General features: G+C 39.2%; 1 pseudogene and 5 gene segments (V, D, J or C); all 6 read right to left on the bottom strand.

Annotated features, from left to right (window-relative positions):
* Positions 1-13,451: 13,451 nt before the first annotated feature.
* On the bottom strand, positions 13,452-15,234 carry LOC133066543 (T cell receptor alpha variable 22-like). The segment is given in 2 exon segments: positions 13,452-14,861; positions 15,076-15,234. Coding segments are annotated over 2 exon segments (546 nt in total).
* A 3,696-nt stretch (positions 15,235-18,930) lies between these two features.
* LOC133067397 (T cell receptor alpha variable 24-like) lies at positions 18,931-19,430 on the bottom strand (annotated as a pseudogene).
* A 7,901-nt stretch (positions 19,431-27,331) lies between these two features.
* Positions 27,332-28,043, bottom strand: LOC133067058 (T cell receptor delta variable 1-like). The segment is given in 2 exon segments: positions 27,332-27,777; positions 27,995-28,043. Coding segments are annotated over 2 exon segments (495 nt in total).
* A 10,508-nt stretch (positions 28,044-38,551) lies between these two features.
* On the bottom strand, positions 38,552-40,262 carry LOC133067396 (T cell receptor alpha variable 22-like). The segment is given in 2 exon segments: positions 38,552-39,973; positions 40,189-40,262. Coding segments are annotated over 2 exon segments (450 nt in total).
* A 14,135-nt stretch (positions 40,263-54,397) lies between these two features.
* On the bottom strand, positions 54,398-55,453 carry LOC133067395 (T cell receptor alpha variable 22-like). The segment is given in 2 exon segments: positions 54,398-55,169; positions 55,361-55,453. Coding segments are annotated over 2 exon segments (315 nt in total).
* Positions 55,454-57,711: 2,258 nt separating this feature from the next.
* On the bottom strand, positions 57,712-58,836 carry LOC133067394 (T cell receptor alpha variable 26-1-like). The segment is given in 2 exon segments: positions 57,712-58,268; positions 58,712-58,836. Coding segments are annotated over 2 exon segments (453 nt in total).
* Between the last annotated feature and the right edge of the window lie 13,253 nt (positions 58,837-72,089).

Genomic DNA, 72,089 nt, shown 5'->3' with positions numbered 1-72,089 from the left:
TCAAGGCTGTATATTGTCATCCTGCTTATGTAACTTATATGCAGAGTACATCATGAGAAACGCTGGGCTGGAAGAAGCACAAGCAGGAATTAAGATTGGCTGGAGAAATGTCAATGACCTCAGATATGCAGATGACACCACCTTTATGGCAGAAAGCGAAGAAGAACTAAAGAGCCTCTTGATGAGAGTGAAAGAGGAGAGTGAAAAAGTTGCCTTAAAGCTCAACATTCAGAAAACTAAGATCATGGCATCTGGTCCCATCACTTCATGGCAAATAGATGGAGAAACAGTGGAAACAGTGGCTGACTTTACTTTTCCAGGCTCCAAAATCACTGCAAATGGTGATTGCAGCCATGAAATAAAAATATGCTTACTCCTTGGAAGGAAAGTTATGACCAACCTAGACAGCATATTAAAAAGCAGAGACATTACTTTGTCAACAAAGGTCCCTCTAGTCGAGGCTATGGTTTTTCCAGTGGTCATGTATGGGTGTGAGAGTTGGATGATAAAGAAAGCTGAGCGCTGAAGAATTGATGCTTTTGAACAGTGGTGTTGGAGAAGACTCTTGAGAGTCCCTTGGACTGCAAGGAGATCCAACCAGTCTATCCTAAAGGAGATCAGTCCTGGTGTTCATTGGAAGGACTGATGTTGAAGCTGAAACTCCAATCCTTTGGCCACCCGATACAAAGTGCTGACTCATTTGAAAAGATCCTGATGCTGGGAAAGATTGAGAGCAGGAGGAGATGGGGATGACAGAGGATGAGATGGTTGGATGGCATCACCGACTCAATGGACATGAGTTTGGGTAAACTCCAGGAGTTGGTGATGGACAGGGAGGCCTGGCGTGCTGCATTTCATGGGGTCGCAATGAGTTGGACATGACTGAGCAACTGAACTGAACTGAACAGGAATCATAATTTTCCTGTTGTCCTTATCAGAAAGCTTTGTTCTTCAAAGAGGTAGTGATGAATTATTAGTTAACAAGGAATGCAGTTAACTAGTTAAGCTATTACGGTGGCTTTGTAGTGTCTCAACTTAACTATCTGGAAATCTGTTTCCCAGAATTTGCTTCCCTGTATTGTTCTTGTTTATGGTTGGCCATGAAAGAGGTCTGCATAAGATTTGGAAGGTACTTTTGATGCAGTAGCTATGTTTCTATTTTCCACAGGTTGGTGTAGGGCTCCAGGGACTATGGCAACTCATAACGTTGCTGCTGATCGGGTAGTTCAATTTATTGTTGATTCACAAATCCTCCTCGACCTTCCACCAGATCTCTTACTCATGTAATCTTTGTCTTTGACTAAGTATGCTTGTAGCATGATGGCAACTGACATCCACTTCTCCTGAAGGTCACCCAGTACTTTGAGCCTAAAGGAGGTAAGAGAAAAAGACAAGGTTCGGTGTATCTTGTGGGTTCCATTATCCTTATATATTTCCATACATGTCACAGTTTGTCCATGCTTTTGTCCACATCTAACTTTCCTTAAAAAATGTTACTCTGGTTGACTTTCAGTGAATTCAGACACAGCACCAAATACAAATATAACATTTTTCATCTGTATTTAGTGTTGGAATACAAATGGAACAGACTCTTCCACTGGCTCTAACTCCTGCCAGTGAATAATCCTTATCAGTTCAGTCGCTCAGTGGTGTCTGACTCTTTGTGACCCCATGGACTGCAGCACACCAGGCCTCCCTGTCCATCACCAACTCCCAGAGCTTGCTCACACTCATGTCTATCGAGTCAGTGATACCATCCAACCATCTCATCCTCTGTCATCCTCTTCTCCTCCTGTCTTCAATCTTTCCCAGTACCAGGGTCTTTTCCAATGAGTCAGTTCTTCTCATCAGGTGGCCAAAGTATTGGAGTTTCAGCTTCAACATCAGTCCTTCCAATGAATATTCAGGACTGATTTCCTTTAGGATTGACTGGTTTGATCTCCTTTCAGTCCAAGGGACTCTCCCCAGGTCTCCTGCATTGCAGGCAGATACTTTACCAGCCAAGCCACAAGAGAAGTGGAATAACCCTCATAACTAATCTCTTACTCTACATCACTGGTAGTTCTCCTTCTCTGAATATGCCCTGACATGATGTCTAAGAGGAAAAGGCTGTATGATGTCACTTCAGTTATGTCCTACTCTTTGTGACCCTATGAGCTGTAGCCCACCAAGCTCCTCTGTCCAAGGGATTCTCCAGGCAAGAATACTGAAGTGGGTTGCCATGCCCTCCTCCAGTGGAACTTCCCAAACCAGGGATCAAATCTATGTCTCTTACGTCTCCTGCATTGGCAGGCAAGTTCTTTACCCCTAATGCCTGGGAAACCCTAAAAGGAAAGAACTAAGGAAATGATTTTCATGGCAATTTCAGATACTATACCAAGATTTGTGATGTGAGGATCTTTAAGTGAAAGTGTCATTTTATATTATTATGGGGCAAGTTTTCAAATTTTGACAACTTTATATGCATGTTCTGTATGGTTGTTTAAAGTCAAAAATTCAAGAGGAAAATGTACCAGTAGAAAGTTACTCTGGACACCTGCTTCCATATGACACGGAAGGAGCTTCTATTTAGCTTCTGATCCAGACCACAGATGAAGCAACCACAGGACTACCATTTATTGTCTGGGATCTGCAGGTGTGTATTTCAGCCTGGGTCCTACAGCAGAGAGGATTTCTCTTATTAAGCTTGGGGGTTTTTTGTTCAGCTTTTCCTATTACTTCAAGCACTGTGAGTTCCCAGAGAGCACAGAAGTACTTTGCAGAATCTTCCAATTGTAAGGTTGAAACGGTGAGGCTGGATGATTTATGTGATCTCTCAACATTTATAGAGTAACGGCCATCCCTTGTAAGGAAAATCATCGCTCCACTGGGAAGTTGCTTGTACCAAAAAATGCTGTAAATGCTCCAACTTGTTTCATACCGACAATTCAGGGTAACTGACTCCCCAACTCGACTGGATATGTCTGACTGATCTTGAATAACTTTCTGGGCTACACTGGATCCTGTGGGGAAAATCAGAAAACAGAGATGAAACAGTGAATAAAATAATGTAGGAATTAGACTCATTTAGGACCACCGCCCCCCAAAACAGACTGAAATCATAAGATGCTTGCTTTCCTCCAGTCCTCCTTTCCTCCCCAAGTCCCTGTGAAGCACCACGTGCCTGTGTGCAGTCCTTTCACCCTGAACACTTGCACCCATGTGTGGGAGCATCCCTACCAGAGAAGGTGAAGGCCAGGAACACCCAGAGCAGGCTGGAGAGTGCCATGAGGCGTGGATTCCCCTGCACAATTGTGCTCAGTTTTGCCACAAGCTGAGAGTGTCTTTGTGCTCCTGGCAGCACATATACATATAACCTCAGGTCCTGTGTGATTCCTACAAACAGGAAGTGGGATTTGTCATTTACATACATCATGTGGTCTGTGCACAGATGGGGAAAAAAGTCTGACTCACCACAAACTTTTCAGTCAGTCAGTCAGTTCAGTCGCTCAGTCGTGTCTGACACTTTGCGACCCCATGAATCGCAGCATGCCAGGCCTCCCTGTCCATAACCAACTCCCGGAGTCTACCCAAACCCATGCCCATCGAGTCGGTGATGCCATCCAGCCATCTCATCCTCTGTCGTCCCCTTCTCCTCCTGCCCCCAATCCCTCCCAGCATCAGGGTCTTTTCCAACGAGTCAACTTTTCGCATGAGGTGGCCAAAGTACTGGAGTTTCAGCTTCATCATCAGTCCTTCCAATGAACTTTTACTTTCTCAATTTTTCTTTCACTGGTAATTAAGTTAAGCTTATCTTGAAAGGGGGCTTCACAAAAGCAATTGGTAATAAAGGTTTGAGCTGGGGGGAACTGAGGAACAAGCTAGGTGACATTCACTGATAAATATTCAGCACAGTAATTTTGCCATCCCATTTAAAACAGCATTTGTTTTTTGTTTTTGAACTTTTTATTAGAGTATAGTTGATTTACAGTGCTGTATTAGCTTCTGCTGTACAGCACAATGGAATATCCGTCAACAGAGGACTGGATGGAACATGTGTATAATGAAATATCCATCAACAGAGGAGCAGATGGAACGTGTGTATAATGAAATTGTTGCCGTTGTTGTTTTGTTGCTAAGTTGTGTCCCACTGTTTTTCAACCCCATGGACTGTAGCCCTCCAGACTGCTCTGTCCATGGGATTTCCCGGGCAAGAATACTGGAGTGGGGTACCATTTCCTTCTCCAGGGGTTCTTCCTGACCCAGGGATCAAACCCATGTCTCCTGCTTGGCAAATGCATTCTTTACCGCTGGGCCACCAGGGAAACCCATGATGAAACCATTCAGCTATAAAAATAAAATAAAATAATGCCATTTGCTGCAACATGAACAGATCTAAAATAAAATTTAATATAAGCTACGAACCCGTCTTGTAATCTACATACTGGTCATTTATTTAGCCTATAGTTATATTGCTCCATCTAGAATCTAAGTACTTTATTTAAAAACTCACAGATCTTTGGTCTTCTTGGTGAAATGTAGTCTTATTCAAAATTTTTTAGGTATTTTTTTCTGGGTTTTAGGGCTCTACTTAGTTTTTTCAATATGGAAAATTACTTTGATATCAAATGATAACAAAAAATCAGTCCTACTGACTTTAAGAGTCTATTCTATTGATTGTGTTTATATGAATTTATGACAGGAATAAAATAATTATACTTTTAAAGCCTGATATTGAGTCTTATTTATTAGATTTTGAGAAGGATCAGAATATTCAGTCTCATTGCCTCCACAAGTAGAATTGTACTTATTAGATCATGTGTCTTGGAATTGTCCTCATGTCACATTTTTTATCCCACTGGCCCAAATTGTTCAGTCTCACTAGTTAGTTGCTAACTATTTTTTCTTCTTGCAAAATACGCTTTAGATAAGCATGCTGGATCCTTTTGTGCCATAGTATTATAATGCACTCTAACAAAACTTAGTATCTACAAGCAGTATCTACACCATAGATGGTGATGCATGAAGTTTTGTAAACTGTTGCATGTTCATTGAAGGCAGGAGGAGACAGGGATGACAGAGGATGAGATGGTTGGATGGCACTACCAACTCAAGGGACATGAGTTTGCATAAGCTCAGGGAGTTGATGATGGACAGGGAAACCTGGCATGCTACTACAGTCCATTGGGTCGCAAAGAGTCAGAAACAACTGAGCGACTGAACTGACATGTTCATTTAGAATATAGCTGTCAATCTTCCATTTGGTTTCATCATTTTAATGGATGAATTAATAAAAAGAATCAAAGGCATATAGATAATAGAAAAGAAAGTACAGACAAGGTCTTTAAAACAGTGTCAGTTCCTTGGTTTTCAGTTCGCTGAGTGGTGTTGTTAATGACTGATACATGGAGGAGAGTGCAGATTTAGTTGAGACGTCTTCTCCTCTGTCCCATTTCACCTCTGAGTGCTGTCAGACAGCTGAGGCCTTGGTTTGCTTGTATCTTAAAAGAAGAGATCATGAAACTCACAGCAGCCTGGAGAACAGCATGAGATTGTACATGTAGCATAAAAATTTATATATAACAATTATATACATTATATATACCAGAAAATTGATATAGATAAAAGATTTTAAAATACAAATAATAATCTGATACATTAGTTTTATGTGCATTTTTTCATGCATAGCTCTATGAAATTTTATCACAGGTGTAGGTTTTTGTACCATTACAAAAATCATGATACAGAATTGTTCCATCACTAGAGAAAACGATTTTCATACTATCTCCACCCCTGCAACTCATGATAACCCCCAGAAACTACTGATCTTTTGATCTCTATATTTTGTCCTTTTGAGAATGCTGTAAAAGTAAACTCATACGTTATGTATGCAATTGTAATAATATAGTGTGTAAGCATGTACCATGTAGTCTTCCAAGATACTTTTTTCACTCACCATTGAGGTCCATCTAGGCTATTGCGTGTATCAATAGTATATTTCTTTTAATCACTACAGACTGTCCCCAGCTTATGATGGACCAACTTAGGATTTTTGACTTTATGGTTACGAGAAAGATGTATATACATTCACTAGAAACCATACTTTGTATTTTCAATTTTTATCTTTCCCCATGCTGGTAACATGCTGTGTGACGTTCTCTAATGATGCTGAACAGCAACAGCAAGCTGAGCTCTCCGTCAGCCCTGGGATCATGAGGGTGAACAACTGGTGCACCTACAACCATTCTGCACTCATACAACCACTCTGTTTTTCACTTTCAGTACAACACCTTAAGTTTAGGCTAGGCTAAACTCTGATTCACAATGCTTATTGTATTCATTTTCTACTTATGATATTTTCAACTTAAATTGGTTTATTGAGACTTAACCCTATTTCAAGTTGAGATAGATCTGTAAGTAATAGTTTATTGTACAGGTGTACCACAGCATATTTATCTATTCACACAATGAAGAACATTTGGTTTCCAGCTTTGGGCTATCACAAACACAGCTGCCATGAGTATTCATGTACAGATTTCTGTGTGAACATGTTTTTCATTTCTCAAGTATAAATGCTCATAAAGGAGTATGATTGCTGAGCTGTAAGGTGAGGGAATATTTAAGTTTATGTGGAACTGCTAAACTCTCTTCCAGAATGACTGTACCATTTTCCAACCAGCAATGTATGAGTGATCCAGTTTCTCTACGTCATTGCCAGAACTTGATATCATCAGTAGTTTTCATTTTAGCCATTAAGAAAGATGTGGACTGGTATCTCATTGTGACTTTAATTTGCATTTCCCTGATGGTTAATGATGTTGAACATCTGTTTACATGCTTATTTACATGCTTATTTCTCTAATACAAAGTTCTTGCATGAAGTGTCTGGGTGAACCTTTTGTTCGTTTTTCAGTTAGATTGCTTACTTTCTTCCTGCTGAGTTTAGAGAGTTCATTGTATTCTGAATACCATCCTTTGATGAAAACACATTGTGAAAATATTTCCTGCCATTCTGTGGTTTGTCTTTTTCATCCTCTTAAATAGTATCTTTCACAGAGCAAGCATTTTTAATTTTGATGCAATAGTTTATTTTTTATGGATTGTGATTTCAGTGTCATGACAAAAATCATTTTGTCTAACAATTGGGCCTGAAGATTATCTTTTTTTCAAAAAGTTCATAGTTTTTTATTTCACACGTGGAGGTATGGTCCATTTTGAGATTCTCCTTAAATTTTTGTATAAGGTGTAAGGTTTAGGCCAAGTTTCAGCTACTTGCCTATGAACATATCCAGTTGTCCCCAAACCATTTGCTTCTATCATTCCTCCACTGAATTGTCATTGCACCTTTGCGAAAAAGTCAGATTTCCCAACTTTCTCCACATCCCCACCTGGGATAACTCAGTAGCATATACTTGTTCATGAATTTCATGATCCTTTTTGTATTTTTTATTATACTCTTTATTTTATATTGGAGTACAGCCAATTAATGCTGTAATAGTTTCAGGTAGTCTATCTGATTAACACTGTAGCATATGTATTATTGCTTACTTTTCATTCCTTATATTTATAATTTGTGCTTTCTCTTTTTTCATCATGATAATTTTACCTAGGACTGTATATTTTATTAATCATTTTAGCAAAATTAACTTGGTATCTCAGTTATTTCTATCATTTTCTTTCTATTTTACCAATTGACATTTTTTATTATGTTCTTGTTTCAGTTTGCACTAGTTGTAATTTTTCTTCTTTTTTTTGTTGAAAGCTTACATAATTGTTTTCTCAGCCTTTTTTCTTTAGCAGTATAAGCATTTAGAAAGATAAATCTCTCCTATGTAAAATATTAACTGTATCTCATGAATATCTGTATGTATGTGTTCTCACTATATTTTCTTTCAAAATATTTTCTTATAGCCCACTAATTGTTTCTTTAACCTGTGGAGTTTTTTTTAAAGTTTAATGCCTAAATTCCAAATATTTGGGAATTTCTAAAGATATCTTTTTGCTATTGATTTTCTAAGTCAATTCCAATTTTGTTCAAAGAATAAATTCTACATAATTTCAGCTTTCTTAAATGTATTAAGACTTTTCATGCACAAATCAATGTGTGTGTGTGTGTTTATCTACATGGCAGGGTGTGTCTGGATCCTCGGCTGCAGATCTGGGCACAGGCTGCAGGTGCGCGGGGAGCACTCGGCACTTGCTGCAGAAGTAGGTGCTGAGTCTCCAGGCTGGGAAGCTGTGATGCACAGTGAGAGCTGTTTGGCACTCGTACTGAAGAAAACTGTGAGTCTTCCATCTTCCTTTTTATTCATAACTGAGCCTATGGCTATCAAGAATGCAAGGCCTTTACCAGGGTATTGACCGTACCATGAGAAGTGTCAAATGTACTCCTCTCCTACAGTTCAGAATGGAAATCTCTCCTTCCTGGACTATCAAAGATTGATAGTTTCACCTGCTGTTGGTCACTTTTTTCCTTCTCTTGTCCACCCACCCCTGTTTAAAGAGATAAAAAGCCATTAAGGCCACAAAAGAATATTTCCTTCTTAAAGTTCCTATCTGCATGAATTTGTCCATTCCCTAAATTTCTCATTCCCCCTAATTAATGAGATATCTTAGTTTTTGTCCACCACAACCCACAGTCTAATTGAAACTACAGAAGTAAAAATGACGCATCCAGAATCGTGTCCATTGTTTTTGGCACCAAAGGTCAGTGACAACTTAAGTTCCTCTTCTGGTCTTCTCAACCAGCTAGAACTCTTGACTTTAAGTTCACATCTTATTTAATGCTTTCAGCAGATCTCATCTTCTTATGAGTGCTTTCACTTAAACCTATCTCTCTCAAGGAAAGTATTCCCCATATTGAGACTAGAAGTGCTGTAAATTAATTTCACTGGGAATCAGAAATACTCTGCTTACACATGGGTAAAGAGCAGGTTAGAATTTCTCTCCCCCTCTCCACCTCTTCCTTTTCTTAACAGCTCCTAGAAAAACTCATATATCAGGAGAGCATGATATGTTAATGGAGATTACTTTATTTTACAATGGGAAAGAGAGAGACTCCCATGAAGTTACAAATTAGTGTTCAGAGGGGTATTTCTTTTTTATTATAAATACTAATAAAGTCCATTGAAGATACACAGAAGCATAATATATAGCATTACAAGACAAAGTCATAGATCCGAACAGAGAGAATATATAGCCCTTTTACCATGATGGAACTTCAATTTTGACACAATCTTTCAGATGTGTCCACATTTTACATGACCCTAAAAAATGATAGAAAACCAATCAAGTTCAATTTATACTTTTCCTAAAATATAAATTAGGCAAATGGAATATTTCCAAGGTGATCATGGATCCTAAGCTGACATTCGGGTTGCTCAGAATACTTTTGATAAGGGTTGAAGTATAAAAAGTGAATTTTAAATTATGAATCTGTACAGATTTAAGACATCTACATACTCTGTCTCTTCCTTCACACACATCGGTATCACAGATGTCCCTCAGCTTCTGATGTCCTTAAGATCACATGACCATTTCTGCTGATATTTTATCAGAGAGGGAATAAAACAACCTCTGAATGGTAAAGATGATTCTGGAAAATATAGTGAATAAGAGAAGCAATATCAAGGGTCAAAGTGTAAGAGGTCTGAAGGAAAGGTTGGGGAGGAAAATATCCAGGGTCAGGAGAGAAACATGGGTTTGTGAGTGAAAAATGTCCTTCATCACTTAGGGAGCAGAGAAGTGTGAAGATTAAAGCAGATAGTGCTGGGGAAGACGTGTGTAGACGTGGCTAGAAAGAGATGAGGGTTGGTTGGATAGGCAAAGAAAGTTCAAAGACAAATGTGGACATTGGAGAATTTGACTTGAATAATAGCAAAAGCAGTGAAACCTGCAGGACTGTTCTAAGGAATAAATGTTACAGTGGCTATATTAGGCATTGTTGGTACCTTGCTCAAATTTTCTCAGAAACCTCATCTGTGCTCAGTCCCCAAGTTCTTTGTGTTTTGCTGCCAGCAGCTTAGATAATAACTGGGACTATCCAATTCTTTTGTCTAAGTGGTACAGTATAGTCTGATGTGTGCTCTAGCGCTCCGCACAGAACCAGGCAGACAGAACATCAGGAACATCTGAAATCTTCCTCTTGTTTGGCCTTTTCCTTTGCCCTCGTCAGTGGGCTTCCCAGGCGGTGCTAGTGGTAAAGAAGCCGCCTGCCAAGGCAGGAGACCTAAGAGAATCCAGTTCGATCCCTGGGTCGGGAAGATCCCCTGGAGGAGGAAATGGCAACCCAGTCCAGTATTCTTGCCTGGAAAATCCCACGGGCAGAGGAACCTGGTGGATCTCCCTCTCGAGGTCGGAGTCTTAGGAAGAGGACCTATGGCAGAGAGTATTTAAATAGCTTGTCCATTATTTTCATTAGTGAAAAATCATACTACTTCTCATAATTATGCTATCTTTGATACACTAATATTAGATATTATAAAAACCCAACACTAATGGTGCTTTCTGTTGAAGAGTCAAAACTTAGAAGATACGACTGTTAATCTTTATACTATGGATAATAGCTCTAAGTATAACTAATGTTTCAGAAAAGATATTATATTCCTGTTTTTCAATATTAATACTCTCAGAAAACATGATTGTGTTAATATGGAGATCCATGGTAGAATTATTTTTGTGGCAGGTTTAGGCTAAAGACAAGAAGACAACTTTCTTTGTCAATGGAAAAAGCCAATGAGTCTCAAAGAAAAGCTCAACTTTTGATTATATTCTGTTTAAAACTATTCTATTGGTGCTAACAATGTAAATAGCAGACTGTACCTTCCAGAATGACTTGTGAGTTGATTTATGGATACTCTCTCCAACAAAACAGTTAAAACAGATGAAAATTATTTTTAAGAAACTAAAGCCTCTGGACATAGTGTTTAGGTTATACAGCATATAAAAAGCATAATAGAGACACATTTATTCATAAAATCTACTAAATCTCCACTACAGCAGAAAGAATCTGTGGCAATTGTACCATGACCCACTCCCCGTCCCCAGCTCAAAATGATGGAAGTTCTACTCAAGGTGGACACAACCAAGGACACAAGGCTCCTCCTCCCTCCAGTCCACAGTGCAGGGCTATCGTATCTCCTACAGAGGGGCTGACTGCTGTCCTTCCTTACCTCCCCCAGGCCTGTGTTACAGAAACTGTGTTACAAACAAGAAAAGCTGACAGCGCTATGGCCACTTCTCACCTCACTTACAGCACAGAGGTTCTGTGTCAGGCATGGTGGACTGAGAATACTGGGTCCTCTCGCTCTCATCCCAGCTCATAGAGTGGTGATTTCATGCTGGCAAAGACAAGCCAAGAAGACAAGAGGCTACTGCTCCCTTCCATCACACTTCTCATAACACAGGGATGTCACTCTGAGACAAGCAGCCAACTGTCCCTTGTTACAGGTCCAGAGCAGTGGCTCAGGTGTTGTGCCCACAGAGAGAAGCAGCTGTAAAAACAGAGGTCTCCCTTTGAGAAGACTTTATCTGAAACCATCATTGGGAAGCCCAAGTTTAAGGGTGCTGTTGAAAACAATGGAAATGCTTAGGGTAAACAATTAAGAGGAGGCTGGCAACTCAATGAAAGCAACAAGTTAATTTAATTCATAGACATCAACTTAAAATCTTAACAGAAAGTACAGGAAAGGGGAGAGCTAGGAAAAGTCCTCTCTGGTCAGAAGATCTCAAAGAAAAGTTTCAAAGGCTGTCTCTGTAAATAGGCTTGATTTAATTAGATGAGTCCTGGGAACAATTTATGGCTTCATAACATTGTTGGAAAAAATCAGCCAGCGATTAGTGGAGTCTATTGCCTAGGTGCCAAAGAATTGATGCTTTTGAACTGTGGTGTTGGAGAAGACTCTTGAGAGTCCCTTGGACTGCAAGGAGATCCAACCAGTCCATCCTAAAGGAGATCAGTCCTGGGTGTTCATTGGAAGGTCTGATGCTGAAGCTGAAACTCCAATACTTTGGCCACCTCATGAGAAGAGTTGACTCGTTCGGAAAGACCCTGATGCTGGGAGGGATTGGGGGCAGGAGGAGAAGAGGACGACAGAGGATGAGATGGCTGGCTGGTGTCACTGACTCGATGGACATGAGTTTGAGTAAACTCTGGGAGTTGGTGATGGACAGAGAGGCCTGGCATGCTGCGATTCATGGGGTCGCAGAGAGTCGGACACAAATGAGCGGCTGAACTGAACTGAACTGAATACAAACAGAAGCATATAGTCTAGCATAGAAATTAGAGAAAAAGACTGTTAAAGAGCCTTGCTAACCCACTACTGCATTAGGATGTCTGAGAATGTACCCAAGACTATATCCTTTGAGGAACAACATCATAGGCTGTACAGTATGGGAAACATTAACTTACCTGAAATAATCAAGTCACTAGGCAAATAAACAAGCAGATAACAGCAAGTGCCGGAGGGGTGGAAAACGGATAGCCAGAGTTGCCATAATAAATGTGGTAGCCTGAAAAAGGACACCCAAAGTTATTCAAGTCCTATTGCCTGGAACCTATAAATATGACTGTAAAAGCAATACATCCCTGGACACACAGAGTCTTCCAAGATGGAATATGAAAGAAAAAGAAAATTTGAACAGACCAATTACTAGTAATTAAGTTGAACCAGTAATCAAAAAATTCCTGAGAAACAGAAATCCAGGGCCATATGCTTCAAGAAGAAATTCAACTGAATATTTAAAGGAAAATTAGTACTCACCCTTTGCAAATTATCCCTAAAAATCAAAGATGAGGAAATGCTCTCACTCTCATTCTCTGAGGCCTACAATATCCTGACACCAAAATCAAACAAAGATTCTACAGAAAAGAAAATTCAGGCTTATATTTCTGAGGAATATAGATGCAAAAATTCTTAACAAAATAGTAGCAAACTGAATTCAACAAAACTTGAAAGAATCATGCATCATGATCAAGAGATTTATTTCAGGTGTGCAACGATGGTTCACTATCCACAAATCAAGCAAGGTGATATACCAGGTTAGCAGAATAAAGGATAAAAATTACATGACTATGTCAGTAGATGCAGAAAATGATTTTGACAAGATTTAACATTCATGGAAAAAACTGTCAATATATTTGGTATAAAGAGAGCATGCCTCGAAATAATAGACCATTTGTTACAAACCTACAGCTGACATCATACTAAATGGTAAAAAATTTAATCTTTTTCTCTAAGATCAGTAACAAGACAAGGATGCAACTCTCACCATTTCTATTTAACATAGTACTGGAAGTCCTAGTCTCAGTTATCACATGGGAAAAAGAAATAATTGGCATCCAAGTTGAACAGAAAGAGGTAAACTGTCTCTAATTACAGACAGCATAATACTCTACATAGAAAATTGTAAAGACGCCACCAAAAAAAACTAATATAAACAATGAAGAAAGTTGATTACAAGATAAAGTTGCAGGATACAAGATTAATCTACAGAAATTTGTGCATTTCTATATACTAATAATAACTATTATTAAGAATTTAAGAAAGCAATCCAATTTCTAGTTGAATCAAAAAGAATCAAAAATACCTAGGAATAAATTTAACCAATGAAGTGAAAGACCAGTTCTCTGAAAACTGTAAGACGTTGAAAAGAATTTAAGACAATGTAAATTGAAAAAGGAAGCTGAGAGGGCTGCAGTAAACAAGAGCCCATGGCTTTTCATTGACTGAATCCTTGCTAGGAAATAAGAGGCATCTTTCATCTTACCTTTGCCCTCCACTATGTCCACAGGTCATGAGAGTTCCCCCTGTCTCCCAACTCTATTTAACTGAGATTTCTGTTTAATATTTTTTATACCTTATAGGACAGAGACAGAAAGATATTTGACTCCAAAAGAGGAAGGAGCTACGGTGAGGGAAGCAAGAAGTTCTAGTGATTCAAGGAGGAGTCATGAACCAAAGAATTTAGTTGGCCTTCAAAAGCTAAAAAAGGTGAGGAAATGGATCTTGTATCCCTTAGATCTCAAGAAGGAATCAACTCTTCCAAGACCTTGACTATGGAAATAGATTTAAGATTTCTTGCATCCAGAATAATTTTCTTCTAAGTTATTAAGCTCATACTAAACATTGAGTAAGGTTTATTGTTGTTGCTCACTTTGCTGCACTCGTAGGATGGGATGATGCAAGTGTCTTTTGGGACACATTCTGGTGAGGCAGATCTGAACATTCTTGAGACAGCTAACTAATCAGGATAACAACTTTATTGGAGTTATTTTTTTCTCTGAATTCTTCTCACTTTTTACCACTTTTGAGTTCAGCATACTATGGTTGAATATTTATTTATTTTGTCCTCTTATCGGCTATTCTGCTAGTTCCAAGTTAGAAGTCTCTAGTGCAGAAGGAGATACAGGTTGAGAAAGGAAGACAAAGACCGAAGTTCACAATCTGTAGGTGGAAAATGCCCGTGATTAAACTCTACCAGTGCAGGTAAGAGACAATCAGCACTGCGAATGCCCTGTGGGGCCCACGGTGTGACTGGGGCTGGAGGAGGGGCTGAGCCCCGGAGGGTTCGTGTAGAGGCCGCAGGTGCCTGGGGAGCACCGTGCTGCGCAGCGCAGAAGTAAGTGCCCGAGTCTGTGGTCCGCGAAGAGGAAATGTGCAGTGAGCTGCGGCGTTCTTTGCGGACTGTGGTGGCATTTAGTCTTCCTTCCTGCTTTGTTCCTGAAGGAATGTAAAACAGGTGGACGATGCGGCCTCCAGGGTTCTGAAGATACCAGTGTACATTGTTCACAGAGGCAGAAAAATTACACCTCAGCACGTGGCTGGCTCCCTCCTGGAGACTCAGGGCTGCGGGACTCTGCTCCACATCCACCCCTCGCACACCTGATGAGAAACAGAGAAACAGTCACAGGAGAAGGTCACTGTAACTCTGACAAAATCGTGGAAGTGACCCCCCCCCACACACACACACACACACAACTCCCATAGATGAAGAGAAGGATAGAAAGTCTGCAGGACTTGGCAGTTCCTCTCCTTCCCTGAACAATACAGCAGCTGCTCAATCCTTCAGACTCCCTGTGGGTCAGCCCCAACTCACAGCAAACCTGGGCAAACAAAAGCCCCAGCACAGTGCCTGCTAGCCTCTTCATGATGCTTCCTCTTCTTACTGAGACATTTTCACTGTCAGATACTAAACCCTGAGGGAGGGTGTGTCATAAGCTGCTGTAGAAATGTTCCTCTCCTGCAGCCAATCAGCTCACCCACCAAGTCCTGCTCAGGCCCTCACTTTGTGACAGGAAGCCCCGCCCTCCCAACTCAACCTTTCAGAATGGGCTGAAGAGGAGTGGAGAGGAGTGGAAAATAGAAAGGTCACTATTTTAGGACCGGAGGGTCCTTTTCTAACAACATTGCAGTGAAGGCAGACTCTGATTTGGAATTTGTGGAGGATTTTAGGGAAAAGAAAAGAAAAATTAATTATCTAGCTATAGTTTTAGTCTCAGATGGCAAGGATGCAGAAGATTCTTGCATAATGAAATATTTTCTCAGTTCTCAGGATCCTTTTTTTTTTTTTTTTTGGCATCTCCTGTGTACTCACCTGTGATTCTGAAGGGTGCTCACGAATCAGCACAGTATTCGTAACAGTCTTGGCTGGAATACTTTTCAGTATTAAACACTTTCATTTTTAAATTATATATATATACTTATTCTAGACTGAACCTACATAAAGAGTTATATTATTTTTAATCTCTAGATGGGCACTGAAATTAGAATTGTAAATTATTTTCTTTTTATTAAAACATATATAATTTTAAAATAAAAATAAATTTTGAATAAAATTTCAGGTTTAAATACATCATATTTTATTTAGTTATTTTTTAAATTAGAGGATAATTGCTTTACATTCTTGTGTTAATTTCTGCTATACAACAATGCAAATCAGTCATGGTTATATATACACATATATACCATCCTTCTTGAGCCTCCCTGTCCTTTTCCTCCCAACCCTTTAGTTCCTCACAGACCACCAGTAGGGGCTCCAGCTGTTTTATTGAACCTTCCCACTAGCTATCTATTTTACACTAAATATATTTTAGCTGTTGATTATTGTTATTTGTATTCTGCTTTTTAGCTCTAGTAGGTTATTTTAAAAGAACAATAAGTATTTTTTAAAACATATGAAAATCAATTCTGTGCCTTTTCTCAGAGTCTATGATTAATAATGGTTCCCTGTACATGGATTTAGAGGTAAAGGGGATAGAAAATGAGGACTTGCATATTTTCACTGAAGTAAAACTGAAGTGATCTGCAGACTCAGGATCAGATGGACAGTTCGAGATGGTTGCAAATGTTGACTAAAGGAACTGTGAGAAACAGTGTAGAAAAATAAAAGTAATAATAATTATCATTGGCCACACAGTGGATATTAGAGAAATAGAATTAGAAGAGAGAAAAGAAGAGATGGGCAACCAGAGAGGGTCAGTTGGAACTTTGCCACAAAAATGTACTTAACCTAGAATGCCCGTTATAGGTGACCACTGGATAAACAAAGCCTCTTTTTCCCCCTTCATATTCTATTGTCTGGACATACAAGAAGAGATAAGGAAGTACACTGGAGGTAGGAATAGTTGCACCTCCACATCAGGGGGCCCCTTTAGAGCCAGTGATGTGATTGTCAGGCAGGTCACTGACTGGCCTCCAGTTCGTTCTGCAACATTAGTGCTGAATCAGTGAGACCAGGACAAATCTGCCTTTAATAAGACAATGTCTCTATTCATATTTCAACCAGAACTGGTTTGTTCTATAGAGGAAAGAGCATGGAATATAATGTTACTGATTCCCTATGAAGAGCATTCCCAACAGGCGAAGGGTGGTGGAGAACCTGACTGTGCCCAAAAGAAGCTGGGAGCCATATTGTGGAAGATTTTCCCTAAGGAGCCAGAAGAAATGTGCCAGAGTGTGCTGAATCCTATTACAGGGAAATCTGAGATTCAAAAGATCCCTATTTAAGCAAATTATAGTGACTATCAGGAAGAAATGCTTCCTTGACAATGACTGTTCCTGGTGTTGAGCCTGTTCAAATGTGTACCTCACTAAGCTCCGAGATACAGAAGCTCATAGGAGTGAAATGGAACTTTTGTTGGAGGTGACATTTCCAATTTATGCAACATCACCCCCTGGAGGATAGCAGTGGGAACAAATCCCATCTTGAGGCTCTTATGCCCTATTTCCTCCTCGTTCTTACCAGGGTTGAATTTCTTCCCATTCAAGTTTGATGAGTGTTTTCAGGGGTTTGCATATTAAGTTGTTGCTGTTGTTCAGTCACTAAGTTGTGTCCGACTCTTTGAGGCCCCATGGACTGCAGCATGCTAGGCTTCCCTGTCTTTCACTATCTCCCAGAGTTTGTCAAATTCATGTTCACTGAGCTGGTGAAGCCATCCAACTATCTCATCCTCTGTCACCATCTTCTCCTGCCCTCAATCTACCCCAGCATCAGGATCTTGTCCAATGAGCCGGCTCTTCGCATTACATGGCCAAAGTATTGGAGCTTCAGCAGCAGTCTTCCAAAGAATATTCAGGGTTGTTTTCCTTTAGAATTGACGATTTTGATCTACATGCTGTCCAAGGACTCTCAAGAGTCTTCTCCAGCACCACAGCTCGAAAGCATCAGGTTTTCAATGCTCAGGCTTTTTGGTCAAACTCTTACATCCATACACAACTACTGGGAAAATGATAGTTTTGACTATACAGATCTTTGTCAGCAAAGTGATGTCTCTGCTTTCTAATAGACTGTCTAGGTTTGTAATAGCTTTTCTTCCAAGGAGCAAGCATCCTTTAATTTCATGGCTACAGTCACCATATAGTGATTTTGCAGACCTGGAATATAAAATCTTCCACTGCTTCCACTTTTCCCCTATTTGCCATGAACTGATGGGACTGAATGTCATGATCTTAGCTTTTTGAATTTTCAGTTTTAATCCAGCTTTTTCACTCTCCTCTTTCATCCTCATCAGAGGTTCTTTAGTTTCTTTCACCCTCATCAGGAGGTTCTTTAGTTCCTCTTGGCTTTCTGCCATAAGCGTGGTGTCATCTGTATATCTGAGGTTATTGATATTTCTCCCAGCAATCTTGATTCCAGCTTGTGATTCATCCAGCCCAGGGTTTTGCATGAGTTATTCTGCATAGAGTTAAATAGGCAGGGTGACAATATACAGCCCTGACATACTCCTTTCCCAATTTTGAGCCAGTCTGTGGTTCCATGTCTGATTCTAACTGTTGCTTCTTGACCCACATACAGGTTTCTCTGGAGACAGTGGTGGACTTCCCCTATCAATGCTCCTTTCAGATATCAAAAGTGGGTTTTAAAAATGCAAATAGCTTCATATGAGAAGAAATGAAATACAAATGCCCATACAGTGAGAAGGTTGAACTAAACCAAAATCAAAATCTCTCCAATGAATTAATGAGGCATAATTGACTGGTCTGGTATAAAACATGCAGATTTTCTTGCCAGGTGTGTGAGAAGAAGGTGTGTCCATGTCTCATTCATGAATGTGAAGAAACACCATAGAAGGTCTAGCTCTTAGGATGTAGCAACAGTGGAGTTTAAATGTTGACCTAGTTGAACCACATTATTTTGTTTGATATCTTTGAATAATCATTTAGTGCATTATAAATCATGGGAAAAGAGGCTAGAGATCTGACTCAATGACATGGCCAATATACTGGTGGGAGTCACGTTAGTGATGTTCAGTACAGTCTAGTTAGTTGAGGGAACTACAGTGACTGGAATACCTGTTAATCTATGGTTCCACTTCCCCCGCATTACTGAAAACACTGTAGTTCATTGACTTTCCCTTTTCCAACCCACACATGGCTCTTCCTCAGCGCTGGTCCCAGAGCAGCAGCAGGCACAGCTTTGGCTGCAGGGAGCTGAGGGGCACTGTGTGCAGGCTCAGAGGTATGTGGCTGAGTCTTCAGGCTGGGATCCTCTGATGTACAAGGAGCTGTCACCCTCCTTAGTGTTCAGAGTGACTCTCACTCGTCCTTGCTCGTTTTCACCCCCATTTACACTCACTACAAACATGTTCTTGGGGCTTTTTGCAGGTTCCCCTCTGTACCAGTGTAATGCATAGAAAGAGCTGGAAGGGGAACTGCAGGTGAAATTGGGGCTCTCTCCTTCCTGAACCACAGCAAGGCAGGACGCTGTTCCACAGTCAAGAGGCTGCTCACTCCTGTTCGGAAAGACAAGGTCACACATAGAAACTGACTTATCTACAGAGTATTCATTGTCTTCACATTTCCAAATATTAGAACCTGGAGGTGCCTGAATGCGCCCCCCACCTTCCCCATCACCACCCCAGACTGCTCAGAATGTCTTCAGCAGCCCCTGGACTTACGACCAAGATGAAGCCATAGGATCAGTAATGAGGCTAGAAAAGTGCTCCTCTCCATTTATTCTGATCAAGTATCCTCAACATGGAAAGTTCTACAGCCTAGATCTGGGGAACGGTCTGCTTCAGGTAATAAGGATTCTGCATCTTGTTGCTCAGCCAGTCAGAGAGGAGGACACATACATGTGCTAGAAATACACCACTTCTGCCCTAGAATCAGTTTCCTGTGGTTCAAGGAGGGATCAAACGCTGCTTTCTTGAGACCAACTTCAGAAACATTGAGGATATCTCTCACGAGCTCACAATGCAAAGAGAGCTGACAACCTTTCAGAATTGGGTTGCCTTATGATCGGCTGCTGTTATTCAACTTTAAAGAGATTGGGATTGCAAACATGGCAGGAAACACACTTTGGTTAGGAATCTTTTACATAAAATTTCAATAAAATTTATAAACTTTCAAATCCAAATTATAAATGTGCACAAATGCTGTGTATTAAGCTATCTTTATGCACACCATTCTAATAGAAAAGTTATGCAATAGAGATATTATTTCCAACTTAGAAACAAGAAAACTAAAGCTGAAAGAGATCAAGTAACTAACTTGAGACCACACATATGGTAGGTGCATAGTAAGAATCACAACGCATGTCTATCTGGCTAAATAGTCTACAGTGTTTGGAATCTGCCACACCACCTACATTTGTGATGCTCAGTAAATGTGTAAGTGTTAGCAAAGGTATATTCTAAAAATACTGGGAAACTACTTTGTGGTTATTCCTCCTAAAAGCACCAAAATGTGCAACATCTGGTGAATGGATAAACGAAATGTAATTCATTTGCCAGTGAATTGCTATTCATCAATAAATATGAGTGAAATGCTAATGTATGCTACAAGATAAATAATTTTTAAAATTATGTTAAGGAATGATAGCCAGACACAAGATTACATATTGAATGATTTCATGTATATGAAATATTCACAAAAGGAACTTATAAAGTTATAAATGTGGTCAGTGGTTGCTATGGGGCCAAGCATGGAAATAAAGAACAACTATAATTGGGGATGAAGGATAATTTACTAAAAATTGTTAAACTGGAAATTCAAAATGGATGACTATTAGGGAATGTCACTTATACCTCAATAGAGTTGCTTACAAATAAATAAGAATTTTGTTCTGTCTTATCTGTTACAGTCCAGGAAGAATGTTAGTTTAATTCAACATGCACATATTTATTTAAACAATGATTTGGGGACCACAATTTCCCATAGGACCTTCGAAAATTATAAAAGCAGCATTATCTGTGAGCTCAATATGCAGTTGGTAAAGTAAAATGCATCCAGGAAAATTGATTAGTACAAGATAGCATTAATTAAGACTGTTCAGAATCTAAATCTACTTCTTGGCAATCCAGTAGTGCAGATTGACTGCAAAACCTTCTTTCCAGTGAACAACTGAAATAAGCAAAGGAAACAGCATGGTTGTTCAGTCGCTAAGTCGACTGTTTGTGACCCCAAGCACGCCAGTGTCCTCTGTCCTCCACTATGACCCTGAGTTTGCTCAAATTCATGTCCATTGACTCAGTGGTGCTATCTAACCATCTCATCTCATCTCGCCTAAACAGTATGGGGTGGGTGCTAAAATCAGAGCCGTGCCTTCCACCTGTGAGCTCAGTCACTCAGTCGTGTCTGACCCTTGACCCCACGGACTGCAGCCCACCAGGCTTCTCTGTCCCTGGGGATTCTCCAGGCAAGAATACTGGAGAAGCTTGCCATGCCCTCCTCCAGGGGATCGTCCCAACTCAGAGGTAGAACCCAGGTCTCCCACATTGCAGGTAGATTCTTCATTGTCTGAGCCACCAGGGAAGCTCATGAATACTGAAACTTAAGTCATGTTCTGAAAAGAGAAACAGGATTGGAAGGTCTCAACAGCTAACTCCTGACTTACCTTCCTAAGAAAAGAGATGCAGTTACAGTTAATACAGGAATATCTGAAAAGTATCATTAATGTCTCCTATTTAGAAGTAGACAATTTTAAATAGTGATAAGCACTTTAAAGACAATACAAAACTGTGTTAAGATAGAGAGTGACTCTTGGGATGAGAAAGGGCATCTGCTTTAAGTAAGGTATGGAGGGAGGGCTCCACTCTGACACTTATTCTGCAATACCAGACAAGGTATTGAAACTGTCTCATATTCAGTTGTATTTCTCTAAGTAGCCAGTATCTTTCTGCTGGGCACTGGGCTTAGCACTGGCATTCATTATTCCATTCACTTCTTATCGGAAGCCTGCATGGTAAATTCTATCAATAACCACAGTGCAGAGATGAGGAAATTAAGCATAAAAATTACTGTCACAATCCCAACGTCACACAACTAATGAATGCTATATCTAGAAACACAATCTAAGTCTTTGGTCTGAAGCACTTTGCTCCACTGTCTTCCTAAAGTAGGGTGGACACAACTTTGAGAGGTTCCAGTAAGAACTGTGAACACACATGCGAATCACCGAGTGCAACACCTTCTCTGTCACAGGCTCTCAACCAGCTGTGGAAATGTACAAGACCTTGGAGGATAGGAAGCCATGGCATGAAATTCCAGACGAGTCTATCTACAAGATAAAGCTCAATATTTTCTGAGGTTTGTTTAACAGTTTACACAGCAGATTTCATGTGTTATCAGAAGCATCAGTGGTCTATCATGTTTCTTACTGTTACTTGGAAATCAGTTCCCATTAACTGATGTTAACTACCTTAAATATAAGGTATTATATTGAGAGAATGGGTATCATAATATAACAGAGAAAGAGTAGACCAACCTGTGTTTGCTACTACTGTGTATTAGCATTTTCATAATTGACTCTTGCTCCGACTTCTCAGGATATTTCTATACTACAAGAAAGGACAGAGCAGTAAATGCAATTTGACTTAATAGAGAAAAATCTATCTTGTGCAACAATTTCAAACTTTCTATCCAAGGTAGCCTATAACTCGGCAGCCATAATCATCGCATGTGTTGTATTTGTCACTTGGAATCAATCACTTTCCCATATGGCAGGCAAAAGAAAAAACAAAAACAAACAGCCAGTTTTCCTGAATCCTCTCCCTCTTGATTTCTGCACTGGGACGTTTACTGCCTGGCTCAGCCTTGGCAGCTCCTATTGTGATTAGGCTTCCCCACAATTTAATGCAAGATCACTGGAAGGGAGCAGGGAAGCCAGAGAAAGCCTCACAAAATGTTTGAGCAGGACACCAGGTGGCAGTATGTCAGCTTTCATTCTTGCTGCATCCAGTGTGCTAGAGTCCGATTCTCAGGAAGGAAAAAGAGATTTAGACAAAGGATTCACAAAGGAGTGACATTTGAGTTGAAACATGAAGGAATTCAGAAGTGCATCATGTTCATATTTGGGAGGATAGCATCACTGGCTCAGTGGTAAAGAATCCACTTTCCGGTGGATTCAACCTCTCGGTCTGGAAGATCCCATAGAGAAGGAAATGGCAAGCCACTCTGGTATTCTTGCCTAGGAAATCCCATGGACAGAAGTTAAGTCACACACGACTTAGTGACTAAACAACCACAAAGCATCACAGAAGAGAGGGGAAAACAAGGGGCATGGAACTTGATAGGGAAACAAGCTTGGGGTGTTTAAGGAATGAGATCTCATTGTAGCCCTTGTTTTTCCCAGCACACTATTACATATGAAACTAACTAAAGCATCCGGCACTGTTAACTAGTTAGTGGATGCTTTCCTCATTTACTGATCCTGGGACAGTTGAATCTATGTTTGGGCATTTTCTTTCTTAGTTTCCTTTAGCGTCCAGTTTAAAACAGTAATGTCACCACCACTGAGACATTCAGCCGCCCAGTTCTGGGGCCAAGTGCTTCTCCATAGTCCAGACCTTGCTCTTAAGCAGCCCTCTAAAATGCAACACACAGGCTGATTATAAAAAGTAAAGAAGCTTTCCACAATTAGGAAAGGTACGACTCATTTCCCAAAGTTGTTTTGTTTTGCACCCCAATGTTCATCGTAGTGCTGTTTATAATAGCCAGGACATGGAAGCAACCTAGATGCCCATCAGCAGATGAATGGGTAAGAAAGCTGTGGTACATATACACAATGGAATATTACTCAGCCATTAAAAAGAATACATTTGAATCAGTTCCAATGAGATGGATAAAACTGGAGCCCATTATACAGAGTGAAGTAAGCCAGAAAGATAAAGACCAATACAGTATACTAACCCATATATATGGAATTTAGAAAGATGGTAACAATAACCCTATATGCAAGACAGAAAAAGAGACACAGATGTACAGAACAGACTTTTGGACTCTATGGGAGAAGGCGAGGGTGGGATGATCTGAGAGAACAGCATTGAAAATGTATATTATCAAGTGTGAAACAGATTGCCAGTCCAGGTTGGATGCATGAGACAAGTGCTCGGGGCTGGTGCACTGGGATGACCCAGAGGGATGGGGTGGGGAGGGAGGTGGGAGGGGGGTTCGGGATGGGGCCCACATGTAAATCCATGGCTGATTCATGTCAATGTATGGCAATAACCACTACAATATTGTAAAATAATTAGCCTCCAACTAATAAAAATAAATGGAAAACAGAAAAGAAAACAATAAAACCTATCTCTTAGGGTTTTGATATTTGAATTAGATAATGAATCTGAAACTCAAACCACAGTGCCTCACATTGACTAAAGCTGGGTAAATACCAACTTTATTTTTTCCAGTAAATCCTACCTCTCCTTCAATGTCCAGGTCTGTGACTTGTTACTGTTTGCTCTTTTCTCCACATCAGTTCAATGATGGAAGCTTTGAGAAAATTCACTTAATCACTTATTTTCCTGGAGACAGTCATTAGCTCTCCCTATTTCCTGGAGTCATATTTTCTTAGCCACATTGATACACTCAGAGTATTGAAAGGACCCAGATGGAATGCCGAGATACGGTATTATTTTCATTTCCCTAATTAATAATAATATTAAGGTTTTAATATATTTATTAGCTATCGGATATCTTATTTTTGAGTTGGATCTCCAAGATTTTGCCATTCTTTATTATCTGTTTTCTTATTGATTTAAAGGCACTTCTAACATATTCTGCATTTGAGTCCTTTTTCAGAAATATGCATTGCAAATACAGTTTATCACTCTGTGCATTGACTTTCAAAACTCTTGGCAGTGATTTATAACAAACTCAGAATTAAGAAATATACATTGATGTTCATAAGAAACTAGCTTGGATATTTTGCTTGTTTTCTTTAAGCTCTTTAAAAAATATTCTGCTTTGGTGGCTTCTATTGCTTCTAATATGATTAGATATCATTTTAATGATGTTTCCCAGGATACAACGGCTTGCAAATGTCTGCCAAAACCAGAGTGGTGGACCTGTAGAATTCCTTATTCAAATGTATGAGTTTCCTCATAGCATTGCTCCTGAATAAGGAGATTGCTTTATAGGAAGTGAAGTATAGCAGTGAATGGAAGTGCTTGCTATGAGCAAAGAGGTTATAGGATGGGTAATGGAAGAGGTCATTATAAATACCTGCTATAACCATGTGGTCATTTGCAGAAATAAGAGCAATAATACTTATGAAAATTTGTCTTTCATTTTTATATAAATATATTTATGTATTACATTATATATTAAATTTTAACTCCCCTCTCGCATTTGCTACATGTGGTAAGAAGATATGCTAATATAAGTCAATGTTATATCTTATTATATCTCAGTAGTGAAGATACAGGATTCAGTGGCAGAGTGTGGCTTAGCTAGAAGAGAAAGTAACATCACCCACAAATGGATAGGTGAACTTGCTCTAATCTTTGAAGGATATGTTTAGAATGTTTTGGGTTGAATGAGGAATTACTGCATCATATTAGCAAGAATTGTAGTGTTGGAGAAGATTCTTGACAGTCCCCTGGACTGCAAGGAGATCAACCCAGCCAATCCTAAAGGATATCAACCCTGAATATTCATTGAAAGGACTGATGCTGAGGTTGAAACTCCAACACTTAGGCCACTTGATGAGAAGAGGCCTATCATTTGAAAAGACTCTGAAGCTGGGAAAGGTTGAAGGCAAAAGGAGAAGAGGGCAGCAGAGGATAAGACAGTTGGATGGTATCACCAAATTAGTGGATAGTGGAAAATAGAGGAGGCCTTGTGCTGCAGTCCATGGGGTTGCAAAAGTCAGACATGACTTAGTTTCTGAACAGCAAAAACAACATTAGCAAGAAGCATAGTTTTGCTGTCTTCTTTATTCAAAAGCTGTTAAAAGAGTACAGATGGCTGCCAAATTAACCTAAAGAGTATTGTAGCAGTTTTGAGCTACCTTAACTGACTGGAAATCTTTCCCAGAATGTGCTTCCTGTATTGTTCTGGCTCAGGGTTGGCCACAAAAGAAATTTATGTGACATTTAGAAGGCTGTTGTGATGAAGCAGCCAGAGTTTTTATGTTTTGGGGGTTGGTGCAGGGCTCCAGGGACTATGGCTACTCACACATGTTGCTGCTGATCTGATATTTCATCTTATTGTTGACTCACAACACCTCCACTTCCCACCAAATCTCGTCCTCATCATCTCTTTGTCTTGGGCCAAGTGTGTATGTAAGTTCAGTTCAGTTTAACGCAGTCACTCAGTCATGTCTGACTCTTTGTGACCCTATGGACTGTAGCACACCAGGCTTCCCTGTCCATCACCAATTCCTGGAGTTTACTCAAATTAATGTCCATTGAGTCAGTGATGCCATGCAGCCATCTCATCCTCTGTGATCCCCTTCTCCTCCTGTCTTCAATCTTTCCCAGCTCAGGGTCTTTTCCAATGGTCAGTTCTTCATATCAGGTGGCCTAAATATTGGAGTTTCAGCTTCAGCATCAGTCCTTCCAATGAATATTCAGGTCTGATTTCCTTTAGGATGGACTGGTTTGATCTCCTTGCAGTACAAGTGTTTCTCAAGAGTCTTCTCTAACACCGCAGTTCAAAAGCATCAATTCTTCCGCACTCAGCTTTCCTTATAGTGCAAATCTCACCTCCATACATGACTACTGGAAAAACCATGGCTTTGACTAGACGGACCTTTGTTGACAAAGTAATATCTCTGCTTTTTAATATGCTGTATAGGTTGGTCATAACTTTTCTTTCTAAGGAGCAAGTGTCTTTTAATTTCATGACTGTAATCACCATCTGCAATGATTTTGGAGCCCAAAAAATAAAGTCCATCACTGTTTCCACTGTTTCCCCATTGATTTGCCATGAAGTGATGGGACCAGACGCCATGATCTTATTTTTCTGAATGTTGAGCTTTAAGCCAATTTTAAGCATAATGTCAAATGACACCCACTTCTCCTCAGGTCATCCACTACTGTGAGACTGAAGGAGGTGAGATGTAGACAAGTTTTAGTGTGTCTTGTGGGTTCCATTATCCTCATGGTTCTAATATGTCCTTATGAGTCACAGTTTGTCCACACTTCAGTCTATTCCAGCTTTGTTCTACAACTATTACTCTAGCAAATTAATAATGAATTTTTTCTCAATACCAGATATGAAGATAATAGCTTTGTATAGACTCTTCCACCAAATCTAGCAATTGCCTGAGTTCTAATCTTTATAACTAATTTCTTATTCCATACCACTGGTGGTTCTGCTTGTCTGATTGCACCTTAAATGATGTAAGTCTAAGAAGAAATCCTGAATCCTTATTCAGGAAATTATTTCCATAATGATTCCAAATAAATAGACCCAGGTGTGTGATATGAGTGTATTTTAGTGAAACTGTCACTTTACATTATTATGGAGCTACTTTATAACTTTAGACAAGATTACACATGTTCTGTATGTTTGATTTAAATTCAAAAATTCAAGAGGAGAATGTTTTAGTAGAAAGTTTCTCTGGACACCTGAATCCAAATGACATAGAAGAAGCTTTCATGTAGAATTAATTCCTCTGATACAGATCACAGATTAAGCAACCACAAGACTATCATTTCTTGTCTGAGGTCTGCTGTGCATTTCAGCTGGGGTCCTGCAGCAGGGGGACTCTCTCTTACTAAGTTCTGGGGGTTTTGTTCAGCTTTTCCTATTACTTCAAACACTGTGAGTTCCCAGAGAGCACAGAAATACTTTGCAGAATGTTCCAGTTTTAAGAATGAAATGGTGAGGCTGATGGATTTATGTGCTTTCTGGAAGTTTACAGAGTAACGGCCATCCCTTTCATTCTCGTCTTCTGAATACTGACGAATGAGGTAAGTCATCTGTCCACTGGGAAGCTGCTTGTACCAAAAAATGCTGTAGTCATGCACATTCCGACTGGTTTCATATTGACAGTTAAGGGTGACTACCTTCCCCACTTGACTGATTATGGCTGGCTGGTCTTGAGTAACTTTCTGGGCCACACCAGATCCTGTGGAAAAAATCAGAAAACAGAGCTGAAATAGTGAACATAATGCTGTAGAAGTTAGAGAAATTTTGGACCCAAATATTTACAAACCAAACTGAAATCATAAAACACTTCCTTTTCTCCAGTCCTCCTTTCCTCCCCAAGTTCCTGTGAAGCACCACGTGCCTGTGTGCAGTCCTTTCACCCTGAACACTGCACCCTTGTTTGGGAGCATCCCTACCAGAGAAGGTGAAGGCCAGGAACACCCAGAGCAGACTGGAGAGTGCCATAAGGCGTGGATTCCCCTGCACAAATCTGTTTAATTCTGCCTCAAGCTAAGATGTCAGTGTATTTGAGTGCCTGGCAGCACATATACATAGCACCCGGGTTCCTGTGTGACTCCCCCAAACAGGAAGTAGGGTGTCATGTTCATCGACCACGTGGTCTGTGTACAGATGAAGTCTGGCTCACCAAACACCTTTACTTTGTCTACTTGTCTTTCCCTGGTCATTAAGTTTGGCAGATCCTGAAAAGGGGTATGAGGAAAGAAATTAGTATTAGAGGTTTGAACTGAGGGAAACTGAAGGTTAAACAAATTGACATACATTGATTCAGTAAAATAGTTTTGCCATCCTGTTTAAGATATAATTTAGTATAGCCTACAAAACTTTCTTGTAATCTACAGATTGGTCATTAATTTAGCCTATGCTTACTTTCCTCCATCCAGAATCTAGTGACTATTTTAAAGCATTCACAGATCTTAGGCTTTTTGGGTGAAAAGCAATCTTATCCAAAGTAATTAATGTATCTCTGCCTTTTTCTTTTTTACTGAGTTGCAGGGCTCTACTTAGGTTTTTCAATCAATAAAATTACTTCAACATGAAATGATTTTTAACAATCAGTCCATCTGAATTTCAGAGTCTAATAATTGGTTTATATTTAAATGACATTATATCAGGAATAAAATATTATTCTTTTGAAATCTGATATTGAGTTTTATGTATTAAACTTTGAGGAAGATCAGGATATTCAATTCTGTTGCCTCTAAATGTAGAATTGTACTTATTAAACCATGTGTCCTAGAATCATCCTTGTGGCACATTTTGTGTCTCATTGGTCCAGAGTATTCAGTCTCATTTGTCAGTTGCTCATTATTATTTCTCTTTATAAAATAAAGATAAACATGCCAGATCTTTCTGTGACATAATGCTATAACTCACTCTTACAAAACTTAATATCTACAAACTGCAGACACTTAGTACTTGTTAACACCATAGAAGACAGTGACTCAAATTCTGTACACTGTTTCCTGTTCGTGTGGAATGTAGCTGTCAATCTTCCATTTGGTTTCATTGTTGTAATAGATGAATTAATATAAAACAACCTAAGGCAATTAAACAAGTAGAAAAGAAAATACAGACAAGGTCTAAAAGATGGCAAGTTCATGGAATTTAAGATCAAAGTAACTCATGAATGAGTGAAGCAGGGAGGTGAGTTTGTATTTATCCGAGACATTTACTCTTCTGTCCCATTTCACATCTAAGTGCTGACAAACAATGAATGCCCAGGCTTGAAATTATTTGTAATTAAGGACAGGAGATTGTGAATGACTACAGCAACTTGCAGAGCATCATATTATATAATATAGATATATATTAATATAATAATTACATATCTATCAAGAAATTTATATTAATAATATTCTTTCAAAATACCATAACCTTATAAATCAGTTTTCATATACACTCTTAGGTTTTGATGCATCACTCTAAGAATTTTTATCATATGTATAGGTTCTTGTAACACCACTAAATCATGACACAAAATCGTTTCATCTCTCTAAAGAAATCCTCTTTGAATACCTTCCCCATCCCTGCAACTCTTTATAACCCTGCTAACTATTGATCTCCTTTTTATTTTTATGTTTTGTCCCTTTGAGAATGTTGTTTAAGCAGAATCACACTATGTATCATTTCAGTTCAGTCGTTCAGATGTGGTCAACTCTTTGTGACTCCAGGGACTGCAGCACGCCAGGATTCCCTGTCCATAACCAACTCCCAGAGCTTACTGAAACTCATGACCATTGAAACGGTGATGCCATCACATTCTATATCACCCCATTCTCTACCCAACTTCAATCTTTCCCAGCATCAGGGTCTTTTCCAAGGAGTCAGTTCTTCCCATCAGTGGCCAAAGTACTGGAGTTTCAGCCTCAGCATCAGTCCTTCCAATGAATAGTCAGGACTGATTTCCTTTAGGATTGACTGGTTGGATCTCCTTGTAGTCCAAGGGACTCTCAAGAGTCTTCTCCAACACCACAGTTCAAAGCATCAATTCTTTGGCACTCAGTTTTCCTTATAGACCAGCAGTCACATCCACAAAGACTACTGGAAAAACCAAAGCTTTGACTAGACGGACCTTTGTTAGGAAGCATCACTACAAACAAAGCTAGTGGAGGTGATAGAATTCCAGTTGAGCAATTTCAAATCATAAAAGATGATCCTGTGAAAGTGCTACACTTAATATGCCAGCAAATTTGGAAAACTCAGCAGTGGCCACAGGACTGGAAAAGGTCAGTGTTCATTCCCATCCCAAAGAAAGGCAATGCCAAAGAATTTTCAAACTACCACATGATTGCACTCTTCTCACTCAGTAGCAAAGTACTGCTCAGAATTCCCCAGCCAGGATTCAACAGTATGTGAACCATGAACTTTCAGATGTTCAACCTGGATTCAGAAAAGGCAGGTAAACCAGAGATCAAATTGCCAACATCTGTTGGATCATAGAAAAAGCAAACAAAAATCCAGAAAAACATCTATTTCTGCTTTATTGACTATGCCAAAGCTATGTGGATCACAACAAACTGTGGAAAATTCTTCAAGAGATGGGAATACCAGACCACCTGACCTGTATCCTGAGAAATCTATATGCAAGTCAAGAAGAAACAATTAGAAGTGGACATGGAACAACAGACTGGTTCAAAGTTCAGAAAGGAGTATGTCAAGGCTGCATATTGTCACCCTGCTTATTTAACTTATATGCGGAATACATCATGCAAAAATGCCAGACTGGATGAAGCACAAGCTGGAATCAAGATCACCGAGAGAAATATCAGTAACCTCAGATATGCAAATGATAGCACCGTTATGGCAGAAAGTGAAGAAGAACTAAACAGCCTCTTAAAGAAAGTGTAAGAGGAGAATGAAAAAGTTGGCTTAAATCTCAACATTCAAAAAACTAAGATCATGGCACCCAGTCCCATCATTTCATGGCAAATAGATGGGGAAACAATGGAAACAGTGACAGACTTTATTTTCTTGGGGTCTAAAATCACTGCTAATGGTGACTGCAGCCATGAAATTAAAAGATTCTTGCTTCTTGGAAACAAAGCTATGATCAACCTAGACAACATATTAAAAAGCGGAGACATTACTTTGCTGACAAAGGTCCATATAATCAAAGCTCTGGTTTTTCCAGTGGTCATGTATGGATGTGAGAGTTGGACTATCAAGAAAGCTGAGTGTCAAAGAATTGACGTTTCTGAACTGTGGTGTTGGAGAAGACTCTTGAGGGTCCCTTGGGCTGCAAGAAGACCCAACAAGTCCATCCTAAAGGAAATAAGTCCTGAATATTCATTGGAAGGACTGATGCTGAAGCTGAAGCTCCAATACTTTGGCCACCTGATGTGAAGAACTGATTGATTGGAAAAGATCCTGTTGCTGGGAAAGATTAGTCCGTAGTTGGATGGCATCACCAACTTGATGGACATGAATTTGAGCAAGCTCCGGGAGCTGGTGATGGACAGAGAAGACTGGTGTGGTGCAGTCTTGGGGTCGCAAAGACTGAACTGACTGATTTCATGGTTATTTCCATAGTTTTCTTTGTATTTCACCAACTGGACATTTTATTATTTGCTTCTTTCAGTTTCTGTTGTGTTTAATTTGCTTTTCTATCATCTTTTCCTGAAAGCCTTGATAGTAGTTTGTCAATCTTTTTTCTTTATTGTATAAGTATTTAAAAAGATAAATTTCCTTCTATGTGTTATTTTAGCTGCATCTCATACATATTTTTTTCATTTATTTTTATTAGTTGGAGGCTAATTACTTTACAATATTGTAGTGGTTTTTGCCATACATTGACATGAATCAGCCATGGATTTACATGTATTCCCCATCCCGATCCCCCCTCCCACCTCCCTGTTTACCTAATCCCTCTGAGTCTTCCCAGTGTACCAGGCCCAAGCACTTGTCTCATGCATCCCACCTGGGCTGGTGATCTGTTTCACCATAGATAATATACATGTTCCAATGCTGTTCTCTCAAAACATCCCACCCTCGCCTTCTCCCACAGAGTCCAAAAGTCTGTTCTGTACATCTGTGTCTCTTTTTCTGTTTTGCATATAGGGTTATCATTACCATCTTTCTAAATTCCATATATGTGTGTTAGTATGCTGTAATGTTCTTTATCTTTCTGGCTTACTTCACTCTGTATAATAGGCTCCAGTTTCATCTATCTCATTAGAACTGATTCAAACGAATTCTTTTTAATGGCTGAGTAATATTCCATGGCGTATATGTACCACAGCTTCCTTATCCATTCATCTGCTGCTGGGCATCTAGGTTGCTTCCATGTCCTGGCTATTATAAACAGTGCTGCAATGAACATTGGGGTACACGTGTCTCTTTCACATCTGGTTTCCTCAGTGTGTATGCCCAGAAGTGGTATTGCTGGGTCATATGGCAGTTCTATTTCGAATTTTTTAAGAAATCTCCACACTGTTCTCCATAGCAGCTGTACTAGTTTGAATTCCCACCAACAATGTAAGAGGGTTCCCTTTTCTCCACACCCTCTCCAGCCTTTATTGCTTATAGACTTTTGGATAGCAGCCATCCTGACTGGCATATAATGGTACCTCATTGTGGTTTTGATTTGCATTTTTCTGATGATGAGTGATGTTGAGCATCTTTTCATGAAGGAACATACCTCAACATAATAAAAGCTATATATGACAAACCCACAGCAAGCATTACCCTCAATGGTGAAAAATTGAAAGCATTTCCCCTAAAATCAGGAACAAGACAAGGGTGCCCACTCTCACCACTACTATTCAACATAGTTGTGGAAGTTTTGGCCAAAGCAATCAGAGCAGAAAAAGAAGTAAAAGGAATCCAGATAGGAAAAGAAGAAGTGAAACTCTCACTGTTTGCAGATGACATGATCCTCTACATAGAAAACCCTAAAGACTCTTCCAGAAAATTACTAGAGCTAATCAATGAATATAGTAAAGTTGCAGGATATAAAATTAACACACAGAAATCCCTTGCATTCCTATACAGTAACAATGAGAAAACAGAAAGAGAAATTAAGGAAACAATACCATTCACCATTGCAACAAAAAGAATAAAATACTTAGGAGTATATCTACCTAAAGAAACAAAAGACCTATACATAGAAAACTATAAAACACTGATGAAAGAAATCAAAGAGGACACAAACAGACGGAGAAACATACCGTGTTCAAGGATTGGAAGAATCAATATTGTCAAAATGGCTATTCTACCCAAAGCAATCTATAGATTCAATGCAATCCCTATTAAGCTACCAACGATATTTTTCACAGAACTAGAACAAATAATTTCTCAATTTGTATGGAAATACAAAAAACCTCGAATAGCCAAAGTAATCTTGAGAAAGAAGAATGGAACTGGAGGAATCAACCTGCCTGACTTCAGACTCTACTACAAAGCCACAGTCATCAAGACAGTATGGTACTGGCACAAAGACAGAGATATAGATCAATGGAAAAAAATAGAAAGCCCAGAGATAAATCCATGAACCTATGGACACCTTATCTTCGACAAAGGAGGCAAGGATATACAATGGAAAAAAGACAACCTCTTTAACAAGTGGTGATGGGAAAACTGGCCAACCACTTGTAAAAGAATGAAACTAGAACACTTTCTAACACCATACACAAAAATAAACCCAAAATGGATTAAAGATCTAAATGTAAGACCAGAAACTATAAAACTCCTAGAGGAGAACATAGGCAAAACACTCTCCGACATAAATCACAGCAGGATCCTCTATGACCCACCTCCCAGAATATTGGAAAGAAAAGCAAAAATAAACAAATGGGACCTAATGAAACTTAAAAGCTTTTGCACAACAAAGGAAACTATAAGCAAGGTGAAAAGACAGCCCTCAGAATGGGAGAAAATAATAGCAAATGAAGAAACAGACAAAGGACTAATCTCAAAAATATACAAGCAACTCCTGCAGCTCAATTCCAGAAAAATAAATGACCCAATCAAAAAATGGCCAAAGAACCAAACAGACATTTCTCCAAAGAAGACATACAGATGGCTAACAAACACATGAAAAGATGCTCAACATCATACATATTTATATAGTGTGCTCTCCCAACATTTACTTTCAAAATATCTTCTAGCATCCATTGTAATTTTTTTTAAACTTAGGTTTGTTTTAAAGCTATAAGATTTAAATATATATCAAATATTTGGGAGTCTAGAGACATCTCTTTGCACTTGATCCATATAATTTCCATTTTGGTCAAAAAATAAATTCTGTATAAAGTCAGTTTTCTTCAATATATTAAGACTTTTTATGCACAAACAAATTGTATGTGTCTGCGTGTGCATTTCCTCTACACAAGAGGGTGTGACTGGAGCCTTGGCTGTAGGTCTGGGTACAGGCTGCAGGTGCCTGGGGAGCACTGTGCGCTTGCTGCACAGAAGTAAGTGGATGAGTCTCCAGGCAAGGCAGTTGTGATGTGCAATGAGAGATGTCTGGAACTCTTATTGAGGAAAACTTCCCTGAGAATCTTCCCTCTTCCATTTCATTCACAACTGAAGGTATGGCTATCAAGAATGCAGGGCCTTTACAAGGGTATTGCCAGTACCACAGGAAGTAGTCAAAAAAACGATTCTCATAACTACAGTTCAGAATGGAAATCTCTCCTTCCTGGACTGTCAAAGATTAAGGGCTCTGTTTCACCTGCACTTGGACAGTTTTTTCCTCCTGTTGGCCACTCACCCCCACTTAAAGAGATAAAAAGCCATCAGTTCCACAGACATATGTTTATTTCTTAAAGTTTCTATCTGCGTGAACTTGTTTGTAACCCAGTTTTCCCAGTCCCCCTAATTATTGAGATATCCTAGGTTTTCTACTCCACAACTTACAGCCCAATTGAAGCCACAGAATCATAAGCGATGCTCCCAGTATCTTGTCCAGTGTTTCTGGCACCACTGCTCAGTGGCAACTCAAGTTCCTCTTCTGCGCTTCTCAGCCAGCTAGCACTCTGACTTTAAGTTCACACCTGCTTTTATTCTTTCAGTAGGCCCCACCCTCTCACAAGTGCATTCTTTCAAACCTCTTGCTCAAAAGTAGTATTTCTCATTCTGTGCTGAATTAGAATCACTGAAAATTAAATTCATTGGGAATCTGAAATGACCCCCTTACAAGGATAAAGTGCAGGTGAGAATTTCTCTCACACTATCCCCTTCTTCCTTTTCCTTACCCCTCCTACAAGGTTAAAAATCATGTATCAGGACAGTTTGATGTTTTAATAGGACTAGTGTTATTTTACAGTGGGTAAAGAGAGGGACTCCCATGAAGTCACAAGATTAGTATGTAGGGGGCATTTCTTTTTTATTAAAAATACTAAAGTCTATTGAGGATACACAAGGGGCATAATATATCATTACGAGCAAAGCTTATGGAGCAGAACATAAAGATACATAGTCCTTTTGCCCTGATAGAATTTACATTTTAACACCATCTTTTGGGGTTTCTGCACTTTACATGATCCTAAGAATTAATAAAATATAATTAGATCAATTTCAATTTATACTTTTTATAAAATATAAATCAGGCAAATAAAATGTCTCCAAAAATAAGCATGGAGAAAATAAATTGAGAAGCACTGGAATAATTTGTTCTGGAGAATCTTTCATCTCCAAATTGATAAGATTAGCTAGGAAAATGCTGCAGAATTCAGAAGATATGGGACCATGATCATTCAGTAATGAAATATTTTTGATAGTTCTCATACTGAGTTACACCTTATTCTCACAGGTAAAATACAAAAATGTGAACAACCAATTTGGCTTTAGAGGTCAACACAGCAGGGTATAGAAACAGAAATTAAGGGGCTCATATTTTTTTAAGAGTTTGTGGTCTCTGTATTAGAGGTCATCTCAGACACTATCAAAGAAAAACATCAACACAGTTTAACAAGAGACAATAATAACCATTCCCACTCCTCAATCTAATCCCATCTACTCCAGCTCTCTAAGGGGATTTTTTTATTGTTTGTTTAATTTTTGGTGTGTTTTATTTTTTGTTTATTCATTCATCCATGCATGTCTTCAATATATATTTACTAGTGCCTAAAACGTTCATCCTTGGGTCTCATTCAAGAAAGAAACAGAAGTAGCAATCTTCAGTCAACCCACTCCCAATGCAAGTACATTCAGATAAAAGCTACTAAAGAGAAATGTGTTTCTATATGATGGACCCAAGAAAATGATAATGGACTCACTTCTGGACTCAGTCAAGGTGTAGTTTTGATGGAGGAGCTGCTTGAACTGGAACTTACACCACCACTAGATTTCTTAGTAAAAAATGGGGTAAGGGAATTCTGGGGTTGGAGTCTGGGATGTATCTGGGTGAAAACATTATAAATTTATATTAGAGAAACTAATATGGCCTTAATGTCAAAGGATAAAACATGCTGTTGAAAGAAATATTAATTTTCAAAGCCATATTTTTCAAACTGTTAGACTGAAATATACACAGATACTATTTAGGTATCTACCTACATACATATAAGATTCAGAGATGTAAATTGAAGCAAAGTTGGAGATAAAAATTTAATAGATATTTAAAGGATCATTTCTGGCTAGTTGAAGAATCTGTGTATGTGGGACAAAAGTTAATTGTCTCTGAAGTGGTGTTGCCCCTCTGTGGCCATGTAGAGATATTACTCTGAATGATTTTATATAGCTTCTTGAAGTGGGGAAAAGACAGTTTCTTCAGTAAGTGGTGTTGACCATACTGAACACCTAAAAGGAAAAGACTAAAACTACAACATTTTCTCACAACATATGCAAATATAAACTCCAAATGGATTAAAGACCAAGATGTAAGACCTGAAACTTTTAAAACTTGAAAAAGAAAATACAGGCAGTATACTAATTGACACTTCTCTTTGCAACATTTTTTTTTTCTGTCTCAAAGGCAAGGGCATCAAAAGGAAAAATAAATAAATGGGACCTAATCAAACTAACATAAATTAACATTCAGAAAACTAAGATCATGGCATCTGGTCCCATCACTTCATGGGAAATAGATGGGGAAACAGTGTCAGACTTTATTTTGGGGGGCTCCAAAATCACTGCAGATGGTGATTACAGCCATGAAATTAAAAGATGCTTCCTCCTTGAGAGGAAAGTTATGACCAACCTAGATAGCATATTAAAAAGCAGAGACATTACTTTGCCAAAAAAAGTCTGTCTGGTCAAGGCTATGGTTTTTCCAGTGGTCATGTATGGATGTGAGAGTTGGACTGTGAAGAAAGCTGAGCGCCGAAGAGTTGATGCTTTTGAACTGTGGTGTTGGAGAAGACTCTTGAGAGTTCCTTGGACTGCAAGGAGATCCAACCAGTCCATCCTAAAGGAGACCAGTCCTGGGTGTTCTTTGGAAGGACTGATGCTGAGGCTGAAACTCCAATCCTTTGGCCACCTCATGCAAAGAGTTGACTCATTGGAAAAGACCCTGATGCTGGGAGGGATCGGGAGCAGGAGGAGAAGGGGACGACAGAGGATGAGATGGCTGGATGGCATCACCGACTCGATGCACATGAGTTTGGGTGAATTCCGGGAGTTGGTGATGGAGAGGGAGGCCTGGCGTGCTGCAATTCATGGGGTTGCAAAGAGTCGGGCACAACTGAGTGACTGAACTGAACTGAATCAAACTAAAATCTAAAGCACAGCAAAGAAACCATCAACAAAAATAAAAGGCAAATTAGTGACGGGGAGTAGATATTTGCAATGAGGGACCAATATCCAAAATACACAAAGACATTATATACCTCAATAACAGAAACACAGTCTGATTAAAAACTGGGCATAGGACCTGAATAGCCATTTTTCCAAAGGGATAACCAATAGGTACATGAAAAGATGTCCAAAGTCTCTAATATTCGGAAAAAGAGCAAATCTATGTCAAAATGAGGTGTCACCTCACATCTATCAGAATGACTATTATCAAAAGAATAGAAATAACAAGTGTGGTGAGGATGCAGAGGAAAGGAAACCCCTGCACTGCTGTTGGGTTGGAAATTGAAGGAGCCACTATGGAAAACATTATGGAGGTTCTTCTCAAAACACTAAAAATACAACTACCATATGACCCAGCAATTTCACTCCCAGGTATTTGTTCAAAGAAAACAAAACTCTTCCAAATTGTATCTGCACCCCAATGTTTATAGCAGCATTTTTACAGTAACCAAGATCTGGAACCAAGCTAAGTGTTCGTTTATAGATGAATGGTTAGAGAAAATATCGATCTTTCATCTAACTATCTATCTATACACACTCACTCATACACACACACACCACACAATGGAACATTAATCAAATATAAAAGAAGAATGCAATTGCCAAATGGAACAACATAGATAGATATGGAGTGTATTATACTTAAGGAAATAAGTCAGACAGAGAAAGTTTTTACTGAAAGCAAATACTGTTTTTTACTTATATGTGATATATAAAAACAAATCAAAACAAAGGAACAAATACAACAGAACAAAAACAAAATCACAGGTACAGGGAACAAATGACAGACTGCCAAATATTTCTCCAGAAAAGATGAGTGTATTGATATCGCAAAAGGACTGAAGTTCCAGATCTGCAACCATGAGGAGCCACATGCAAGTCCCCACTGGACAAGGAAAGGAAATGCTTTTATAGAGAAGACAAGGAAATTAGGAGGGTTATAGTAAACAGAGCGCCCTTGACTTTCTATTGACGGCGTACTGACCAGGGAAGAAGAGGCTTCTTTCGTCTTCCTTTTGCCCTCTGTGATGTCCACAAGTCGGGAGAACGCTCCCTCTTCTGCCAGCTCTATTTAATTGAGATTTCTATGCTTTAAATTTTATACCTTATAGGACAGAGTCAGAAAGATATTTGACTCCAGGAGAGGAGGGAGCCATGGTGGTGGAAGTAAGATTTGGAGTGATTCAAGAAGGGGTCTTGAGCCATGGATCCAGGTGGTCTCCAGAAGCTACAAAAGGAAAGGAAACAGATTCTTCCTCAGAGAATCTGGAAGGAATCAACCCTGCCAAGACCTTGGCTATAGACAGCGGAACTGATTTTAGATTTTTTGCATCCAGAACTATAAGAAATACTTTGTAAGTGGTCAAAGTCATATTAAACACTGAGCAAATATTTTCTGTTCACTTTACTGCACTGATAGGATGGGATACCAGTGCTTGCATTTGCCTGTTGGGATACATCACAGTGAGACAGATCTGAACATTCTTGAGACATCCAACCAAGCTGGATAATATCCTTACTGGAGAGATTTCTCTCTTCTTTTAGTTGCTTTCAATGTTTACTGTTTTGGAGTCCAGCATACTGTGGGAAATATTTATTTTAATTCTGTCCTCTTATCAGCTACATTTTTAGTTACAAGTTAGAGGTTCTAGTGCAGAAGGAGATAGACTGCGAAGGGAAAAGACCAACACAAATCTGTTGGGCTAAAAAGCATTTGTGGTTATACCTATACCAATGTTCCTAAGGAATACTAAGCACTGCAAATGCCCTGTGGGGCCTCACGGTGTGACTGAGGCTGGAGGAGGGGCTGAGCCCCGGGAGGGTTCCTGTAGAGGCCGCAGGTGCCTGGGGAGCACCGTGATGCTCAGCACAGAAGTAAGTGCCCGAGTCTGTGGTCCGCGGAGAGGAAATGTGCAGCGAGCTGCGGCGTTCTCTAGGGACTGTGGTGGCCTTTAATCTTCCATCCTGCTTTGTCCCTGAAGGAATGTAAAACAGGTGGATGAGGCGGCCCCCAGGGTTCTGAAGATACCAGTTCACACTCTGTGAGGAAGTGGAAAAATTACACCAAAGCGTGTAGCTGGCTCCCTCCTGGAGACTCAGGGCTGGGGGACTCTGCTCCACATCCACCCCTCGCACACCTGATGAGGAAAGAGAAACTGTCACAGGCGAGGGTCACCATAACTCCTACAAAACCCTGAAAGTGCCTCCACCACCCCCCCACCCGCTCCTTCCCCGATCCCATAGATGATGAGAAGGATAGAAAGTCTGCAGGACTTGTCAGCTCCTCTCTCTCCCTTAACAATACAGCAGCTGCTCAATCCTTCAGATTCCCTGTGGGTCAGCCCCAACTCACAGCAAACCTGGGCAAATGAAAGCCCCAGCGCAGTGCCTGCTAGCCTCTTCATGATGCTTCCTCTTCTTACTGAGACATTTTCACTGTCAGATACGTCACTAAACCCTGAGGGAGGGAGTGTCATTAGCTGCTGTGGAAATGTTCCTGCTCCTGCAGCCAATCAGCTCACCCACCAAGTCCTTCTCAGGCCCTCACTTTATGACAGGAAGCCCCGCCCTCCCACCTCAACCAATTCAGAATGGACTAGAGAAGAGTGAGGAGAGTGAGAAGTAGAAAGGTCATTATTTTAGGACTTTAGGGTCATTTTCTAACAACATTGCAAAGAAGGCAGACTCTGATTTGAATTTGTGGAGGATTTTAGGGAAGAGAAAACAAACGTTAATTATCTAGCTGGCATGGATGCAGGAGATTCTTGCAAAATGAAATTTTATTTCCCAGAAGTTCTCAGGAGCCTTTTTTTTTTTTTTTTTCTGTTCCCTTTGGCATTTCTTATGCACTCACCTGTGATTCTGAAGGGTGCTCATGCATCAACACAGTATTCATAGTAGTCTTGGCTGGAACATTTTGCAATATTAAATAGGTTTACTTTTAATATATACATATTTATTTTAGACTGAACCTACATAAACAGTGATATTATTTTTTGTCACTCAATGAGCATTGAAAGTAGAATTGTAAATAGCTTTATTTTTATTAAAACTAATAGTTTTATGTTTATTTTGTTAAAACTCATTCATGTTGAAGTACAGCAAAAACCACCACAATATTGCAGACTAATTATCCTCCAATTAAGATAATAAATTTATTTAAAAACATATAATTTAAAAATAAATTTTAAATAAAATTTCATGTTTAAATAAATTTTATTATTTTTTTAAATTAGAGATAATTGCTTTACATTGTTGAGTCAATTTCTGCTGTAAAACAAAGTGAATCAGTCAGTATTTTATATATGTATGTATGTGTGTGTGTATATATACATATACATATATATATATACATATATATATATATATATATATATATATATATATATCCCTTCCCTCTTGAGCCTCCCTCCAATGCTCTAGTTCCTCACAGAGCACCAGTATGGGCTCCCTGTTATATTGCAACTTCCCATTAGTTGTTTATTTTACACAAAATACAGTTTAACTGTTAACTACTGTTGTTTGTATTCTGTTTTTTGCCTCTAGTAGGTTATTTTAAGAGAAAAATAAGGGTTTTTAAAACATATGAAAGGCAAGTCTTTGCTTTTTCTCTGACTGTACGAAGAATAATGATTCTGTGTATATGGATTTTGAGGTACAAAGGACGGAAGATGAGGACCTGTATATTTTCACTGAGGTAAAATTGAAGTGATCTGCAGGCACGAGGATCAGATGAACAGTTCGAGATTACGGCAAATGTTTACTAAAGAAACTGTGGAAAATGTGTAGAAAAATAAAATTGATTAGAATCAATAATTATTATTGGGCAGACAGTGGGTATTAGAGAAGTTGAATTAGAAAAGAGGAGAGGGGCAATCTGAGCTGGTCACTTGGAACTTTGCATGAAAATGTGTTTAACCTAGAATGCCTGTTACAGGCAACCTCTAGATAAAGCAAACCTTTTTTCTTCCTACTGTATTGTCTGGACATACAAGAAGAGATAGGGAAGTTCGCTAGAGGGAGGAATAGTTGCATCTCCACTTCAGGGGGCCCCTGAGAGCCAGTGATGTGGCTGTCAGGCGGGTCACTGACTGGGCTCCAGTTCTTTCTGCAACAGCAATGCTGAATCAGTGAGACCAGGACAGACCTACCTGTAATGAGACAGTGTCTCTATTCAGATTTCAACCAGAACTCTGTTTGTTCTATAGAAGCAGGAGCATGGAATATAATGTTACTGATTCCCTATGAAGAACATTCCCAACAGGAGAAGGGTGGTAGAGAACATGGCTATAGAGGAAGGAAGCTGAGAGCCATATTGTGGAAGATCTCCCCGGAGGAGAAGGAAGGAATGTGCCAGAGTGTGCTGAGTCCTATTACAGGGAAATCTGAGATTCAAAGGATCCCAATGCAAGCAAGTTCTAGTGACTATCAGTAAGAGATGCTTCCTTGATAATCACTGCTCCTGGTGTTGAGCCTGTTCAAATGTGCACCTCAGTGAGCTGTGAGGTACATACAGAAGCTCATAGAAGTGAAATGGAGTTTTATTAGAGGTGACATTTCCGGTTAATGCAACCTCATCCCCTGGAGGTCAAAAGTTGGAGCAAATTTCCTATTGGGTCTTTTGTGCCCCCATTTCCTCCCTGTTCCTCCCTAGGCTTAAATTTCTTCCCATTCTAAGCTGATAAGAGTGTTTTCTGGGGTTTTGATATTAAATTGCTGTTGTTGTTGTTCAGTCACTAAGTTGTGTCTGACTCTTTGTGACGTCATGGACAACAGCATGCCAGGCTTCCCTGTCCTTCATTATCTCCCAATATGCTCAAACTCATGTTCCCTGGTAGTTCAGCTGGTAAAGAATCCACCCACAATGCAGAAGACCCACATGGATTCCTGGGTTGGGAAGATCTTCTAGAGAAGGGATAGGCCACCCACTCCAGTATCCTTGGGCTTCCCTGGTGGCTCAGCTGGTAAAGAATCCACCTGCAGTTCGGGAGACCTGGGTTCGATCTCTGGGTTGGGAAAATCCCCTGGAGAAGGGAAAGACTACTCACTTCAGTGTTCTGGCCTGGAGAATTCCATGGACTGTATAGTCTGTGGGGTTGCAAAAAACTAGGACATGTGCAACTTTCACTCATGTGTTCATTGAGTCAGGGATGCCATCCAACTATCTCATCCTTTGCCGCAATCTTCTCCTCCTGCCCTCGATTTTTCTCAGCATCAGGGTCTTTTCCAATGGGATCCTCCAATGCACATGGAGCTGTCGCCCTCCTAAGTGTTCAGAGTGACTCTCACTTATCCTCGCTTCTTTTCATCCCCATTTACACTCACTACAAACAGGTTCCTGGGGCCCTTTGCAAGTTCCCATCTGTACCCGTGTGAAGCATAGAAAGACCTGGAAGGGGAACTGCAGATGAAATTGGTGCTCTCTCCTTCCTGAACCACAGCAAGGCAGGACGCTGTTCCACAGTCAAGAGGCTGCTCACTCCTGTTCAGAAAGACAGTGTCAGTCACAGAAACTGATTTCTCTACAGAGTGTTCATTCTTCACATTCTCAAATATTAGAATCTGGAGGTGCCTGACTACAAAATCTTCCTTCCAGTGAACAACTGAAATAAGCAAAGGAAATGGCATGGTTGTTGTTCAGTCACTAAGTCACGTTCGACTCTTTGTGACCCGTGGACTGAGGCACACGAGTGTCTTCTGTCCTCCACTATGTCCCGGAGTTTGCTCAAATCCACGTCCATCGAGTCAGGGATGCTATCTAACAACCTCATTCCGTCTCACCTAAACAGTATGGGGTAGGTGCTAAAAGTCAGAGCAAGGCCTTCCACTTACTCAAACTTAAATTGTGTTATGAAAAGTGAAACAGGATTGGAAGGCGTCTCAATGGCCAAATTCTGACTAAATTCCCAAGAAAAGAGATGGAGTTACAGTTAATAAAGGAATATCTGAAAAGCCTGATTAAGGTCTCCTATTTAGAAGTATGAATAGATGGTTAGGCAGGGAATGCTAGATAAACAGTGGTGTAGTGTAGGGAAAGTCGCTTAGTTTTGTCCGACTCTTTGCAACCCCAGGACTGTAACCGACCAGGCTCTACTGTCCGGGGATTCTCAGGACAAGAATACTGCAATGGGTTGCCATGCCCTCCTCCAGGAGATCTTTCTGACCCAGGGATTGAACCCCCATTTCGTATGTTTCCAGCACTGGCATGTGAGTTCTTTACCACTAGCGCCACCTGGGAAGCTCTAACACACAGAAGTCACTACAAATCAATTTCCTTTTTTTTCCCCTCCAGATCATAGCAATCAGCAAACTTACAGCAATCAGACCGCTTGAGGATAAGATTCTGAGGACAAGAAAAGCTCAAAAAAGGACATTCAAAAAGCTCATTTACTATGGAGCTTATTTCTGATGAGGTTACTAATTCCTTGGTAAATTTACCCACATATTGGAGGGACTTTGTCTAAACCAGGAAGTATGTGTCTCCAACAGAATGGAGCATTCCTTCAACGAATAAGGCAGAATCCTGAAATCTAAAACCAGCATAATTTTTTTTTTCATTTGTTTTTATTAGTTGGAGGCTAATTACTTTACAATATTGTAGTGGTTTTTGCCATACATTGACATGGATCAGCCATGGATTTACATGTGTTCCCCAACCCGATCCCCCCTCCCACCTCCCTCCCCATCCCATCCCTCTGGGTCCTCCCAGTGCACCAGCCCTGAGCACTTGTCTCATGCATCCAACCTGGGCTGGTGATCTGTTTCACCCTTGATAGTATACTTGTTTCAATGCTGTTCTCTCAGAACATCTCACCCTTGCCTTTTCCCACAGAGTCCCAAAGTCTGTTCTGTACATCTGTGTCTCTTTTTCTGTTTTGCATATTGGGTTATCATTACCATCTTTTTAAATTCCATATATATATGTTGGTATACTGTATTGGTCTTTATCTTTCTGGCTTACTTCACTCTGTATAATGGGCTCCAGTTTCATCCATCTCATTAGAACTGATTCAAATGAATTCTTTTTAATGGCTGAGTAATATTCCATAGTGTATATGTACCACAGCTTTCTTATCCATTCATCTACTGATGAGCATCTAGGTTGCTTCCATGTCCTGGCTATTATAAACAGCGCTGTGATGAACATTGGGGTGCAGGTGTCTCTTTCAGATCTAGTTTCCTCAGTGTGTATGCCCAGAAGTGGAATTGCTGGGTTATATGGCAGTTCTATGTCCTGTTTTTTAAGGAATCTCCACACTGTTCTCCATAGTGGCTGTACTAGTTTGCATTCCCACCAAATGTGTAACAGGGTTCCCTTTTCTCCACACCCTCTCCAGCATTTATTGCTTGTAGACTTTTGGATAGCAGCCATCCTGACTGGCGTGTAATGGTACCTCGTTGTGGTTTTGATTTGCATTTCTCTGATAATGAGTGATGTTGAGCATCTTTTCATGTGTTTGTTAGCCATCTGTATGTCTTCTTTGGAGAAATGTCTGTTTAGTTCTTTGGCCCATTTTTTGATTGGGTCATTTATTTTTCTGGAATTGAACTGCAGGAGCTGTAAAGCCAGCATAATTATTTTAAATAGAGGCCAAACCAATTGACCACTAGGTAAATTAAATAAATATTGCCTGAAGAGGCTTGCAAGGTAGAAATGTTGACATCTAGATAAAAAAATAAAAGAGTCCAACTTAGACTTTTATTTTAGAGTTGGAATAGTGTGAACTCTAGAAATACTTTTATCTTTTGCACTACACACACACACACTATACATACATACATACATACATAGATATACATAACCTTCCTGGGTCCACTTGCTCATGTGGATTGCAGTGAAGCAAAATTCAGTGTTTATCACAGGACACCAAGCAAGTAGTCCAGGCAGCCAGGACTCAAAAGGCTGGAATTCACTGATGGCCTAGTGTGTAGGTGACTCTCACTGAGGATGAGTCAGATAGAACTTTGTGACTAAACAACAACCAAGCATCACAGCAGAGAAGGCAAAGACAAGGGGCACAGGTCTTGATGGGGAGACAAGCTTAGGGTGTTAAAGGAATAAAATCTCTTTGTAGGTCTTGTTTTTCCCAGCACACTATTACACAAGAAACTTACTAAAGCATCCAGCACTGTTAACTGGTTAGTGGATGATTTCCTCATCTACTGATCCTGGGGCAATTGAATCTATGGTTTGGCATTTTCTTTCCTAGTTCCCTTTAGCTTCCAGTTTAAACCAGTAATGTCACCACCACTAAGACTTCGAGCCACTATGTTCTGGGGTCAAGTGCTTCTCCATAGTCCATATCTTGCTCCTAAGGAGCCCCCTCAAATGATACACTCTGGCTGGCAATAAATACTGGAGATGCTTTTCACAGTTAGGAGAGTTTTGGCTCATTTCACATAGATTAAAAAAATGGGAATAATGAAACCTACCTCACAGGATTTTTATATTTAAATTGGACAATGAATTGGAAATGCAAACCACAGTGGCTGACAAAGAGTAAGCTCAATAAATACCAACTTTCTTTGTTCTAGTAAAGCCTACATCTCCTTCAATGTCCAGGTCTGAGACCTATTACTGTTTGTTCTTTACTCCACATTGGTTCAATGATGGAAGCTTCTAGGAAATTCACTTAATCACTTATTTTCCTGGAGACAGTCATTATTTTTCCCTATTCCCTGGGGTCATATTCTCCTAGCCACATTGACACACTCAGAATACTGAAAGGACCCAGATGGAACCCTCAGATAAGGTTTTATCTTCATTAAAGTTTTCATATATTTATTTGCTATGGGATATCACATTTCTCAGTTGGCTCTCCAAGATTTTGTCATTCTCATTTTCTGTTTTCTTATTGATTTGATGAACTTTTAACATATTCTGTTTAACATAATCCTCATCTGAGACTTTTTCAAACATATATATTGCAAATATAGTTTATCAGTCTGTGCACCCACTTTCAAAACTCTCAGTAGTGATGTATAACAAACATAATTTAAAAATACATTTTCATATTCATAAGATATTACCTTGAAAGTTTTGTTTGTTTTTTCTCTCTAAGCACTTTAAAAATATTTTACCTTGGTGGCTTTTATTGCTTCTGATGTGAAGTTAAGTATCATTCTTAATGATGTTTCCTAGAATACAATATGGAAAATTTCCATGGGTTTTGGCACGATTGTTTCCACTTAATAGACTTTTGAATTTGCCTTCAATGCGTTGCAGTGAAAGTTGCAATCTTCTGCCAAAACCAGAGTGGTGGACTTGCAGAATTCCTTATTCAAATTTATGACTTTCCTCATAGCATTGCTTCTGAATAAGGAGGTTGTTTTATAGGAAATCAAGTATAGCAGTGAGCGGAAATGCTTACTATGAACAAAGAGGTTATGGGATGGGTAATAGAAGAGGTAGTTATAAATACCAGCTATAATCATGTGGTCATTTGCAGGAATGAGAACAATAATACTTATGTGAATTTGTTTTTCATTTTGATATGAATATATTTATGTATTACATTAACCAGTTTTAACTCCCCTCTCCCACTTGCCTGCCTGTAGTAACATAAGATATGCTAATATAAGTCAATCTTATATCTTATTATAGCTCAGTAGTGAAGATAAAGGATTCAGTGGGAGAATGTGGCTTAGCTAGAAAAGAAAATAACTTCACCCCCAAATGGATAAATGAATTTGCTATAATCTTTGCAGGATGAGGTTAGAATCTTTGGGGTTGAAGGAGGAATTACTGCATTATATTAACAAGAACCATGGTGTTGGAAAAGACTCTTGAGAGTCCCTTGGACTGCAAGGAGATCCAACCAGTCAATCCTAAAGGAAATCAACCCTGAATATTCATTGGAAGGACTAATGCTGAAGCTGAAACTCCAGTAATTTGGCCACTTGATGAGAAGAGCCACTCATTGGGAAAGACCCTGATGTTGGGAAAGATTGAACACAAAAGGAGAAGGGGGTAGCAGAGGATGAGATGGTTAGATAGCATTACCAAATCAAGGGACAGGAATTTGAACAAACTCTGGGAGATGGTGGAGGATAGAGGAGCCTGGCAGGCTGCAGTCCATGGGGTCACAAAGAGTCAGACACGACTTAGTGACTGAACAACAACAACATTAGCAAGAAGCATAGTTTTGCTTTCTTTATTCAAAAGTTGTTAAAAGAGTACAGATGGATGCCAGGTTAACAAAGAGGGTTCTGTAGCAGCTTTGTACTATCTTAACTAACTGGAAGTATCTTTCCCAGAAAGTGCTTCCTGTATTGTTCTTGGTTGGGGTTTGCCACAAAAGAAATTTGTGTAACAATTGCAAGGTGGTTGTGATGAAGTAGCCATAGTTTTTCTGTTTGGGGGGTTGGTACAGGGCTCCAGGGACTATGGTTGCTCACTCATCTTGCTGCTGATCTGATAGCTCAACTTGTTGTTGACTCACAACTCCTTCACTTCCCACCAAACCTCCTCCTCATCTTCTCTGTTTTGGATCAAGTATGCATGTAGCATGATGCCAAATGACACCCACTTCTCCTAAGGTCACCCACTACTGTGAGACTGAAGGAGGGGAGACAGACAAATTTTAGTGTGCCTTTGTGGTTTCCATTCACCTCATGGTTCTAGTTTGTCCTTATGAGTTATAGTTTGTCCATGCCTTGGTCTATATACAACTTTCTTCTATAAATATTACTCTAGCTGACAAACAATAAGTTCAGTCTCAACATCAGATACCAAGATAACAGTTTTGCACACACTCTTCCACCAGATCTAGCAATTACCTGAGTTCTAATCTTTATAACTAACTTCTTATTCCACACCACTGGTGGTTCTGCTTCTTTGATTGTACCTTCAGTGACACAAGACCAAGAACAAAGGACTAAGGAAATTATTTTTATGATGATTCCAAGTAACTATACCCCGATTTGTGATGTGAGTGTATTTTAGTGAAACTGTCACTTTTAATTATTTATGGAGCAAGTTTAGACAACTTTACACATATTCTGTATGATTGAGTTAAAGTCAAATATTCAAGAGGAGAATGTTAACAGTAGAAAATTACCCTGGACACCAAATAGCAAGGAAGAAGCTTTTATTTAGAATTAAATCCTATGATCCAGACCACAGATGAAGCAACCACACGATTACCATTTCTTGCTGGGATCTGCAGGTGTGCATTTCAGCTGCAGTCCTGCAGCAGGGAGGCTCTCTCTTATTAAGCTCTGGGGTTTTTGTTCAGCTTTTCCCATTACTTCAACCACTGTGAGTTGACGGAGAGCACAGAAGAACTTTGCAGTATCTTCCAGCTGTAAGGCTGAAGTGGTGAGGCTAATGGAGTTATCTGCTTTCCGGAAGTTTATAGAGTAGCGGCCGTCCCTTGCATTTCCATTTTCTGAATACTGACGAATAAGGTAAGTCATCTGTCCACTGGGAAGCTGCTTGTACCACAAAATGGAGTAGGAGATCATGTACCAACTTACTTCATACTGACAGTTCAGAGTGACTGACTGCCCCACTTGACTGGTTATGTCTGGCTGGTCTTGAGTAACTTTCTGGGCCACACCAGATCCTGTGGGAAAAATAAGAAAACAGAGTTGAAATAGTGAACAAAATAATGTAGAAATTACACTAATTTTGGACCCATATATTTACAAACCAAACTGAAATCATAAGATGCTTGCTTTTCTCCAATCCTCCTTTCCTCCCCAAGCCCCAGTGAATCACACATGCCTGTGTGCAGTCCTTTCACCCTGAACGTTCGCACCCATGTTTGAGAGCATCCCTACCAGAGAAGGTGAAGGCCAGGAACACCCAGAGTAGACTGGAGAGCGGCATGAGGCATGGATTCCCCTGCACAATGTGTTTAATTCTGCCTCAAGCTGAGAGGTCAGTGTCTTTAATTGCCTGAGAGCACATATACATAGCACGTGGGTTCCTTGTGACTCTCCCCCAAAACAGGAAGTGGGGTTTGTCATGTAGATCAACCACACGGTCTGTGCACAGATGGAAAAAGTCTCAGTTCAGTTCAGTCACCCAGTCCTATCTGACTCTTTGCGACCCCATGGACTGCAGCATGCCAGGCCTCCCTGTTCATCACCACATCCCAGAGCTTACTCAAAGTCATGTCCATTGAGTTGGTGATGCCATCCAACCATCTCATCCTCTGTCATCCCCTTCTCCTCCTGCCTTCAATTGTTCCCAGCATCAGGATCTTTTCAAATGAGTCAGTTTTTCGAATCAGGTGGTCAAAGTATTGGAGTTTCAGCTTCAGTATCAGTCTTTCCAATGAATATTCAAGACTGATTTCCTTTAGAAGGAACTAGTTTGATCTCCTTGCAGCCCGAGGGACTCTCAAGAGTTTTCTCCAATGCTACAGTTCAAAAGCATCAATTCTTTGGCACTCAGCTTTCTTTATGGTCCAACTCTCACATCCATACATGGCTACTGGAAAAAACATAGCTTTAAGTATATGACTACTCTCTGACTCACCACAAATTTTTACTTTGTCTACCTATTTTTCCCTAGTTTGTCTACCTATTTTTCCCTAGTTTGGCAGATCCTGAAAAGAGGCATGAAGAAAGCAATTAATATTAAAGGTTTGAACTGAGGGAAACTGAAGATTAAACAAGTTGACATACATCAGTAATTATTCAGTGAAATAATTTTTCCATTCTGTTTAAGATATAATTTTGTATAGCCTATGAAACATTCTTGTAATCTACTGATTAGTCATTCATTAACCTTTACTTTCTTTTCTCCATCCAGAATCTAGTGACTGGTTTAAAATATTCACAGATCTTAAACCTTCTGGGTGAAAAGCAATCTTATCCAAAATAATTAATATATCTTTCTCTATTTTTTTGTTTTTTACTGAGTTCCAGGGCTCTACTTAGATTTTTCAATAAATAAAACTACTTCAACATGAAATGATTTTTAAAAAATCAGTCCCGGTGAAACAGATCACCAGCCCAGGTTGGATGCATGAGACAAGTGCTCGGGCCTGGTGCACTGGGAAGACCCAGAGGGATAGGGTAGAGAGGCAGGTGGGAGGGGTGATCGGGATGGGGAATACATGTAAATCCATGGCTGATTCATGTCAATGTATGACAAAAACCACTACAATATTGTAAAGTAATTAGCAAAATAAATAAATAAATAGAAGCTCAAAAGAAAAAAAAAATCAGTCCATCTGAATTTCAGAGTCTATTCAGTGGTTTGTATTTAAATGAAATTATAACAGGAATAAAATATTCTTTTGAAATCTGATATTGATTCTTATATAGTAGACTTTGAGGGGGATCAGGGTGTTCAATCCTGTTCCTCTAAATGTAGAATTGTACTTATAGACCATGTGTCCTAGAATTATCAGGTCACATTTTCTGTCTCATCGGTCCAGAGTATTCAGTCTCACTTGTCAGTCATTCATTATTATTTCTCTTTGTAAAATAAAGTTAAGATAAACATGCTGGAATTTTCTCTGATGTAATGCTATAATGCACTCTTACAAAACTTAATATCTACAGACTGCAGACACTTAGTACCTGTCAACCCCACAGAAGTTGGTGACTGAAGTTCTCTGCACTGTTTCATGTTCATGTGGAACGTAGCTGTCAGTCTTCCATTTGGTTTCATTGCTGTAATAGATGAATTAACATAAAAGAACCAAAGGCAAATAGACAAGTAGAAAAGAAAATACAGACATGTTCTAAAACAGTGCCAGTTCATGTAATTTAAGATCAAAATAACCCATGAATGAGTGAAGCAGAAAGGAAAGTTTGTATTTTCTGAGACTATTCTACTCTTCTGTCCCATTTCACTTCTGAGTGCTGACAGGCAGCGAATGCCTGGGCTTGAATTATTTGTAACTAAACAGAGGAGATCATGAATGACCACAGCAGCCTGTGCAGCAGCATGATATTATAAAATATAGATATATATTAATATTGTAATTACATATATATTAAGAAACTGATACTGATAAATCTTTTTATCAAAATACAGAGTGTAATATTACACATCAGTTTTTACATGTGCTCTTTGGTTTTGATATGAAGCTCTGTGAAGTTTTATCACATTTATAGGTTCTTGTACCACCACTAAAATCATGACACAGAATTGTTCCATTTCTCTAAAGAAACCCTCTTTGCACATCCTCCCCATCCCTGCAATTCTTTATAACCCCAGTAACTACTGATCTTTTCATCTATGTATTTTGTCCTTTTGAGAACGTTATATAAGTAGAATCATACTAGGTATATAATCATAATAATCCAATAAGTGTAATCATACACCATGTCGCCTCTGAGATTGACTTTTTTTCATTCAGCATAGCATCCTGAGATCCATCTAGGCTATATTTGTTTAGTCACTAAGTCCTGTCTGACTCTTTTATGACCCCATATACTGTAGCCGGCCAGGATCCTTTGTCTATGGAATTTCCCAGGCAAAAATACCAGACTGAGTTGCATTTCCTTCTCCAGGGAATCTTCGCAACCCAGGGATAAAACCCAGGTCCTCTGCATTACAGGCAGATTCTTTACCACTGATCTACCTAGGAAGGCCCATCTAGGCTACTAAATATATCAGTAGTCTGTTTCTTTTAATCACTACAAACTGTCACCAATTTATGATATTGATTTCAGTTTTTTTACTTTCCAGTAGTAAGAAAGCAATACACATTCAGTAGAAACCATACTTGGAATTTTTAAATTTGGTCTTTTCCCATCCTAGCAACATGTGGCGTAATATTCCCTGGTGATTCTGGGCAGCAGCAGTGAGCTGAGCTCCTGGCCAGCCCTGAAATCATGAGGGGAAACAACCGACATACTTACATTCATTCTGTACTCCCACAACCATTCTGTTTTCACTTTCATTGTGTGTGTGCTAAGTCACTGCTGTCGTGTCCAACTCTTTGTGACCCTGGACTGTAGCCCATCAGGCTCCTCTGTCCATGGAATTCTCTAGGCAAGAATACTGCAGTGGGCTGCCATGTCCCCCTCCAGGGAATCTTCCCCATCCAGGGATTGAACCTGTGTCTTTTATGTCCCCTTCATCGGCGGGCAGGTTCTTTACCACTACCATCACCTGGGAAGCCCCGCTTTCGGTAGAGTACTCAATAAATTACATGAGATTTTCAACACTTTTGTATAAAATAGACTTTGTGTTAGATGATTTCTCCCACCTGTAGGCTAATGTAAATGTTAAGCATCTTTAAGGGAGGCTGGGTTAGGTATATTAAATGCATTTTCCACCTATGATATTTTCAACTGAAAATGGTATATTGAAACATAACTCTATTGAAAGTTGAGAAAAATCTGTAAATAAGATCTCATTGTACAGAGGTATTATAGTTGCATTTACCCCGTGAAAGATTCTTGGCTGATTTCCTGTTTTTGGTGACCACAAATATAGCTGCCATGAATATTCAGGTACAGAGTTTTGTGAGAATGTTAAGTTTTTCCTTTTTCAAGCATACATACCCAGGAGTGTGTTTTGCTGAGTTGTAAGGTAAGTGAGTATTTAAGCTTAAACAAAACTCTTGTACTGTTTTCCAGAATGACTGGACCATTCACCTACCAGCAATGTATGAGTGATCTAATTTCTCTGCATCTTTGCCAGAATTTGATATTTATGATAGCTAAATCATGATGATATCTTTATGATATCTTTAATCATAATCTATCTTTATGATAGATGTGAAGTGGTATTTCTTTGTGGCTTAATTTGCACTTCCCTAACTACTAATAACACTGACCATCTCTCTATATGCTTATTTCCTTACCATACAGCTTTTCTGTAAAGTGTCTGAATCGTTTGTCCAGGTTTCAACTGGATTGTCTGTTTCTTCCTACTGAGTTTAGAACAGTTCATTGTATTCTAAATATAGTTTTTTTATGAAAATGTATTTTGCAAATATTTCCTGCCAGTTTGTGGTTTATCTTTTTCCTTCTCTTAATAGTGTTTTTCACAGAGCAAACATTTTTAATTTTGATGAAATCTAAGTTATTTATATTGTATGGATTGTGTTTTTGGTGTCATGTCAAAATTTTTTTTGTCTAACTCTAGGTCATGAAGATATTCTCTTATGTTTTTCCTAAAAGATTTATTGTTACATTTTATAGTTGGATATATGGTTCATTTTGAGACTGTACACACATTTTTTGTACAAGATATGATATTTGTGTCATTTTTCAATTATTTCCTAAGACCCTACAATCATCCCAACCTCATTTGCTCATAAGACTGTGTTGTTATCTCTATTGAATTGTCTTTGCATTTGTCAAAAAAGTTTTCCTGACCTGTGTGAATCTACTTCTACACATTTACTCAGTGACATAAACTTGTTAATGATATTCTTTCATTACATTTATAACATTATAGAGCCTGTAGAATAGTTCTCTTTTTTATTACTTATATTTATATGAATAATTCATCTTTTTTATTTTTCCCTTGATAATTATACCTAGGAATATACTGATTTTATTAATCATTTTAACAAAATTAAATTTCTGTTTCATGGTTATCACTATAGTTTTATTTGTATTTCACCAATTGAACATTTTATTATTACATCTTTCATTTTACATTGGGTTTAATTTGCTTTTCTATCATCTTTTGCTGAGTCTTCATAACAGTTTTTCAACATCTTTCTTTAGTAATATAAGTACTTAAAAAGATAAATTTTCTTCTATGTATTATTTTAGCTCCATCTCAGACATATTTATATAATGTACTCTCACAATATTTACTTTCAAATTATTTTCTAATAGCCATTGTAATTGTTTCTTTAACATAGAGTTATTTTAAAGTTAGTGCATATAATCCAAATATTTTGGAATTTCTAGAGACATCTTTTTGCACTTGATTTTCTAATCATTTTCATCTTGGTCAAAGAATAAATTCTGTATAATTCCAGTTTTATTAAATATATTAAGACTCGTTATGCACACACTGATGTGTGTGTGTGTGTATGTATGTGTTTCATCTACACAGCAGGGCGTGTCTGGAGCCTCGGCTGCAGGTTCGTGTAGAGGCCGCAGGTGCCTGGGGAGCACCGCGCTGCGCAGCACAGAACTAAGTGCCCGCGTCTGTGGTCCGCGGAGAGGAAATGTGCAGCGAGCTGCGGCGTTCTGCAGGGACTGTGGTGGCCTTTAATCTTCCATCCTGCTTTGTCCCTGAAGAAATGTAAAACAGGTGGATGAGGCGGCCCCCAGGGTTCTGAAGATACCAATTCACACTCTGTGAGGAAGTGGAAAAATTACACCGAAGCGTGTAGCTGGCTCCCTCCTGGAGACTCAGGCCTGGGGGACTCTGCTCCACATCGGCCCCTCGCACACCTGATGAGGAAAGAGAAACAGTCACTGTGAGGGTCACTGTAACTCCTACTAAACCCTGAAAGTGCCCTCCCCACCCCCACAGATGATGAGAAGGATAGACAGTCTGCAGGACTTGTCAGCTCCTCTCCCTCCCTCGACAATAGAGCAGCGCCTCACTCCTCCAGGTTCCCTGTGGGGCGGCCCCAACTCACAGCAAACCTGGGCAGACAGAAGCCCCAGCACAGCGCCTGCTAGCCTCTCCATGATGCTTCCTCTTCTTGTTGGGACATTTTCACTGCCAGACACTTCACTAAACCCTGAGGGAGTGAGTGTCATAAGTCGTTCCTGCTCCTGCAGCCAATCAGCTCACCCAACCAATCCTGCTCAGGTGAGGAGGACAGGACGCCCCACCCCCCACCGCAACCAACTCAGACTGTGCTGGCCAGGGGCGGGTGAGAGGGGGAAATAGAAAAGTCGTTATTTTATGACTTAAGGGATACTTTCTGAGAACATTTGGGAGAAGGCAGACCCCGATGAGGAATTTGGGAGAATTTTAGGGAAAAGAAAGCAAAAATTAACTGTATAGCCACATCTTCCTCTCACATGCAGTAGATTCTTCCATAATGAAATGCTTCTTCCCAGAAGTGCTGAGGATCCAGCTTTTGTTTCTCTTATGCTCTCACTTGTGGTTCTAAAGGGTGCTCATGGATCAGCACAGTATTGGAAGTTGCTCCTATTCGCTAGAATACATTGCTGTATTAAATAGTATTTTTTAATTTATTTTTAATTGGAGGATAATTGCTTTACAATGTTATGTTGGCTTCTGCCATTCAGTGATGCAAATCAGCCATAAGTATACATACGTCCCTTCCCTTTGAACCTTCCCCCCATTCCTCTAGGTTGTCACAGAGCACCGTGTTGAGCTCCCTGCATCATACAGCAACTTCCCACGAGCTATCTCTTTTGCATATAGTAATGTATACATTTCAATGCTATTCTCAATTCATCCCACCCTCTCCTTCCCCTACTGTGTCCAAAGTCTGTTTTCTATGTTTGCATCTCTATTTTTGTCCTGCAAATAGGGTCCATCAATAGATGAATGGATAAAGAAGTTGTGGTACCTATATACAATGGAATATTACTCAGCCATAAAAAACACATTTGAAACAGTTCTAGTGATGTGGATGAAACTAGAGCCTGTTAAACAAAGTGAAGTAAGTCAGAAAAAGAAAAACAAATATCACATATTAATACATATATATGGATTCTATAAAAATGGTACTGATTACTTTAAAAGTTATATATATTTATTTTAGACTAGGGCTGCATACAGAGCAATTTTAGTTATCTTAACCACTAACTGAACATTGAAAACTGAATTGTAGTTGTTTTGCTTTTTAAAAACATCTATAATTTTAAAATAAATTATTTTAAAGAAAATTTATCTTAACCACTAACTGAACATTGAAAACTGAATTGTAGTAGTTTTGCTTTTTAAAAACATCTATAATTTTAAAATAAATTATTTTAAAGAAAATTTCTATTGTAAATACATGTTTTAAACTGTTGATTACTAGTTTTGTATTCTGCTTGTTAATTTTAGTAAACTATTTTAGAGAAAAATATTTCTTTTTGAAACCATATGAAGATAATTTTAGTTTGTGCTCTTATCTCAGACTCTGTAAATAATATCGATTCTCTGTCAGTAGATTTGGGGGTAAAAGGTATGGAAGACGAGGACCTGTATAATTTTACTGCAGTGGAAGTGAAGTGATCTGCAGGCACTAACATTCAGATGGACTGTTCAAGGATGGTTCAATAGTAGCAGCATGTAGGCCTGGTTGCTCCAAGGCATGTGGGATCTCAGTTCTCCAACCAGGGACTGAACCTGTGACCCCTGCATTGGCAGGCAGATTCTTTACCACTGAGCCACCAGGGTAAGACCCATGTGCTGCTTGCACACCTGCATGCTAAGTCGCTTCAGTCATGTTCAACTCTTTGAAACTCTAGGGTCTGTAGTCCGCCAGGCTCTTGTGTCCATGGAATCCCCCAGGGAAGAATACTGGAGTGGGTTGCCATGCCCTCCTCCAGGGGATCTTCCCAACCCTGGGATCAAACCCTTGTCTCTCTCCTGCAGCTCCTGCAGTAGGCAGATTCTTTACTGCTGAGCCAAAGGGGAAGCCCCATGTACTGCTTAGGGAATATAAAAAGTGATGAAAACTCTTTAGAGAAGCAGGGTTTCCAGACCCGCCTAGAAAGTGAAAAATTATTATTCACTTAATTTTTGTTTCTTTCAAAAGATTTCTTCATGGGAAATATGAATGTTCTAGACTAGCAACAATAACAATTTCAGATTTTTCACAGAGAAAGAGGGGTTTGTTTCTGGTAAGTGGAACAACTATAACACATCACAGTCCAGACTTGGCCCTGGATCCAAGTGAAAGAAACCTTTGGTACAAGAAGTATTTGTATGTTTCCCACTTCTTATGTTGGGACTAGTGCACTAAAACCAACATTTGATTGACATGAAGAGGAGCCACAACAAATTATTAACACCTCTTACTTTATTGCTGTGCTAAAATTATAATTCTAAGACCCCTCAAAATTCTTCTCAGCTGCATCAATAAACTAGGTGCTTATTCCATGTCCTCTTTTTCTTCTTTTCTTTATCCATCTTCTTTCATTTCCCTTCCCTTCTTTTTCCTCATCTCTTACTGCTCTCTGACTCTCCTTCCAGATGACTCCAGATTTGCTCTCATGATTGCTCCCCCACTGTGTCCACCCTACTTCCCACCAGAGACACTGCACAGGTGCAGCCCCGTCTGTCCCCGTGTGCCCCACTCAGGACGCAGTAGTACACAGCGGTGTCTCTCAGGGTGACCTGGGGCAGGACCAAGGCGCTGGACTTTCTGTCTGAAGCTGTGGTCAGAGAGGCCATGCTGTTCACTGTGTCTCGTAAGCCATGAATGACATACTGTGGACTCTGATTGGGATTTTGCCGATACCAATGTATATAGTCAGCTCCACTGATGGTAGAGTGGTTACAAGGCAGGTTTACATTTTCTCCTTCAGCACAATCCGTGGAGCTGAGCTGGGTGGTCTTAGTATTAATCACAGTCCCTAAAGGGTCAAGAAAATAAAATTAGCCCCTGACCACAAATCAGTGTAATCGTGTGGATCAAGTGTACAACATTCCCATAACTGTCTGGACCCACCCCCTACTCCAGTGTTTTTATCTATGTCCTGCAAAGTATCATTGGTGTTTATTATATAGAGACCAAAGACATATGGCAAGAATCTGAGACTCTATAGCCTTTACCTCATGAGTCCTTTGCTCAGTAAACACAGGGATTTCTTACAAACTGGTTACTGCTAAGTGCTCTTCTGGGATCATGGCTATGATTTAACCTGTCATGTAGAAGTTTGTGCTCCCTAGCAAATGCGTAGATCAGTTCTCAATTCCATCGTTATGAGGCTGAATAGGGCACAGGGAGAGCAGAGAACAAATAACACTTCATGGCCCTTTGCCCTCAAGTCATCCCTTGTAGACACAGAGCACTTACCCAAGGTCAGAAACACGGTTACTCCAGTCACCAGCCTCATACTCCAAGGACACACCAGCCTCACACTCCAAGGACACACCAGGATCATGGGCTCACAGCTCAGACTTGTGTCTGCTCCTGGGTTTGTTTCCACAGAACAGAAACAACTACTGCTGGTAGAGACTTAGAACCAGAGCAGGTATCAGTGTGTTGTTGCCAGGAACTGTCAGCCAATGATCAAGCAGTTCCTTATCTAGATCTTCCCGCCCTGTTTAGTCATGTCCCCTAAAGAAGGAGAGACATCCCCAACTCACAGTGTGTCTGCTGCCATCCTCTGTGAAGTTTAAAGCCTGGCTCTGTAAAAGGAACACCAATCACAATGATATCTAGAGCCATTGTCCTATCATTTGGTTCCTTAAAGAAATTGGCTGGTGTTCTATGAAGCTTATGAAAAACATTAATTAATACCAGAAAACTGTACTGAGCTATGTATTGTAAGGAGATGAAAATTTCCATCCATATTCCAGAAAATGCATGTGAAACTCCAGAGCAGGCAGTGATGTTCTCTGGAGGACAGAAAATATTAATAATGCTGAGACTAAAGATATGCAACCGGGAGTTCTGGGCTCCTGTAAAGAAAGATCCTTGAAATCATGTGTCTACCACCATCTAGGTAAACATTTCTCAATGCATCTGTTCTTGATATAGTAACTGATGACTCAGATGGTGTCCGCCTCACTCTTCTTGAAGAGTGATCTTTAATCCTCATGTTCTCTATGCCCATGCTTGTAGGCGCTGTGCACCAAGGATGCTGAAGCAGAGAGAAAGACAGGAAGGAATGCAAACAAAGTCGGGGTGGGGTGTAGAGTGGGTGTAAGTTGTAGAAAAAGTCAGGGGAAGGGATAAAAGCATAAGTAATAGGGAAGGGAAAGATAATCAGAGGAGGGAAACAGAGAAAGCAGTGTCAGGAAGGTACATGGAAAAGGCTTAGGCTGTTGGGCTAAGATGCGCGGAATCCTTGGCCGCGGACCCTCAGCCAGGGATTATAAAGTACAAGCTGTCAAAGGGAATAACATCTTCCCAGTGTTGGGATGTTGGGATCACAGTAAAGTCTCTGTCAGGAAAGACCACTCATTCCAACTCCACTGATCACAGAGGGTGGTTCCGTCTGAATCCTTCCTTCATCATCTTTCTACTCTCATCAACTCAAAAATGGCCTCACTCCTCCATTCTAGTCTCTGCAAATGGCAAGACAGGTGGTCTATAAACCCAACAACCATCTCTTCCCTCAAAACTGAACTATGTGTAATATATCGCGTGTCACCTGTTATGTAAAGGACCAGTATGGGTGGTGGAGAAGTTATGCTCAAATATGGAGAGCAGATATTTTTTATACGCAAAATAAGCAAAATACTAAAACACTGAAAGGTGTGTTGGAATAAATACCTTTTCAAATAAAAGCATGCAAAGCTGTAGCTTTTAAATGTACAGACATCCTGCTCAGAAATATCTAAATTGATGGTGGGAGACATCAGAACCTGATATTGTGAAATGCACTGAATTAGAGACGCAGCGTTTAGAGGGAATGGCTTCTGTTGGGACTGTGGATGGAATCTACCAGAACAGTTTGATCTTACTCTTCATTACTTTTGAATTTCTACTTCCTTTTCTCTTTCTTTTATTTTTTTTTTTTCTGGAAATATTTCAGAAATAAAAGTGACTTTGTTGTTCAGCATAAAGGTATTCTAACAACAGGGTAACTCATCCTTTTTAACATGAAAATAAACATTTAAACATTAAAAAAGAGAGAGAGAGAGAATGGAAGTATGTCGTTTTTCCTTTTTCTTTGGCACATCAATGGAAAACTCGTTTCCCTTTCCCTCTCCCAGAAAGGACCACCGTTTTCAGTTGAAGCAGCCCCCTCCAGTGACTGAGTAAATGAACTGCAGAACTAAACCCAGGCCAAAAGCCCACTGGTGTGGCTCAGGAGTAAAGAGTCTGCCTGCCAGTGGAGAAGATGCCGGAGATGCAGGTTTAGCCTCTGAGTAGGGAAGATCCCCTGGAGGAGGAAATGGCAATGCACTCCAGTATTCTTGCCCGAAGACTTCCATGGACAGAGGAGCCTGGCAGTCTACAACAGTTCATGGGGTCTCAAAAAGTTGGACATGACTGAACACTATAGCACTACTATGTAATCTTTTAAAAGGGGGCTTCCCAGATGGCTTAGCAGTAAGAATCCACCTGCCAGTGTAGGAGATGCAGGAGACATGGGTTCGATCCCTGGACCAGGAAGATACCTGTAGAAGGAAATCACAACCCACTCCAGTGTTCTCACCTGGGAAATCCCACGGAGTGTAGACCACCAGGCTCCTCTGTCCATGGCATTTCCCAAACTCGAACACCACTGAGCATGCAAGCTTTGGAAAAGCTCAAATTTGAAGGTAAAAGAAGTAACCTAAATGTTGATTGACAGAGGAGTGTATAAAGAAGATATGGTGTATATACACAATGAAATATTGCTCAGCCATTAAAAAGAATGAAATAATGCCATCTGTAGCAACATGGATGGACCTAGAGTTTCATACTGAGTGAAGTAAGTCAGACAGAGAAGGAGAAATATCATATGGCATCCCTTATATGTGAGATCTAAAAAGAAATGATACAAATGAACTTTCTTACAAAATAGAACGAGACTCACAGACTTAGAAAACAAATGTATGGTTGTCATAAGGAGAAAGGGATAGTTAGGGAATTTGGGATGGTCATGTATACACTGCTATATTTAAAATGGATAACCAACAAGGACCTCAACATTACATGGATGGGAGGGGAATCTGGGGAAGAATGGATACATGTACATGTATGCCTGGGTCCCTTCACTGTTCGCCTGAAACTATCACAACATTGTCATTGGCTATACCTCAATACAAAATCAAAAGTTCAAAAGAAAAATAAATCTTAGCTGTAAAACCTTTGTACTCACCTGTGTTTTCTTAGCCATCAATTATTTTTGACTGTTTTATTTCAGTAAAACCTCTACTATGATTCTCATTATTGACATCTCTTTCATTTTTCCATTTGTCTTTAATCTTCCCATATTTAAAGGTTACTTCAAAAGTCCACATAATTCAAGCATTTATAAGAGAGGTTGTTATAGTCTGGGAACTCAAGAATGTTTCCTGAATGAATAGTTGAATCTATATTTATGAATTTAGTGAAAGAAAGAAATTGTGCTGAGCCACTATTCTGAAAACAATCTGCCAATTTTATGGAAAGCATGTTAAACAAAAAGACTCTAACAGGATAAGTAAAGGGTTATAATTATGGGCAAATTCAATAATAGGGAAAAAACATTCAAAATCTAAGATGCAGGAAAATTATATTGAAGACATGGGAGTAAACATCGTGGTAATCATGCTTCATTCATTTAACAAATATTCATAAGTATTTACTGGGAGCCTGTTCTGTGGCAAATCACACACACACACATGCACACACACACATAAGCCAACAAGCACTACTACTGAAAATATAAGAACAAATAAAAATGAATTATTTATAGTAAGTATGAATGTATTAGTTAATTATATTAGTATAAAGCAGAAGAAAAGCAATTACCAGTACATTTTTTGTTTGTGGGGTTCTTTGCCTTTGTTTTTAGAAGATGGTAAAAATGACTACCACATGTCCTTTTAAATAATACTGAAAACCAAAAAATACTCTGTATGACCATGAGGAATCTAAAAATGTTATCTTGCCTATAGGTTCTTTTCAGAGTTCTTAATTTTATAGGATTATATCTCTAAGACCATATGAGGTGAGGTTATCTTCCTTTGCTTGATGAAAACTAAAATAATGCCCATAACTTACTTTCAGAAAATCAAGATAACTTGATGAAATGCTAATACCTCTGTATGATGAATACTTTCAGCAGTCCAGAAATGGAAGAGAAATTCCTGAATATAATAAAGAGTATCAATGAAAATATCAAAAATCAATATTATTCTCTAAAGGATCACAAACAAGACAGGTAGACTATCACTGCTTCTATTCACTGTCTTCCTGAAGGGCCTGGCATCAAACCAGGAAAGGAAATAAGATGTATTAAGTCTGAAAAGAGACAAATAAGCCATTTTTATTTATAGGTGCATGTAGAAAATACAAAGGAGTATATAAGCAAACTACAAGAGCTAAAATAGGGGAATTAAAACAGTCACTAAAGACAAATATAAATTTTATTTCTAGATACTAGTGAAATAATTAGAAAGTGAAATTTAAATTTCATTTATTAAATACATGGAAATTAATTTAACACAAGGTATACAGTCGACTCTTGAGAGTCCCTTGGACTGCAAGGAGATCCAACAAGTCCATCCTAAAGGAGATCAGTCCTGGATGTTCATTGGAAGGACTGATGCTGAAGCTGAAACTCCAATCCTTTGGCCACCTCATGTGAAGAGTTGACTCATTGGGAAAGACCCTGATGCTGGGAGGGATTGGGGGCAGGAGGAGAAGGGGACGACAGAGGATGAGATGTCTGGATGGCATCACCAACTCGATGGACATGAGTTTGAGCAAACTCTAGGAGTTGGTGATAGATAGGGAGACCTGGCGTGCTGCGATTCATGGGGTCGCAGAAAGTCAGACACAACTGAGAGACTGAACTGAACTGAACTGAATACAGTCCTCTACCAAAAAAAAAAAAATTAGGATCTACATAAAAGGGAATAACATAAGATTCCATATGTCAAGATATAAATTGTCCCAAATGAATCCATAAATTCAACACAAGCCCATTCCAACTGCTAGCAATGTGTTTTGGTAGACAATGAGAGGCTAATTCTATAAGTTTGGTGGAAATTCAAAAAGACCTAAAATAAACCTTGAAAAAGAAGAAAAGCTTGAATTACATTTCCAGATATCAAAATGTATATGAAGCCCCAGTAATTAGGACAGAATGTTCTGTTGGAAAAGGATAAAATAAAGATGAGTAAGCAGGATCAAATCCAAAAATAGGCCCATATGTATACATCATCAATTGGTTTTCTCCAAAGGTGTTTATGCAATTCTATGGGGAAAAAGATGGTCTTTTGGGGATAACAGCTAGTGTTAGTTGCTCAGCCATGTCTGATTCTTTGTGATGTCATAAACTGTAGCTCGTCGGCCTCCTCTGTCCATGCGATTCTCCAGGCAAGAATAATGGAGTGGGTTGCCCTGCTCTTCTCCAAGGGATCCTCCTGACCCAGGGATTGAACCCAGGTCTCCCACACTGCAGGCAGACTCTTTCTCAGCCACCTGGGAAGCCCCCACCCTGTGCTGAGACCACACAAACACTAGAATGTGCTCTTAGTGATACCTTACTGTGGTTTTCATTGCATTTCTGCAATTTCTGGTTATTTGCATCTTTTGAAAGTACCTTGACTCCTTCCTCATAACATAAAAAAATTAACTCTAGAAGGATACAAGTTCTAAATGTGATCAGTAAAACTATAAAACTTCTTAAAAAATACAAGAGAATTTCTTTATAAGTTTGACAGCATAGATTCCTTCAAAAGCACACACACAAACCCAATCAGAAAAGGAAAAATATTACATTTCACTCTTTCAAAATTAAATATATATGTTCCCCAAATACACCACTAAGAGAATGAAAACACAAGTTATAGACTGGGTTAAAATATTTGTGTTATGTATATCTGATACAGGCTTCCCAGGTGGCTCCATGGGTAAAGAATCTGCCTGAAATGCAGGAGATGCAGGAGATGTGGGTTCAGTCCCTGGCTTGGGAAGATCCCCTGGAGGAGGGCATGGCGACCCACTCCAGTATTCTTGCCTGGAGAATCCCCATGGACACAGAAGCCTGGCAGGCTACAGTCCATAGGGTGGCAAAGAGTAGGATATGACTGAAGTGGATTGAGCACATATACATGCATGTATCTGGTAAACAACTTGAATACAGAATAAGAAACATGCCCATATATTTTAAAATGGTAAAAATAAATAATCTACAACCTAAAAATACATAAGCAAATGATGCAAAGTGATACTTCTCAAAAGAAATCACCCAAATGGCCAATAAGCTTAGGAAAATGTGTTCAACACCATTACTCATCAACAAATGTAAATTAAATCCACCTTGTGCTCCTTCCCTCCCCGCTGAGTCATTCAGTTTTGTACAACTCTTTGCAACCCCATGGACTGTAGTTTGCCAGGCTCCTCTGTCCATGGAATTCTGCAGGTAAGAATACTGGAGTGGGTTGGCATTCCCTTCTCCAGAGGATCATCCAGACCCAGGATCGAACCGCAGTCTCCCATACTGCAGGCCGAACTGTCTCAGCCACCTGGGAAGCCCCCACCTTGGGCTGCTACCACACAAACACTAGATTAGTGATATCTTAGTGATATCTTATTGTGGTTTTAATTGTATTTCTCTGATGATTTATGATGTTGGATATATTTTTATATGCTTATTTGCTATCTGTATACTTCTTTAGTGAAATAGCTCTTTGCCCATGGTCTAAGTGAAATGTTTGCCTTATTTAAATACTGTTCAGCTCTGAGAGTTATTTATATATTCTAGATACTAGTTCCTTGTGGAATATATGGCTTCCAAACAATAGTTTTTCACAGTTGGTAGCTTGTCTTTTCATTCTCTTACAGGTTGCTTTGCAGGGCAAAGGATCTTAATTTTGAAATCTAGTTTGTCATTTTTTAAAAATTTTATTGACTGTTCTTATGTTGTCAAGTTCAAAAACTCTTGGCCCATACACATATCAAAATTTTGTCCTGTAGTTTTTCCTATTTTTTTTTTTTTATAATTTAACATTTTACATTTAAGCCTGTGATCCATTTTAAAGAACGTATGTATGAAGTGTGAGACCTGAATCAAGGTTAACTTTTCCTGCCAATTGACTTCAACTTTTTCCAACACTATCTGTTGAAAGAGTTATCTTTCTTCTATTGAATTTATTTGGCAGTTTGCCAGAAAAGGTCAGTTGGGTATATTTGTGTGGATGTATTTTCTCTGTACATTTCCACTGAACTGTGTGTTTATTCCTGCACCAGTACTAAATAACCTCAATGACTGTAGCCTGAAATCAGATTGACCGATTGTTCTGACTTCTTATTTTTTCAAGATTTTTTTTCATTAATTTATATTAGTTGAAGGCTAATTATTTTACAATATTGTAGTGGTTTTTGCCATACATTGATATGAATCAGCCATGGATTTGCATGTGTTCCCCTTCCTGAACCCCCCTCCCACCTCCCTCCCCATCCCATCCCTCTGGGTCATCCTAGTGCACCATCCCTGATCACTTGTCTCATGCATCCAACCTGGACTGGTGATCTGTTTCACAGTTGATAATATACATATTTCAATGTTATTTTTTCAGATAATCCCACCCTCACCTTCTCCTACAGAGTCCAAAAGTCTGTTCTAACATCTGTGTAGTTTTTTCTGTCTTGCATATAATGTTATCATTACCATCATTCTAAATTCCATATATATGCATTAGTATACTGTATTGGTGTTTTTCTTTCTGGCTTACTTCACTCTGTATAATGGGCTCCAGTTTCATCCATCTCATTTGAACTGATTCAAATGTATTCTTTTTTTTCCCATTTATTTTTATTAGTTGGAGGCTAATTACTTTACAATATTATAGTGGTTTTTTGCCATACATTGACATGAATCAGCCATGGATTTACATGTGTTCCCCATCCCAATCCTCTCTCCCACCTACCTCTCCATCCCATCACTCTGGGTCTTCCCAGTGCACCAGCCCTGAGCACTTGTCTCATGCATCTAACCTGGGCTGGTGATCTGTTTCACACTTGATAGTATACTTGTTTCAATGCTGTTCTCTCAGAACATCCCACCCTTGCCTTCTCCCACAGAGTCTAAAAGTCTGTTCTGTACATCTGTGTCTCTTTTTCTGTTTTGCATATAGTGTTATCATAACCATCTTTTTAATTCCATATATATGCATTAGTATACTATATTGGTGTTTATCTTTCTGGCTTACTTCACTCTGTATAATGGGCTCCAGTTTCATCCATCTCATTAGAACTGATTCAAATGAATTCTTTTTAATGGCTGAGTAATATTCCATAGTGTATATGTACCACAGCTTTCTTATCCATTCATCTGCTGATGAGCATCTAGGTTGTTTCCATGTCCTGGCTCTTATAAACAGTGCTGCGATGAACATTGGGGTACACGTGTCTCTTTCAGTTCTGGTTTCCTCGGTGTGTATGCCCAAGAGTGGGATTGCTGGGTCATATGGCAGTTCTAGTTCCAGTTTTTTAAGGAATCTCCACACTGTTCTCCATAGTGGCTGTACTAGTTTGCATTCCCACCAACAGTGTAAGAGGGTTCCCTTATCTCCACACCTTCTCCAGCATTTATTGCTTATAGACTTTTGGATAGCAGCCATTCTGACTGGCATGAAATGGTAACTCATTTTGGATTTGATTTGCATTTCTCTGATAATGAGTGATGTTGAGCATCTTTTCATATGTTTGTTAGCCCTCTGTGTATCTTCTTTGGAGAAATGTCTGTTTAGTTCTTTGGCCCATCTTTTGATTGGGTCGTTTATTTTTCTGGAATTGAGCTGCAGGAGTTGCTTGTATATTTTTGAGATTAATTCTCTGTTTGTTGCTTTGTTTGCTATTATTTTCTCCCATTCTGAAGGCTGTCTTTTCACCTTGCTTATAGTTTCCTTTGTTGTGCAAAAGCTTTTAAATTTAATTAGGTTCCATTTGTTTATTTTTGCTTTTATTTCCAATATTCTGGCAGGTGGGTCATAGAGGATCTTGCTGTGATTTATGTCGGAGAATGTTCTACCTATGTTCTCCTCTAGGACTCTTATAGTTTCTGGTCTTACGTTAGATCTTTAATCCATTTTGAGTTTATTTTTGTGTATGGTGTTAGAACGTGTTCTAGTTTCATTCTTCTACAAGTGGTTGACCAGTTTTCCCAGCACCACTTGTTAAAGAGGTTTTCTTTTTTCCATTGTATATTCTTGCCTCTTTTGTTGAAGATAAGGTGTCCATAAGTACGTGGATTTACCTCTGGGCTTTCTGTTTTGTTCCATTGACCTATATTTTTGTCTTTGTGCCAGTACCATACTGTCCTGATGACTGTGGCTTTATAGTAGGGTTGAAGTCAGGCAGGTTGATTCCTCCAGTTCCATTCTTCTTTCTCAAGATTACTTTGGCTATTCGAGGTTTTTTGTATTTCCATACAAATTGTGAAATTATTTGTTCTAGTTCTGTGAAAAATACCGTTGGTAGCTTGATAGGGATTGCAATGAATCTATAGAATGCTTTGGGTAGTAAACTCATTTTCACTATATTGATTCTTCCAACCCATGAAATAATGGTATATTTCTCAATCTATTTGTGTCCTCTTTGATGTCTTTCATCAGTGTTTTATAGTGTTCTATATATAGTCTTTTGCTTCTTTAGGTATATATATTCCTAAGTATTTTATTCTTTTTGTTGCAATGGTGAATGGTATTGTTTCCTTAATTTCTCTTTCTGTTTTCTCATTGTTGGTGTATACGAATGCAAGGGATTTCTGTGTGTTAATTTTATATCCTGCAACTTTACTATATTCACTGATTAGCTCTAGTAATTTTCTGGTAGAGTCTTTAGAGTTTTCTATGTAGAGGATCATGTCATTTGCAAACAGTGAGAGTTTTACTTCTTCCTTTCCTATCTGGATTCCTTTTATTTCTTTTTCTGTTCTGATTGCTGTGGCCAAAACTTCCAAAGCTATGTTGAATAGTAGTGGTGAGAATGGGCACCCTTGCCTTGTTCCTGACTTTAGGGGAAATGCTTTCCACTTTTCACCATTGAGGATAATGTTTGCTGTGGGTTTGTCATATATAGCTTTTATTATGTAAGGGATGGTCCTCTATTACTGCTTTCTAGAGAGTTTTTTTTTTTTTTTAATCATAAATGGATGTTGAATTTTGTCAAAGGCTTTTTCTGCATCTGTGAGATAATCATATGGTTTTTATCTTTCAATTTGTTAATGTGGTGTATTACATTGATTGCTTTGTGGATACTAAAGATTCCTTGCATTCCTGGGATAAAGCCCACTTGGTCATGATGTATGATCTTTTTAATATGTTGTTGGATTCTGTTTGCTAGAATTTTGTTAAGGATTTTTGCATCTATGTTTATCAGTGATATTGGCCTGTAGTTTTCTTTTTTTGTGTCATCTTTGTCTGGTTTTGGTATAAGGGTGATGGTGATCTCATAGAATAAGTTTGGAAGTTTGCCTTCTGCAATTTTCTGGAAGAGTTTGAGTAAGATAGGTGTTAGCTCTTCTCTAAATTTTTGGTAGAATTCAGCTGTGAAGCCATCTGGTCCTGGGCTTTTGTTTGCTGGAAGATTTCTGATTACATTTTCGATTTCTGTGCTTGTGATTGGTCTGTTAAGATCTTCTATTTCTTCCTGGTTCAGTTTTGGAAAGTCATACTTTTCTAAGAATTTGTCCATTTCTTCCAAGTTGTTCATTTCATTGGCATAGAGCTGCTGGTAGTAGTCTCTTATGATGCTTTGTATTTCAGTGTTATCTGTTATGATCTCTCCATTTTCATTCCTAATTTTGTTGATTTGGTTCTTCTCCCTTTGTTTCTTGATGAGTCTGGCTAACGGTCTGTCATTTTATTTACCTTTTCAAAAGAACAGCTTTTAGCTTTGTTGATTTTTGCTATGGTCTCTTTTGTTTCTTTTGCATTTATTTCTGCCCTAATTTTTAAGATATCTTTCCTTCTACTAACCTTGGGATTCTTCATTTCTTCCTTCTCTAGTTGCTTTAGGTGTAGAGTTAGGTTATTTATTTGACTTTTTTCTTGTTTCTTGAGGTAAGCCTGTATTGCTATGAACCTTCCCCTTAGCACTGCTTTTACACTGTCCCATAGGTTTGGGGTTGTGTTTACATTTTCATTCATTTCTATGCATATTTTGATTTCTTTTTTTATTTCTTCTATGATTTGTTGGTTATTCAGAAGCGTGTTATTTAGCCTCCATATGTTGGAATTTTTTATAGTTTTTTTTTTTCCCCCCTGTAATTGAGATCTAATCTTACTGCACTGTGGTCAGAAAAGATGACTGGGATGATTTCAGTTTTTTTCAATTTACCAAGGCTAGATTTATGGCCCAGGATGTGACCTATTCTGGAGAATGTTCCGTGTGCACTTGAGAAAAAGGTGAAATTGATTGTTTTGGGGTGAAATGTCCTATAGATATCAATTAGGTCTAGCTGGTCCATTGTGTCATTAAAGTTTGTATTTCCTTGTTAATTTTCTGTTTACTTGATCTATCCATAGGTGTGAGTGGGGTTTTAAAGTCTCCCACTATTATTGTGTTATTGTTAATTTCCCGTTTCATACTTGTTAGCATTTGCCTTTCATATTGCGGTGCTCCTATGTTGGGTGCATATATATTTATAATTGTTATATCTTCTTCTTGGATTGATCCTTTGATCATTATGTAGTGTCCTTCTTTGTCTCTTTTCACAGCCTTTATTTTAAAGTCTGTTTTATCTGATATGAGTATTGCAACTCCTGCTTTCTTTTGATCTCTGTTTGCGTGAATCTTTTTTTCTCAGCCCTTCACTTTCAGTCTGTATGTGTCCCTTATTTTGAGGTGGGTCTCTTGTAGACAACATATATAGGGGTCTCACTTTTGTATCCATTTAGCCACTCTTTGTCTTTTGGTTGGGGGATTCAACCCATTTACATTTAAGGTAATTATTGATAAGAATGGCCCCATTGCCATTTGCTTTGTTGTTTTCAGTTTGTGTTCATACAACCTTTCTGTGTTTCCTGTCCAGAGAAGATCCTTTAGCACTTGTTGAAGAGCTGTTTTGGTGGTGCTGAATTCTCTCAGCTTTTGCTTGTCTCTAAAGCTTTTGAATTCTATTCATATCTGAATGAGATCCTTGCTGGGTACAGTAGTCTCGGTTGTAGTTTATTCTATTTCATTACTTTAAGTATGTCCTGTCATTCCCTTCTGGCCTGAAGAGTTTCTATTGAAAGATCAGCTGTCATCCTTATGGGAATCGCCTTGTGTGTTATATACTGTTTCTCCCTTGTTGCTTTTAATATTTGTTCTTTGTGTTTGATCTTTGTTAATTTTATTAATATGTGTCTTATGGTTTTTCCAGTGGTCATGTACGGATGTGAGAGTTGGACTGTAAAGAAAGCTGAGCACCGAAAAATTGATGCTTTTGAACTGTGGTGTTGGAGAAGACTCTTGAGAGCCCCTTGTACTGTAAGGAGATCCAACCAGTCCATCCTAAAGGAGATCAGCCCTGGGTGTCCATTGGAAGGACTGATGCTGAAGCTGAAACTCCAATACTTTGGCCACCTCATGCGAAGAGTTGACTCATTGGAAAAGACCCTGATGCTGGGAGCGATTGAGGGCGGGAGGAGAATGGGACGACAGAGGATAAGATGGCTGGATGGCATCACCAACTCGATGGACATGAGTTTGAGTAAACTCTAGGAGTTGGTGATAGACAGGGAGTCCTGGCGTGCTGTGATTTTGCGGTCTCAAAGAGTCAGATACGGCTGAGCGACTGAACTTAACTGAACTGAAGGGGGTTTCGCCGTGGGTTTATCCTGTTTGGGACGCTCTGTGGGTTTCTTGGACCTGTTTGACTATTTCCTTCCCCATTTTAGGGAAGTTTTCAGCTATTATCTCCTCGAGTATTTTCTCAGGGCCTTTCTTTTTGTCTTCTGCTTCTGGGACTGCTATGATTCAATGTTGGGGCATTTCACGTTGTCCCAGAGGTCCCTGAGGTTGTCCTCATTTCTTTTATTTATTTATTTATTTTTATTATTATTATTATTTTTTTTTCCAGTGGGTTTTGTCATACATTGATAGTCCTCATTTCTTTTCATTCTTTATTCTTTTTTTCCTCTCTGCTTCATTTATTTCCACCATTTTATCTTCTACCTCACTTATCCTAGCTTCTGCCTCCGTTATTCTACTGTTGGTTCCTTCTAGAGTGTTTTTGACCTCATTTATTGCATTATTCATTTTAATTGACTCTTTTTTATTTCTTCTAGGTTCTTGTTAAACATTTCTTGCATCTTCTCAATCCTTGTCTCCAGGCTATTTATCTGTAACTCTATTTTGTTTTCAAGATTTTGGATCATGTTTATTATCATTATTCTAAATTTTTTTCAGGTAGATTCCTTATCTCCTCCTCTTTTGTTCGGCTTGGTGGGCAGTTTTCAAGTTCCTTTACCTGCTAGGTATTTCTCTGACTTTTCATCTTATTTAGATTGCTGTGTTTGGGGTGGCCTTTCTGTATTCTGGTAGTCTGTGGTTCCTTTTTATTGTGGAGGTTTCTCCCAGTGGATGGGTTTGGACA

Source organism: Dama dama, chromosome 12 (genome assembly GCF_033118175.1).
Source record: "Dama dama isolate Ldn47 chromosome 12, ASM3311817v1, whole genome shotgun sequence".
In the NCBI taxonomy this organism is placed as follows: domain Eukaryota; kingdom Metazoa; phylum Chordata; class Mammalia; order Artiodactyla; family Cervidae; genus Dama; species Dama dama.
This window is presented reverse-complemented; position numbering and strand designations above follow the sequence as displayed.